This window comes from Muntiacus reevesi, chromosome 11 (assembly GCF_963930625.1).
Source record: "Muntiacus reevesi chromosome 11, mMunRee1.1, whole genome shotgun sequence".
NCBI lineage: Eukaryota > Metazoa > Chordata > Mammalia > Artiodactyla > Cervidae > Muntiacus > Muntiacus reevesi.
In genome coordinates, this window is record NC_089259.1 from 81671951 (window position 1) to 81743327 (window position 71377).

A 71377-nucleotide genomic window follows, 5' to 3' on the forward strand; every position below is an offset into this window, starting at 1 on the left:
ACTTGGCTGTATACAATTTTTTCGTCAGACAGGTGAGCCCTCGCTATATTCAGGGAGGAAGGAGGGGCTTTCAGCCTCTTTCTAAGACGTCATTACCAGCGTCACTTAATTTTCAACCACAATCACTAACCGGGTACCTGCAGACGCCCTGGGCACAGACTGGCCTTGCTTATCTCCAGGGCCTCCTACGGTTTCCGCCAAATGACCCCCGACCCCCGACACCTCGGTTCCCAACCCCTCCCCTCCCCCACGAGCATCGCAGAATTTAACCCCGTCTTCCTCTTCGAGGTTAAGTGGGTCATGTACACCCAGAGCCTGGAGGTCCTGCATCCGCGGTCCCCTCCTGGGGCCTGTGCGAGCTGCCTGGGCTTCCCTGCTCCCACCTGCACCCTGGACGGGGATGTGTGTGTGTGTGTGTGTGTGTGTGTGTGCACGCCGGGGTGCATGCGCAGTCACAGCGGATCTGGGGCGCCTCCGGGTCAGCTCGGGGCCACGGTCCGGTCTAGTGTCTCCTCCCGGTCTGAGGGGCGTGGGCTTTGCTCACGTGTCCCGGGAGGGCACCCTCAGGCGGGCGTTAGGTGTCAGGTCCCCACGTGGTGGGCTTCCTGAGTGGTTCAGCGCTAAAGCATCTGCCTGCCAATGGAGGAAGCGCGGGCTTGATCCCTGGGTCGGGACGATCCCCTGGAGGAGGGCATGGCAACCCACTCCAGGATTCTTGCCTGGAGAATCCCACAGACGGAGGAGCCTGGCGGGCTACAGTCCGTGGGGTCGCAGAGTCAGGCACGACTGAAGCGACTTTAGCACACAGGCACTCCGGAGAGGATAAAGCACGTTCATCAAAGTGAGCGCTTCAGTTCACGTCCAGTAGAAACCATTCGGATAAATGAAGTTTGCAGCAACTCCTGTGACAGCCTTTCCTGCCTGACCCCCTGGGGGTGAGGGGGGTCGGCCTCCAGGCTTCCTGACTGTGACCCACTAACGCTCCATCCGCCGCCCCCCTGTGAGCACACCTCTCAGCCTGGTTTCCTGCGGCTCAGGGGGCCCCTCTCTCCTGCATCCCCTCCCTCTTCCTGCTGCTGCTCTCGGCTGGAGCCTGGGGGGCCGACTGCTGCCCCCCATCCTGGGAAGCCCCCGAGACACGCTGGGAGGGGTCAGGAAGGCCGCCATCCGTCAGGGGCCTCCCGGGTCCCGGTCAAAGGGGAGACTGGCTCACATCACCACCACGTGCGGCGTCTGCGCGTGGGGTCAAGGCAGAGACTCCACCTGGGACTGGGAACGGCTTGTCTGCGGGGCGGGCTGGCGGCTCGGAGGGCCTTTCCTGTTTCTGGAAGGTTGGTGGGGAACACAGGTGAGCAGGGCCTCCTGGGCTTGTCGGCCAGGGCCCGTGAGGGCGCAAATAGCCGGCTGCTTTAAGAGAAGAGAGGCAGGCAGAGAAGGTTCGGGAGGAGTGAGGAGTCAGCTGCACGTGCCGCAGCACGGCCTGGCCAGGCTCCCCCGGTCCCCCCGGCGGGGCGTGCTCTTGTCCTGTGTCCCGCCGCTGGGAGAAGCTGCTGCCTCCAACAAGGCTGAGGCTCCTCTGCCTCGCAAGCTGCGTGTGTCCCTGCAGCCAGCCTCCACCAGCCCGAGCCGGCGCGTCCCCTGAGGGGACCCCTCCCTCCACGTCAACCCCGGGAGTCCTGAGCTCTGCCGTCCTGAGACCCCGCTGCCCGCTGAAGGCCACGGGGCACGGGGCCATCGCTGGCACGTGGATCAGAGCTTTGTCCTCTTCCAGGACCTCGCCCTCATCTCCTACTGCAGCAGCGGCCACGGCTGGGATCCCAGCCCCGAGCGTCGCCGGCTCTGGGCAGACGGTTGGTCTCTGGGGGTGAAAGCTGCCCTGTGCTGTGGGGCCCTTCACGTCCCCTCCTTTTCCAGAGTTCCAAGCGCCGGGAATACAGAATCGTGTCATTGTTGTGAGCTGGAGAGTTAATGTTGTTTGATGTCTGGGCCCATGTTGTTTTGCTGGCAAAATCAGCTCAGGCTATTCTGGGTTATAGGAACTGTCAGGAAAGCCCTAAAGCAGGGCATGAGACGATTCTTTTAGCAGGGGGGGCGGGACCGGCTCGCTGAGGCTCTGCTGCGATTTTTGTAGCTGTTTCTGAAAACACTGGAGATGAATTCGCTGGTGACAGCGCTGTGGCGGTGGTCAGCGGTGAAACAGAAAAACCTAAATTTTTTCCAGCTTTCCAGCTGCACGGGAGTCTTGACGTTGAGGGAGGTGCCGGGGAGGGGGTGGTAGGTAGAAAGCCTGGGCAGTGGCCTTAGGATAACCCAGTCAAGTTGTTCTAATCTGATCTCTTATTTTATCCTTAGAACATTTTCATGTCTTTGTCTCAGATCTCCCTAAACAAACAAAAAACCCCACAACAGTGAAATGAAAAGGCGGCTGTCTCCTTCCTGCTCCCCCATCGCCCCCAGCCCTCCGGCCCTCCGGCGTTGCTGGGAGGGGGTGGACGTCCCTCCCGGCCCGAGGTCCAGTCCTCTCCTGCACGTGTGCGTGTCTCCACCAGCGGCTCGCAGGGTGGGTCTGCACCTTTAAACGTGCACGCACGCACCTGCGCTGTAGGCGCCACGCTGCACTGCGCCCTGCCGTCCAGGTCACGCCTTTCGGTCCCGCGACCCCCGGGAAGCCCCGGCTCGTGTCCACGGATGGCCATGCAGGGTCACGGTCCACGATCACAGTGGTCCGCGAGTCCAGCTGCCACGGCTGAACGCGTAGGTCGCCTCTGATTGTTCGCTCTTACGATGAACATCCTTGGATGTGTCGGGGTCGCAGTGTCTGAGACGGTCTGGGGCTTCTAGGGAGACGACCGCGGGGGCGAGGAGCCTGGGGGCCGCCCTCTCGCGCGCTCCCTCGCCCCGCCGTGGGCTCCCTGCGCGGAGGGCCTCGTTCCTCCCCTGCCGGCTCGGGCGCTGCGGCCTTAGCGGAAGTGACGGCCCCTTGGACTCCGCGGCCGGCGCCTCTGCCGCCCGACGGGTCACTGGAGCACACGCGGAGCGCCTTCTCCGGGCCGGGGTCCCCCCGGAAGCTCGGCTCTCTCACACCGCCTGGCCCACGCAGTCTCGCCCCCTCCGCAATCCCTCCCTCCCGGCCGAGGCTTCCCGGATCACCCCGGCCCTTCACTCTGCTCGTGGTTGCTGTCATCTCATCCCCCTCCCCGGGGCCCTTGCCTAGCCGCATACCCCACTTTTAAAGGCAAACTCCTAGGCGGCTTATGGTTTTGATGTTACTGTAAGTGCATTTCTTTATTTCATTTTCCAGCTGCTTGCCACTGGTATTTAACACAAGGGCCGATAAGGCTCTTCAGATCAAACACAGAATCAGTGACAGTTCGGCATGAACTTGATTTTGGTGAGTTAAGCAGAGGAAAATCTGAGCGCATTCCTGGTCAGTGTGAAAATGACGCCCACATTAAGAAATATATATTAATGAGAACATTTGTTTTCTTCTTAAAAGTCCTAATTTAGACATTTCCTCCACATCTATATTATTCTGAAGCCGATCCAAGGCAAAATAGAATTCCACTGTAACAATTCAGTGCCATGGCTTTGAACCACAATGTATCAATCACCCAGGGAAGTGAGGAGGCTGCCCAGGCAGAGCTTCTATGGAGCATTCTCACCCCCAAGAAACAGTCGAATTCTGTGCAATTCCAGGACAAAGCAGATGTCCTGATCTTCAGCAGATTCAGTTAATGCTTTCCAGTAACTGTCATTGGCGGTTCACCACGAAGTCTTTGAGATTCTCTAAGACACAGTCCGCAGAGGGAATGAGCAAATGGCATTAAGCTTCCCCTCTCTTGCAACTCGGCCATCCTGGTGACTTCAGGATCAGTCCCTTAAAACAGCTTCCGAGGCCACCTGGGCTCGGGCGTGATGACAGGTGCCCGCCCGGGAGAAGGAGGCAGTGACTCGGCACACAGTGACTTCTGGGACGCTTCCAGTGGCCCAGGGCGCTTTTTCATAAGGTAGAGAGGACTGAACGTTTTAAATGACACACCAGGTATGCCAGAATGGCTGTTCTGTTGCCACTTGTTAACGAAGATTTCTGTATTTAAGAGGCTTCCATGTATTAATACGTGCTGGCTCAAAGAAGCTGAGGAAGCTATGGCTGTGGTTCCTGGTGAAAAGACGCCTGCAGCGATAGTACTGTCAGCCGACAGCAATTGGTAACGCCCCACCCTCCTCCCGGGAGACCCAGTGTCTCCCAGGAGAGCCAGACGCAACGCAGGGACGAGCCGGAGGTGTAACAGGCTTCCCGCGGGCGAGCTCCAAGGGCAACCAGAAGGGAGTCACAGCTCACAGCAGACGCGAGCCAACCGTTCCTGCACAGGCCCCAGCGCCCCCACACGCGGGCAGGCACACCCAGAGACGCATCGAGTGTGAGAGTTTTTTATTCAATCTGTAAAGGACAGTTTAAAAACGAAATGTTAGTGACACTCAGAGAACATCGGTTTTGTTCATCTGACACATCTTCTATCTTCACCAATTTTTATTACAAAACTCAGAAAAGTAAAAATGCATGACAACAGTCGCACAGTGTAACCACTAGTTGCCTAAACAAAAGCTAATTTCTATAAAACCATAAACTTAATGCAGCTTTATTAAGAGAGATTCAAAATCCTCTCAAGTTAACTGGATACATATAGTGGTATATATTTTAAAGCAGAAAACCCCAAGAAACAAAAGCAAGGAAAAAAGAAAGTATAGGTCGAAAGAGTCGGTTAAATATGTTGACCTGACAGTCCCTACAAAGAGTAACTTCCACTGCATATAGAGGAAGCCGCTATCTGCGGTAAAAATCCTCAAGCCCGAGCAGGAAACTGGGTAAAAACGCGCCAGCTCGGCAACCGGGCCCGGGCCGCAGGCGCTGCCGTGAAGTCAGGGCGGCGAGCGCCACCGTTCCCGGAGGCACCGCGGCTGTCAGCCCACTGCGGCTTCCACAAGGAGCAGCTCCACCCGGCGGGCAGCGAGCTTTACAGCAAGAGGCTTTGAGAAAGACAAAGGCTCTTTTCTTCACACAAATCACTGCAAGAAATCTCTGTAAGGCTGTCCCTTGCATAGGCAGAGAGTTGTCTTCCGTCAAAAATGCTACAGGGAAGAGAAGCAAGCTCTTCAAAATGATGCCCACGCGCCAAGGGGCGGGTTTACCAGGCACCTCACTGTCTCCGATTCTTCATCAGATAAAATTTAATTCGACAGAAGGTAAAACAGCAATTAATGGTGACGTTAATCAAAAGGGAATATTGAGACTGGCAGCAGAAAACGCGAGTTCCAAAAGCGCGTCCTGAAAGAGGCCCCGGTCCCGGGAGACAGCGTGCGCTGGGCGAGCGCTGCCGGCACCCGCGCGAGGACTCGGCGGCCGCGGAGCGCGCGCTCCCGGAGAGCGCCGGCCGGCCGGGGCGCTGCGGGAGGCCGCGGCCCTAGGAGCCGTGGGACAGGTGCACGGCGCCCAGCACGGCGCTGTGGTAGCCCTGCTCCACCCTGACGGAGCTGGCGTGCTCCAGCACGCTGCTGAGCTCGGGGATGCTCTCGGCCGTGTCCCCGAAGCCGTGGTAGTGTCCGTACTGCAGGCTCTCCTCCGCCCAGGACGGCCTGCTGGCCACGCAGCTGCTCGGGCTCCCGTTGAGGTGCAGCGAGCCGCACGTCTCCGGGCTGACGCGCGCGCTCCTTTCCGGCTCCTCAGGCCCGGGAAGGCCGGGGGCGCCCTGGCTGCTCCCGAAAGGCGGCCCTGGGACCGGGCCAGTGCCGGCTCCGCTAAGTCCTGCCGGGCCCTGGCCACGCCTGCTCTCCATCCCACCGGGCTGGGCCGTGGAGCGGAAGTCCAAGTGTCCATTGGCGACACATCCATTTGTCAGTGTATTCGATACGGAGCTACTGTTTTTCATATCTGCATTAAGAAATACACCTGTCACCAAAATTCAGAACCAGAAGGGAGGAGAGACTATAAAACGCTTCCTTGCTGCTACTGTTTTACAGGATTTATTTAGCTTCTTTTCTTTACACAAACCAGTTTCTTTTGCAAGGCAAAAAAACTGTGCGTAAGTGATTTAAAAATAAAATGTAACCAGTTGCATTTGCCCGGTAAGATAGGAAACACTTAGAAATTTCACTAGTGTAGGGGAACCAAATGGAAAAAAACCAGCTGACAAATATGCCACGTGAAAAATACCAATAGCATTGAACTGTGCTCAGTTTAAGGCTAGGTTTGGAGAGAAGTTTTAAAAATCATGACCCTCGAAAAAGTCCGTCAGAAATGAACGTTTAAGTGTTCCCAACAAAGGGTTAAAAAAACAGAAAACTTCAAGATTTTTTTTTTTTTTTAAGAAAAAAAAAAGAAAAGCAAAGCAATTGATGAAGCGTGTGAATTAAGGAAGCTCCCAGGATGACGCTGACAGCGTCTCCAGAGCCCCTCACCGTGCCTCCTCCAAGGCGGGGGCGCCCACAGGAGTGGGAGCGGGGCTGTGGCTCCTTAGCAACACCCGGATCACACAGCGTTTCTGCAAGATGCCAGAGCAGCACGGGCAGACCGCAGAAGGCCACGAACCCCAAGGTCCCATGCGTGCAGTCCCGAGTCACGAGCACGTCCTGAAGTGTCCTCTGGGTTCAGCAATTACAGTGACTATGGTGTCCAAGGATCCACTGTCAAAACCCATGATCTGCATATACAGACATCCGTTAGGAAGGGATGTCTCATGGGAAAAAAAGTCAGTCACAAAACATTTGGCCACACGGGAACAGGCAATGACAAGGTATTTTTCTGTATAACAAAACTCGAGGATTAATTCACATTCACAGGAATTCACACCACAGTACAGAAACGAGCTAAGATCATGACTTGCTTGAGGATGTTAAATTCTACCCCAGTGTCCTGCACTACTAAGCAAGGCGTGGCACTAACTACAGAAGCACGGACCCTGTCACCTTCAGAGCGAGGACAGACTGCTGCGTGTCCCCCGGCCTCATCACAGCCCCCACGCGGCTGTCCCGCCCCCTGCATTCGCACTCAGTAGGTCTCTGTGTGTCCCGCAAGTTTCCCTGATGACGGAAAACCATGGCTCATTCAATGAACAGAAACATCTAAATGTGTCACTAATTTTCAATCTTCTGGCAGTTTAAGTGATAGTTTAAGAACTTCTATAAATTCTTCAGAAGACTGTGGATTATTTCTTTTCAAATTATATGACGCTTTTGTAATTTAGTTAAACTCAAGGCTGGAGAACAAGTCTTTCAAGAACCAAACATGAGGTAAAATTAAAAATAACACAAGCTATTCCCAGAGAAGTATTTATTTTTTCAAAAACCAGAAGCTTTCCCTGGGTAATAAAACTCATGGGTAGGATGGTGACCTTGATAGTTATTAAGACAACCATGCCACTACCAACAGAGATGGAAGTTGTATTTTCAGGGGACTGGGCCTCAGGAATCCGGGAATGTTCTCTGCGTGTGCACGGTTCTCTGCTGCCCAGTTAGAGTAAACTAGTTCCATTATGCAACCTCAAAACCAAGGTTAGCGGAACCTCACATCATTATGGAACATCTAGTAAAACTGAGCGTGACAATGGCAAGCATCCCAGAGACAGGCTGAGACTAATGCCGCTGGGCCAGACCTGCCTGCTGACAGCCTCCGGTGCCGCTGGCCTGGGACCCCGAAAACTGCTCATCTGCCTCCCAGGACTCAGCCCTCCCTGCTGTCTACCCACTGCAGGTAATCTCTAGCAATTTAATTTTGTTTATTGAAAGTGTTATAAATGAAATGATGAAAAATATGGAGAATGCTTACTTGATACCGGTTACATGGGATGAGCTGAGTTTAAATAATGGCCTGTTCAACGTCAGGTTCAAGTGTGGCATTAAATTTAACTTCAAAACCCAGGGAAATAAAATGTTTGAAGATCAAAGAATGATTACTTCTGTCTTTTTAAAAGTATGTAGGAACGGCATTTTTTCTTTAAAGCTGGCTTTGAGTTTTGTTCTTTATCTTTAGCCAAGATTTTTAAATGTATTTTTCAATCAGAACTTCTCTTGGAAAATCTACCCACTTCATTTAATTACCCGGCAAAATGGTGACTCTACCCGTAACAGTTCTGTAGCTTCTAAAAAGATGCACACATTTTCATTATATGAACAAATATGATTTTTTCATGTACCCCTGGGAAACAAAATGTATAATCTTTTATCTCAAGTAAAGAATATAGCATACAGACATAATAATAAAACTGTTAAAAAAAAAGTATCTATTTCCAAATGCATTAAAACATTAGGAGAATGGCTGAAATGTTTTCATGCTCATCTAAATAAAAGAATGATAGAAAAAAGCATTAACTAAATGGCTAAATGTTTACTCTAAATACTAACAGGAACAGAGCCCTTACCTTTTAAAAACCAAAAGTGACTATCAACTGTTTTAATATACTAAGGATTTTAGTGAAAAATGTGTTTTGTGCTGACACGGTCCTCAGCATTTTAGTAGATTTAGAGTGAATGTCACACAAACCAAAGCAACCAGGAGGGTTGAGTGGAAGATTCCACACTGGCCTGACTGGTTACAGGTCAAAACCGTGACATCAGCTAGTTCTCAGTGTTTATAGCCAGCCATTCCTTTCGCTGTTTATCCCTTTGAAACTACTAGCAATAGCTATTTGTTTGATAAATTCACCCCAAGGTCCTGTATCAGAAAATGAACAATGTTAAACTTCACTAAAATCAAACAAGGCACATTAAGCAAAAGCCTCAAATCAAAATAGAAAGATTGCACTTATATTTTTCATATCCATAAAATGCACCCAAACACTTAATTCTTGTATCTACAAACTTGTCCAAATCATAGCATAACATTCGTTAAAACGCTGGACAAAGTGCAAAAACTGTCTGAGCCAACTCATGTTAGAAATAACACGCATACTGGTTCTTGCAACGACAGGGGGTCTGCATTGCCGAAACAGTATAGATTTCTATTTCTTTTGGTCCAACGGAACCACCCTCCGGCAGTTTGGTGTCTTCGACCGTTGGACCGTGGCTGCGGCTAACGGGAAACTGTCCGCCCCCACCTGTGACAAGGTCCCTGTCCACGTGCATCTTGTCGGGGTCGTCTTCCGCCTCACCACTCGCAAGCGGCATGGACTCATCCGGACTGTGGGCTGCACAGAAAACAGACAAGTTTAGGTTCCTTGCACCTACACAGAGAACTTCAAGACAGATGCGTCTCACTCCTTGTTGTCAGAGCACTGGATGCTCCCAAACTGTCAAATGGCTTAATAATCTGTGGATTACCAATGACCTTGGCACACTACCAAGAAACTTACTTTCCCACAACAGAGAGTAATTTCTGAAATGTGCAGCTTTGATGAAATCATGGCAATTCAGACACCTACTTGAGATTTACTTGCTGGTGTAAATTCTCATTTAGGCTGGTATTTGGGCAACATAAAGCAGTTATGTAACTCGAAGTTACATAACTAGAAGTATTTCTAAATACTTTTAAAGATTCAGGACGCTCTGTTACACACACACACCCAAATGTTCCTTCGGTTTTCATAAAGAAATGATAATTCTTGAGTAACAGAAAAACATTACAATGATCCTCAAATTAAAAAATCAGTGATTTCACTAATAGAAAATAAAGTAAATCCCAAGATCAAGACAAGCTCATCCAATACGGGCTGAAAGCAGCTCTGGCCCTGTGCCCCAAGATGTGACGCAACTGGAAACATCCAGTAAGCTTCTGGGCTCCAGGACGTCAGGGGCCGAAGCTACGCACGCGCCTCAGGGCACGCCCACGCTCACATCGTGCAGAACAGCGAGTGTGCACACTTGGTACCCCGTCCTGCGGGGGTCACACACTCTGTGTAGAGACACCTCCTGCTAACCCGGGGGCCCCTACTTCTCAGGGGCAGCCACTGCCACGCTGCGCGTGGCTCTCCAGGCTTAAGAACCAGGCATTTTTACAGCATTGGATCTGAAAGATCACTTGCACATCTTGCCTATATTCATTTACCATGAAATGAACATATTCCAACAACTAAATTCAAAAGCATCCTTAAAGCTGAGGAACAGCTCCCTGAATGGCTGGACCACCAACAGCTCACCCACCACCCAGCTCCCCACCGCTGCCTGGGTGGGGGTCCTTTTCCATCATGAACACCGTAATTAACTACCATCCCTATAAACGCACTTTTGCATACACTTCTGCTTCTTCACCAAGATAAACTAGAATGGTTTCTGGGTCACAGGATATATACAACAAGTAAGTAAAAACATTCAGTGCTTTTTCTTACAAATAAACATTTAAAAACAGAAAGACTTGAACTTTGCAGCTTCAACTACTCCTAGAGGCACATGAATCATTTCAATATCGGAATGAACGTTATCAGTTTCAGGGTATCCCCAAACTGCTGAGTTTTAGACGACAGTCTTAATGAGAGAAACACAAATTCTCGATGATTAGTATGCGGAAGAAACCAACAGAATGGTGTGACGTGTGCCGATAAGAAAAAACAGAAATCTGCACAGACACGAGGCCACAGACACCCGAGAAACAGAAGTGCTTTAAAACCAGACGCAACAAACTGAGGACCTCAATGGTTTTTAGAGCTTTTCTTAATCCTCCACAGGCCCCACTGAGGTCAGTGATAGGCTAGGTTCCAGCTTCACTATCAAACAAGGTACTTTCAAGAAATCAGTGGTAGACAGGCCATCTTTTCTTGAAGAAAAAAAAAAAATAAAAGAGTGGGGGTGGTTGGGGGAGGGAAGTTCAGGTAGCAGCTGACAAAACCCTCCCAAACTCTGATTCTGTCTCCGCAGTGACGCAGGACCCATGGCTGATAAGCCAGACCAGGCAGTTGACTGGGAAGCAGTGTGGGCTACTGGGCAAAGCTACAGATGGCCTCGAGTGAAAGCTCAGACCTCACTGGGGACACAGCACAGCTTGACGTGGCCATTCTCCCGATGCCTGGCTTTGTTCTGGAACTCAGGGTCAGTGCTCCTCAGGGAAAGGGACATCTAGGTTTCAGCTGCAACTTCAGATATCTGAAAGCAGGTTTTAAAAAGAAAAGCGGACAGGTACCACACGCGGACCCCCTCCTCCCCAAAAAGCACGACAGAACAACGTCACAAAAGCAGGTAATCTTCACGCCCCAAGCCCAGTGCCTGGAGTGTCTATTAGTGAACGAAGCCCTCTGTAGCCAGAAAGGGGACAGGCAGAGAGCAGGCAACACCATCAAGAACAGGTAATCGAGACTGGCAACGAAATGAATCAGGACAGGATGGAAGACCCGCCACTAGTGGGCCAGAAGAGCTGGCGGCGGAGGGAGCCAGAGGACATTCAGAGGAAAAATGCATATAGAAAGGAGCAAGACCCAGCGCCACTTTAAAGCAGAAGCTGACCCCTTAACTAGACAGCTACGCGGGGCACCAGGGTGCTCCTCCCAAGGCTCTCCTTTTGGGTGCGTCTTGTTAACGCAGTTTCTCACCAGCAGAGCAGGATAAAAATGTAACAGTGAGACAGACTAAAGGCTTTCAGATTTTAAGTAAAGAAAATCTACTACACGTGGGAGGCATACATGCAAACGTGGACAGCCTAGAATTACTTTCTCCACAGGCATCCTTTGTGAGGCGCTTTCCCCATGAAGGATCTATCTACCAGGATATGCAACCACTTGCCTGCTACCCTAGTTACCTAGAACCCCTGGTAATGCATCTTACACCCATGTCTCCGTGTCTTTCTTCCCAGCACCTGGAATTAGGAAGGGCTCAGACAGTGCCCAGGGAGCACAGAGGGTGTCACCACTTACCTTTTAAAACTGCATTAAAAGTCACGACATTAAACCCAGCCTTGCAGCATTGGAAGAACACGGATCTGGACTTGACTCCCCTCTCCCACACATCGCTACCGCCATCACCAACGCAGCTACTGCAACGCCTCATGCTGCCATCTGAGAAAGGTGTCTTGTAGACACTTCAGAAAAAAAGACTTTCTTCCAAAATGTTTGATTCTGTGTTTTAGAAAAGAAGTATTTCCCTATCTTCCTACTCCAGTTAAAAGGAAAAGTGACCAAACACTTGTTAAGTGTCCTTAGCCTTTGACTTCCAAAGCACTTATCTGTTGACATGACTCTGATACATGTCAGACAAAGCATACTTATGACAGAACATCCCCTAGGATCGCCTCAGAATAAACCTGGTTTTCTTCTCTCAGAGGTAGTCAGGACCAGGTGTGACCACTGCCCAAGAAGCCTCCTGTTGTTGACGCTGGGGCTAGGTAAGATGTTCCATTCATGAAGGTGCCCTGGGGCGGCATGGAAACCTGCCCCTGAATCTTCATATAAACCAGAGAGCTGAATAAACTAAAGTCAGGTACCAGAGTGAATCTAAAACTACAAAACTATTCCTGATCAAGGACGTAAGAAAACATCGGGAAAACCTCCCTTAGCTTTCAAAGACAGGGGTCTGCAGCACCACAGCCCTTGTACCGCCAAGGAAGCTTCCCTCTGTGCTGGCTGGGCCAGCTCGGGGAGATGTGCCCGAAATCCTGATGCAGGACGTGTACTTACAAAGGTACCCAGGGCTTATGAAAAACACCGCATCAGGCTTCTCTTAAAGGCAGAGAAATCTCAGTAGGCAAGACCCAGTCCACACTGTCCTGTACTTGATGTCAAGCGCTTCAGTTAGCTCACGGGGCGTCATCCTCTAGACACCACCTGGCGCGCACGCACTGCCAGGCACGTCCCCGTGTGGAGCCCAGGGAAGCCTGGGGTCAGAGTTGTGACCTCCTGCCTTCTGTGCCTCTTGAAGGCAAGTGCTAAAAGCTGAGCCACACCCCTCCGGCCTCCCCACTGATGAAACCCCATTCCCCAAGAAAGGAACGGCTTCCCTCCGTTACTAACTAGACTGTCCTCTCCTCCTACACAGCACATTTTACCCAGCTCCCTTTAAAGGAAAGGCCCCGTCAGAACCTGAACACTACAAAAGGCCGGCAGGAGGCGGTCCTTTCTACCAGCGGCCTCTCCTGGGGCTCCCACCACAGCCCCAACTGCGGCAGAGGGGGGTGAGGGGGGAGTTTAAGAGGGCAGGTGAACCAAGGTGCCAACTACAGAGGAGTGACTGCTGCGGAAACACTGAGGGATCTGGGGTTCTGTTACTAGAAGATGGTGGGGAAGGTGCGCGTGACACAGAGGACCCGCTCCTGGCCGACGCGTGCCGCAGCCACCATACGCGCGGAAGGCAGACGGACGGGCCTGTTGAGCTCTGCTGAGCTCAAGACTAACCCAAAAAGGGCTGGGCTTTTAAATGTAATTCATTCAGGTTATATATATATATAAAACACTGTGTCTTTGGAGATTAGAATCATCTTTTGTTAACTGGAACACAATTACAAACGTTTGGTCAAATTTTAAAAAGCAAATACAGCCATTTACTGCAAGTTGGAGAACACTAAGGACACATCAAAGGTTAAAGTCTTTTGCGGTCAGATACATGGACCTAAACTAGAAGGAACTACATTACAAACGTGATTTCTGGAGAAGGAAATGGCAACCCACTCCAGCATTCCTGCCTGGGAAACCCCATGGACAGAGGAGCCTGGCGGGCTAGTCCATGGGGCCGCAGAGGTGGACAGGCTTGGTGACTGAGCATGATCACTCAGCTATCTCAAGTCACATCCATCCTCCTTTCTCCTTGTCTTTTTAAGCCTGGTCATCCATGAACAATTAAGAACAGAAGGTGGAGAGTCTTTGTTATTTCATCCTCAGGAATGTGGGCTGAGCAACTTCCTATGACTGATTTTAAGCAGTCAACCTGTATTTTTCCTAAACAGTGTTTTTCAATACCTAACATGTTATACATGAGATGCTAAGCTCAGTAACATACTTATTAAAACAAAAACCATGAAGTCAACTTAACATCTGAGACTGACCTGGCACCACCACAGCCTCCCGGGGACGGCAACTGTTCACCCAAATAAAACCAGGTGCCTGGGTCAGGCTGTCACTCACCGCCTCTCCCCAGTCAGGGCTCTGGAGCTGCACGCAAAGTACTAAAGATTAAAAACAAGAGGAAGCTTCTCTCATGGGTGGGAGTGGCATTTTTCTCTATCCTGGATCATTAATAATTTGGACAAGTTTCCAAGGAGTACACTAGTGAACAATTGTACTGTTACTCCTATAAGCTAGAATGCTAACAGACCTAACACATTTTATTCAATAGCCACAGCTGAAGTCCTGAGGCCCACCTGTCATTCTATCCTGAGCAAATGGTTGGTCAACATGGAAGGGACAGAAAAAAACCCCAAACCTAGCTATTATGAACTGCTTTTTCCTTGCATTGTCCTAAATGAACCAAATCTCCCACACCAGGGAAAATATTACCCTGAAATACTTTTCATCAGTATCAACCTTGGATTTTAACTCACCTCCTGACCAGGGTGCATGCTGACCCTGGTGTGAACGACTGCAAAGGCATCTTAAAGTACCCATGTCTGCTGGACAACGTGCTTTCAAAGGACAGTTTGTATTTGAGCCATACAAATATCAGTGCCTTAAATTCTTTTACATCATATGGTTTTCAAAGGAAAAACCACTCCAATTACCTTAAAATATTTAAAAACAATTTATTAAGGAAGAGATCCTGCTCTCTATGGATTGGAGTAGGTAACTTTCACAATCGTGACACCAATCTTAAGAGTCAATTTCACAGGACACACCCATCTTTTAAGAGTTGGCTTAGCCAGAAAAATCTCTGGAATTAATAGCTTTTGGGTATACTCCACACTAAAAACATCAGTATGTGTAATTTATTAAATTCTAGGAATACAGAACAGACTAAATTTATTGATAAGGTCCAAGTTATGTATTTATGTAGTCAAAATACTTCAGGCATGTTTTTAAAAAGGTAAAAGAGATTTAACGCCCAGCCTTAGGTGTGTGTAACCACCTGTGAACTCAAACGCCAGGTTCCAACCTCATTTTCTTAACTGGCTTACTTGAGCTGACTGCTAGGAATGGGGCAGTAAGGGAAAGTTGTACCTTGAGCTGAACGTGCAGAACATGAATCTCTAACCCAGCTGACCAAGAGGAATCCTTGTCTGGAAGAGGAAAATAAAATCCCCTAACACCTGTATAATTCTTCAAACCCAATTTGTGAGGCAACAGGGTCTAGGATGTAAATTCTTAAGTTTCCAGGAACCCTTGGAAAGGCTCTTCCGGACGCTTCAATAATGAGATACTGGCCAATGCAACTGAACTTGAAACCTGAAGAGACTAGTTTAAAACTCTTTAGGTACATTTGAATCGTCATAGAATGTTAAGTGGTATCTCTTTTAAAAAGCTGAACAGAATTTAAGATTTATCCTGTATGCTATCCTGTATCCTGACATGGACACGTGTGTGATTCCTGCACCAGGGCAGAGTGAAACTAACGATACCATTCCAAAACATGAACCCGGCATTAAATAAAACAGGGAATAGTTTTTGAAGTTTAGACGTATCTTCATGTTCTGGGTATGACTTTTACATCTTTCTAAAAATTAGGCCCGTAATTTATACAAGTTATGAATTTTAGAAACTATTAAGGTCATATATTCATTTCTATGGAAAAGTTGCATAATCACAACTTTTCACAGGGCCAACATCTTAAGTGTTGTGAAGGAGATGATTCACTTCTTATTGACTCTGGGAGAAACGCTTCTGCCTGGATACGTGCCAGATACACTTGAGAGGCACGGCGCTGGGAAGGCCAGGCGGACACATCAAACGTAAAGGCACGGGCCACTCAGCCTATACTTCTTTAAGCCAAAGGGCATGATTGTGTACTTGTCCTTTATTGGCAAATCTCCTCTGAGCACGTGATTTCAGAGATCCCTTTCACAGTCACCTCCAAACTCCCCTTTCCATGTAAGTTTGCTAAACATTCCTGCCAAGCTACTACTGTCTTCTGATTATATATATTAACTTTTTCCCCCTAAATGAAAGGGGAGCCTCAAAGAGTGACCAGCTGACTCTGTTTATTTACACGTCCTGAAACCATCTAGAGATAAAAAGCTGGAAGGACCGACTGAGACAACTTACCTTGGAGACTGAGCCCCTCAGTGTGGAAGCGGCACGCCAGGCCCTGCTGTGACAGACGCCACACCGGGGTGTTGAGGCCAGCTGAGGCCACGCAGCAGTGCAAGCGCAAACACCTACCTTCCCCGATGTGAAACTGTATTTTACTATCAGACCAACAATTGTTGTAAGTCCAGGAAAATTCACAGCAAAAAAAAATGAGGCACAGGGGCAGATTTTTTTAATAGTTATATTTCAAACAGGTACAACAAATGAGAAGACTCTAATTCATGGCAGGTAAACCTGGGTGTGCAGAAAGTTACACACACACATTTACACTTGGGCGGTAACTGCCCTCTCACATCCTCCCCTCTCGTTAAATGGCCAATCTTCCAAGAAGCAACACAGGAAAACCTCCTCCATCACTGCACCAGAGTCCTCCGGGCACATACCCTTAGTGAGGGAGTCATCTCCAAGGCGCGCTCAGCAGTAAAAGAGAAAACACGTTAGAGGAGGAGACAGGTCTGCTCGCCCACCCACAACGCGGTCTCACCTGCGGTTCTAGCTTTCTTCACTCCAAAGGGTTCCGCATCTTCCAAGCATCTCTTGCGGTTTGTTCCCACACTAACGTGATTGGGAAATACACTCAGATGACCTCCGTTTAAGGTGCCATTGTGACAGAAACGAGTCAGATGACAATTCTGGAGGTTCAAGAGAAACTGGGTACACTCTTGGAAACCCTGGGTTTGAGCAATGTCTGCTGCCGTCAGGCCACTGGCATTTCTCAGGCTGTACGACACAAAAACACTGGATTACGTCCCGCCAGCACGCGCGTCGGGTCTCTGCTCCTGCGCACTGACTGACTATCTGAAGGTGACATGAAAGGGCATACAGATTTACAGCAAGTCTTCAGTAAAGAAGGGGCTGCTCTTCCTATCTCCGTAACTAACTTCTCTCTCACGCACATTTGATTACTAAACAAGATTTGGGAGACAGTAATTTAAAAATCAACATACTAAACTTAAAAAAATAAAAGGCATCTTCCTATTTAACGTCTCAAAATCATGTTTTATGTTAGTCTGAAGAATGAAAATTTATGCTAACTTCAGACTTAACCTGAAACTGAATTCTATATTATCTGCACTTAATAATTCATTCCTTTAGCTCCAATAAAATCATAACAAACAAACATTTACTGAATTGTCCATGGCATTCATAACAATTGACTTCCTAAAAGCAAAGACAAGTGGCTTAATGACAAGCCAGAATTTGTGCTGACATGTGACACCATAAGTGGAAGTTTAGACGGATGCCCTGAAATTGATTTATTGTCAGCCTGGAGATCTGAAAAGCTGAGTTTTTTGAGATTTCGATATTTTGGCCATAGGAAAACTTGCAGGAGTTTAGATTTTGGCATTTGAAAGCATGTGAGTGGATGTCTTCTTCTAATACTGTCTTAGGAGCTCATCCCTGAGGCCAAGTCCTACCACCAAGAATCAACATCACTCTGTGGTTCATCCCACTGACAAGCACAGGCCTGATGTCTCTGCACCAGCTAAGATTCAGACTAGTCAGGAGGGGTGGCAGAGTATAAATGAAGGCTCTGAGTAAGATGGAAAGAACCCGTTGAAACTGTAAGTCTTAATTAGGAAACAATAAAAATCGAGGGAACAAAAGCAACTCCACTATGAAGTTCCCCTGGAAGACAAGAAAATACACTGCTCTGTGAAATGAATCAGTAGCAAATCAGGCTGTCAGCTGCAGGCTGATACAGAAACTGGAGAAGCCGAGGAAGCACCCACACCTCACGGCAGACGGCTCAGCTCTGACCAAACACAGGCCTCGCCTTGTGTCGAAAGAACAATGCACGGCCCTGGACGCTTGTTTCCTAGATTAACATGTTAATGGGGGGGGGGGGGTTGGAAACCATTTCAGAGAGAAAACTACAGAATCAGGGACAAATAAGGATCTTCCATTTTAAAGATAACGATAAGCCCCGTATTCCTAGTTCCAGCCATAATACTCAAGACAGTCCAAATTCAGGAATGAAACATCCATACGCTTTTGGACAATCATTAGATATGTTTCCATGTTTAAAAGCACGAAAAAAAGAAATGATTTATACCGTTTGAAGAAAGGAAAAAGCCTGAACTCAATTTGGTCAGATATAAATGAGACAAGACTTGAGAATCCCCCAAACCAACGATATTTTCTTAAAAATGAGAGGCAATGCATGTAGGACTACTGGGAACTAAAACTGACATTTGCTTCGTGGCTGTGATTTCTGATAAATATTACTCTAAAATTTCATAGTGTTTTAATTTTGACATATAAAGAAAGGAAATACCAAAATTTTGGCAGAGTTAATTACATTAGTTATCTGCATATAAAATAATCATAAACTTGATTTTTAGTATCAGCATGCTATAGAAATTTAACACTCAAGTAACTAAGACTGGATAATTTTTTTAAAGGGTGTATATCCTTTTCAGAAGATACCATGAGTGAATGGTCCAAAAAGGTCTACTCTATCAAGAATGTGAACAGAGTAAGTTGCCACAACTAAAAAAAAAAAATTTAACTCAACAAAATTTGAAAAGATGAAGACCTAGAATAAGCAGAGATTATAAAATGATTTCTATAGACATAAATATGAACTTGCTCTCCAAAATCAAATGCAGAAACGAGAAATCGTTGCTTAAAATGAGGACACACAAAGTTGTCAGCAAAAGTTACTCCTCCAGAGGATGATAAAATAAAGAACAGCACACAGACTTTTAAAATGGCATTTACACCATAAATGCCAGTTCACCGAAGAAAGTTGAGATGCTCAGGGAGCATGCCAACTTTTTAAAGTCATTGAAAACAAAGCTATCCAAATTACATTCAGTTCCTTCACTCCTAAGCAGCCCCGAGTCTGAGTTGGAATAGGAAGTTTACTGCTCTTCCAAGGAAATACAAAGAAACACAGCAAGTAAGGCCGGCATCTAGAGACCACGGAGCCTGTGTCTGAGGGGGCGCAGCTGAGGGGACACGGGCAGGGTCTCTGCCACCACGGGGGTTCCAACACTAGCACGTCACTCGGCTTGGCTGGAGCCCACCAAATTTCCAGGTGGGGTGACCTAGTACCTTCACAACTCCAAAGAACAGTCACCAGAGTCAACTCATGCTACGTGCCCCCATGTGTGGACCAAGAAAGAAAGAGCAATCATAAGCCAAGCTGAACTTCAACTGACTCCTCAAATAACTCTGGGGGGTTGAAGAGTGATCCACAAGGGAGTTCCAAACATTTCAGAAGACATACAGACAGACATCAGAACCTGGGACACGGCAGCTGTGGAAGAACTACTGGAATCATCATGTCGGCATTATCTGTGCAGTATTATTAGAAATGGGGACATATAGTATCCTTTCTCCACTTCTGGTGAAACTACGGAAGACTTCAACTACGTGATCTCTCTGTTCCTAAGGACTGAATGCAACGTCCAGTTTAATAGTGCTCGTGTTCCTCTAAAGCAAAAAGATCTGTGAATACCTGACCCCGTAGAGGACAGCAAACCTCCCTTTCCCTCTCCGACCTCCCAGTGCCTTCCTCCCGTGCGACTTTCCTACGTGCCCACACTCACGCCTCCTTTCTCCACCTAGTTTAACACACTCCTCTGCTCCGCTCACACTTGAAACCTGCTCTACTGGCCGTGCAATTGTATGGTGCACAAAAAGTGGGTGGGAAGGAATGGATGGGGCCACCGATTCAGGGGGCATGCGCTTTTTCTGTAAAGGGCTGGTCAAGCTTTCCAGGCCGGATTCCACGCTCTCGCTGTCGCCTGAAAGCAGCCTGAGATAGGTGAGCAATACACTGCTGGCTATGTTCTAATAAACCTTTAGCTACAGGCACTGGAATCTGAGTTTCATATATTTTTACATATTGTGAAATTATTCTTTTCATTTCCACTCAACCATTTAAAAAATGTAAAAACCACTCTTCATTTATGGGCCATATAGAAACAAACAGTGGGCTGGACCAGCTGAGTAACATCTAACCAACAGATGGTATCAGTAACTAGTCTTCTGCTGTTTTAAAATTCTGTGCAGCTGATACACAAGGTTAATTTCTGTTGTACAGCAAAGCAACTCAGCTCTGTATACATTCTTTTTCACATTCTCTCCATTATGGTCTGTCATAACTGAACTTATGATACTGCAGTTTCTTGTGCTGCAGTGGGGCCTTGCTGTCTACCCATCCTGGATCTAAGAGCTTACACCAGCCAACCCGAAACGCCAGTCCTTGCCTTCCCCGCCCCTCTTACCCTCGGCACCGGGTCTGTTCTCTCTGTGAATCTGTTTCTGTTCTGTAGACAAGTTCACCTGTGTCCTATTTTAGGTTCCACATATAAGTGATGGCGTTTATGGTATGTGTCTCTCTCTGACTAGTCCTCTAACCCTTACTAAGAGATGTCTACTGGTTCCTGAAAAATGTCTCTCTGGTAATTCTGCACACTATTCAATTCAAACAAAATCGAACTTTTTAAAAAGGCTGCCAAATCTGTTACACCACAATGTCAAATACCAAGAAAAATATCTAAAGGTAAACTTCAGAAGAATGTAAAAATAAAAGGCTCTGAGAAAGCTCGCAGAAGTAATACAATCATTCCTATTTCATTTGAGTGTTTTCAGTTGAAACATCAGAGTGTCTCACAACTGAATCAGGCAAAGTGCTTAATGTGAAGAGGGTGAAACTGCCTTTATAGGTCTGAATCCTCAAACCACCTCTTTATACTTCCTAAGTAAAGGGTTTTCAAGTGTACTCCACAGAGGCTGAAAATCATGCTGGTTTTTTGCTAAAGACTAGAATAAATAATAATTAAGTAGGGTAGTTCCCAAGACAATTTAACAAAACAGGCTCAGGTCTTTAAATTCATTTTTTAATATACACTTTCTTGAGCATGTTTCAATTTTGACATTTTAAGAGTTGAAACAGTTGCCCTGGTTATAATGTATCCTCAATTTATGAAGCCTTCAAATTCTAGTGTTCCAAGTGTAAGCAGATTTTAAACCTAGTGATTTTGCTAAAAATCCAATGGGAGCTGGAACATGAATGTGACTTAGGATTTACAGGCTCTAGGAAAATTTTACATTCGAATGTGGTCTCTCGTTCTGTTACAGTTCTTTTTAAACAGTCAGGTCTTAACTCTTCAATCCTGAGGTATTCACTACACTTCTACTAACCATGCCTACCAACCCCACGAGAGCCTGCTGAAGACAGTTAGTCTGGACTGCAGCCCGCATACACCAGTCCAAAGGGAAATTCACAGTATCTGGCAGATACTGTGCAAAATTACTCTAAAGAACTGTGCTCTGCATGAAAGCTGGGGTAGTAATGAAAGTGTATACGTTATGTTTAGATTAAACCATTAAACATACACACCAATTTAATGTCTTTGGTTGATTGTACTTGGGCAAACAGACTAAACCTGATCTAAAATTTACCTCTGCCCTTTTCTGAAAGCAAAAAGCCACGCATGGGATGTGCCGTGAGGCTGTTCAAATTCTACTTCACCTCTCTGGCCCCCTCTGGTATCCAACTGAAAAGTCTTTGAAAATGGGCAGAGATTTTAAAAAATCAGACATCAGTCAACCTGGGTGTTCAAATTGGGTCTATTCTGTTCAAGTTTTAAAACTGACTTTCTTTAAAAGCTGACACGATCAGATTCGGAGGCTAGTAAAATCAATCTGCTACAATTCATTACGAAAGCTAAGACAACTGTCTTGTGTCGACAGACTTTGGTTCCTGTAGCTTTCACTGAGACTAGAGTCATTCTACCCATATTCTCCCAATAGTTCCCAGTGTTCTTTCAAAATTGGAATATGAAAACATGGGAAGACAAAGAATAACATCTGCTATGAATTATTCTGCTGAATAACTGGCAAAATAAACCAAACTTTTTAAACTCTACTAAAGTTAAAACATAAATGCTCATACACTCTATTTTCTGTAATAAAATTCTGAATGGTTTATCACAGCTTATTATGCCTAACAGACATCCCCAAAGAACTTTAAAACAAAGCCCCACTCTGCTGCCAGCTAGTCCCCCATCTATTTTCCACTTACAGTGCCACAGTGTCAGAATATGAGAAACTGTTCTAATAAAGTTTTTTTAATTTGAAAAACCACGGATCCAAAGTATCTGAAAAATATTTAGAATCTGAGTTGTCACATCACCTTCAGGATGTTTTCTTTTTAGTTAATGCCATGTGACAATAAAAGATAACCACAATGTTTATATAAATAATATTTCTGTTAAAATTCTGATCTCAACTTAACTATTGTTAGTTTACAAATAAAAAGGTAGATATCATAAATTAGGGTAAGCAAAGCATGCAAATCTAAAGAATCTATATCTGAATTCCTAGATTAGCATTAAAACCAATCACCGCAACAAATACCTCAACAGTATGCCTCGTGTGGAGAAAGGAAGCCATACTGAACATTCAATGCCACAACCGTAAGGTTTCGGAGAAGCACCTGTGGCAGTTTCAGCAGTTTCTATATGGAATGCTCCCCCTTTCTAGGATTACTTGAAAAAATCAAGTCAATTCGAATTACGTAGCTGTAAAACATTGACATGTGTAGTTTTTACAGATTCAGAATCTTCTACGTGATTTAAAACGGGCAATGGTTCATAAAACAGGAAACTTAAATAATAAGGGATCACATATTTGCAGGCAACATTTTGATTAAAAATACATATACATACATGAGGTGCAGAAGCACATTTACTGAGCGTAAGCCATTGTCATGTGACCACCTTGACCAAGAGCTATCGCTCTAAAACACTGCCTTTTCAATTACTTCTAGTAATTTTTAGCATGAAGCCAATTTAATTATGTCAGTATTTCAACAAAAGTTTAACAGTATGGACTAAAAACCATTAACTCACGATTCTGGTTACTTTAAAATTTGGTATGCTGTATCTCAAATACATTAGTAACTATTCCTAGATGGAAATAAGCAAATACATGGAATCATTAAAAAAAAAAAAAGATAAAACATTACTAAATGCCCATTTGTACAGACAGAACATTACAAACATCTAAAATGTCTTCAATAAAAGAAAAACGTGTATTTTTAACCCTTTGGTATCCAAACTCTTAAATAAGTAATTATGAAAACGTTCATAAATATATTTTTCAGGTAACAAGAGGAAGAAACTATATTTTAAAGTTTCTACTTGAATAAATTTGGTGCCAAGTTTTCATTTCAAGTTCAACACTACTGGGGATAGTTTTAATTTGCAGCTGAACCCCAACCATGTTTGCATACATTAAAATACAACAGCATCATTCAAAGAGTCTGACAAAATAGTTAACAGGCTCCCACTGTAATTTGGCAAAGGAAAAGACATCTGAACTTAGAAATCATTGCTTCTATTTGAAAGCACTATTTATAAAAGCAGCAATTAAACAAATATTGAAACGTGGGTACTACTCAGGCTGCTGTGACAAGTCTAGAGCACCACAGAGACCCCCCCATCTACCTGCTCCTTCCCAGCAAGCAGATCCCAGCGGCTGCCTCTGCCTCGGAGTGATCCCTCCACCTGCCTGCAGTCGCTTAACAAAGGAAACCAGGGTCAGGAAACCCAGTGTGCTGCAGGGAGAAGGTCAGAATGGAACACACAAGACCCCAAGATCAGAAACCAGTAACTCAGACGACACTTCTCCTACTTTTCATATTTGCACTATTACTCTCAAGGGTGAACAAATGAAACTTCAAATGTGAATAAATGTCTAATAAAGTAAACATAGATTACATTTTGCCAAGGGCAAAAGTGGCAAACCAACTTTCGACACTAACATTAAATATGCTTGTCACATGATTTGCCCCAATGAAAAAATTTTGCTTCTAGACAGAGCTCTATGGTCAGCATATTAATAAAGGTGGGTCATAAACCTGGACCAAACTAAACCAACTCCATTTCAATTATGAATTCTTAGAAGTTCAGCATAACACTTTTTTTCCCAACACTGAAAAATCTATTAAGATCCCATGTGAAGACTTTTGTAACTATAATCACCTGTGTCCATTTTCTAAATCAGGCAAGAAAGACTTTTTCAGAGTGAATCACTGAACTTGCCTATATAGGGTCATGATGCGTCTCTCCCTATCTGATGATCATAACTAACTTTCTCTTGGGATCAAAATAATTAAGTTAAAATATATGTAGTTCATTGGAAGATCTATCCAGTCACCAGAGAACCAATGGCTTTTATGAAATACTCTCTTATACAAAGCTGTGGGACTCTGTCACAACATAATTAAACACTGGCACCTGTATAAAGTGATATGAAAATAGACTAGCAAATTGGCCTTCAATGCAGGCAATTCTGAATCTCTAAATCTTATTAAATCTATTTTTCTACTCTGAGGCATTAAAAAATCTACTTTTATAGACTGATATGGAAACATTCTCCATTATCTCTCAAGACAATAAAAATATTAAAAATCAATCAGTGTCAAAGTACTGAAGTAAAACTAATTCAAGGGTACAAATCCATAGATTACAAAATTGGTAGTAAAAGGTCATCTTAACTATCAGCAGACAGCAAATGTTCAAGATTCTTTCTTGGAATCACATTAAAACTTAATTTTGTATTGTTACTTATTTAATCATCCAAAAGAAGAATCAACTTTTCCATGTTATGATTCGCCCTTCTTCCAATCAAACACCCTCTATGTGTAGCAAGCAGCATTCAAATCGTGACTGCAAAGAACTGAACTGTCACAAAAGCAAAGTTAAAGATGGTGACAGTTTAACTTCATGAAAACTCCTTACTTGAGAAAAAAATGAGTGAGAAGCATCTGTAGAGGTTTGGATCATGTAAAGCATACACATATTTAATCTGGCCACAGAACCGCCACAATCCCGTTGGTTCTTAGTTGTGGATGTAAACAGTGGCAAATAGCAATGACAATCATATAAGCAGAAACAAAACCTCACATGAAAAAGAAAACTTGGCACCAAAACTCAAGATGTAAAATAAGAGAAGAGAAAGAAACTCCATCAACATACTCACCTGTGGTGCTAGAAAGTGCGCCGCAGCGCACGGCAGCGACAAGCGTTACCTTACGGATGCGGCCTACATTGACAAGTAGGTTATGTAACAAACCGCTCTAGCCACGATCGCCTGGCCCGCGGGCCCTCACCATTATCTACCCCATGACCAAAAAAGCAGCAACTTCAGATTTTGGCCACTTTATGTAGCAGATATATAAAAAGCAAAGTAGGAGTTAATAACAAAATTATTAATTACCACCAAGTGTGATAAATCACCGATACAAGATAGCTCTTAATCTAATCACAGAAAAAGGAAAATTTCCATGACTGCGTCTGCAGCATGTGATGTTAAAGTTAACACTCCAGTTCAGTCCAGACTGGGGGAAAAATTAGTAACTTTAAGGAAGTTAATTTTGTGCCCCTTGATGCTCTTAAAACAAAAAGGCACTGGTCAGGACTGCACCTTGCCGTACGGGCAGCCTAACAGAAAACAAAAGACCTAAGCATCGTAATTTGGGGGGGGAATCAAACTATTATTTGTTGGTAGACTAAAAGTGTTACACTATATAAATGTGCAGAATAGACATTAAAAAGCAACTTACAATTTGGCTTACTGGCAAAACTGACATTTTATCTATATGTTAAAACTGAATAACCACATATACAACAGCAATTAATAATGACCACTTGTGCTCTATCTCCAGGCCAAAGACTTATAATTTTAAAAACTGCTTTTGGCTAGGTGGCTCGGGCTAAGTTTCTGTTGTAAAACATATGTGAAAGCTCAGACAAGGGAAGTCACCATGTGCAGGGAGCTGAGGGAGTGGCTTATACTGAGAAGGAAAGCAAGCTGGCACTGAGGCCATGCTCTGTCACACTTGGTGGGAGAGAGACACTCGAGGGTCCTGGAACAAGGACAGAACTGTAAATAAAATGATCTCATTTAAAAAAGACACCTATTAAAAAAAAGGACATAGCGAAGATATTTATTGGTTCAAAGGATTAAGCTATCCATTAAAGTGAATAAAACTAATATCTTAGCAATAAAATGCTCAGGACCAATTATTGTTTAGAAAAACAAGTCATCAAGAAGATCAGCTTTTGATTATTCATTATTTTAATAAATGACAATTAAGGAATTTAATCAATTATTATGACTCTGTATTTCATAATCAAAGCTTCTGTTATTAAAATTAAAGATCAGAGTTTTAAACCTAAAACCAGCTAAGAAAATGGCATCCATAACTTTGCTTTAAAGCAATGCATTGAGAATCAGCTCAGTGCTTTTTAAAACTGTGTAATATATTCATTAGGGAATCATCAATTGTTTTTACATTACCTTAAGTTATAACTACATATGAAGTCACAAGGCTCCCTGCAATGTAACAGTTAATACAGGTCATAGTTATAACACTAAATGGTTATATAGGTAAATGATCCAAGCCCATACTAATGTCCAATCTTAACAATATAATACTTAATGAAACAGAAGCTAAGATACTAAGAACCTAATGATAGCCCTTGGTATTAGACAGGCCTTACATTAATGTATATGGTTCTGCTGTCCAGGATCTATTTTCAATATTTATTATAACACAGAGTCAAAACAATGAAGTGGAAACCAAAGGGTTAAACTAAGTTAGTTTTGTGGGTTTTATTTTTCCCAAAGTCTAAATTTTCACATTTCCAATTAGAATAAAGTGATTTGTAATTAATTTTTATGAAATATTCAATACACTCAAGGTAAAACGAAAAAGCTGATATTATCACAGTTATTTTGGTTATTACAGCTCTATAGCTTACACTCAACATTTAAGGGTGAAAACCGCATCCATTTTGTTAATGCTGTGAACTGCAGAAGAAAAATTTTTATAATAAATCTTTAAGAGAAAGTTAATACAAATGAATTTAATACTAAAATAAATGTATAATGCCATGTCTAGCTAATGATTTGCATACATAATCACATTTTAAAATTAATACACTTAAATGCTAATATTGTTCTATGAAGCTATAAATAGGCCAGTTGATGTAAACTGGGCTAAGACAAGGATAGTCTAAACTAATGACATCAGTATCAAAAACTCAGAACGAGCTTGAAGTCTTTATTGTATACAATTCCATATTACATGGAATTATAAAATCATTAAAAATTGTAGTTAGGTTTTAAAACATAAGATGTTCTCACATCTAATAAAAGATGAGGAAATAAAAATTTAGAAAAGCTAATTGCCTACAAGATATTTTGAGCCAGAGAGGCCTGAAAAGATAACGTAATCCAATTCAAGGCACTCATTTGGAAATTAAAACTTGGCAAAGTTTGAAGACTCGCCCACAGTGACACAGCTAGGTGGTGGTAAAGTCAACAATGCCAGGCTCCAAACTTAATGAGTTACTGTCATCTCCACCCTAATACCCTCGCTCACTCTCTCTCTCTCAGGCCAAGAATTCCAAGGCTGCTGTGATCAAGGCCCCTTCTGCTAGTGGTCAGCTTTACCCACACAACAACCTGCTTAACCACCGCCAACTGATCTAAAAAGCAGAACTATATTACTCATGTTAAAACAAAGCTCCGAACCTGTGCTTGCTCTAAGCCTGTCTCTACACACAGCACCCCTGACTACATATTTGGTTGGCATGAATAAATGAAGATGCTTACTCGACTTGAGCCCCGTTAGCCACCAGGGCACTAATGCAGTCCAGGCTCCCAGAGCGAGCCGCCTTGTGAATAGGAGTCTCGCCCTCACAGTCCTGAAACGACAAAATGAAACACAACAGTGAAGACATTCAGATCCACATTCTACAGTCATTAATGAAGGCCATGGACCATCTCAGCCTTCTTTGAAACAGAATAAGGTGAGCCGAATTTGATGCAAAACACAAAGAAATGTAGATCAAAGAGCAGAGCAGACCAAGGAAGGAGCACACTGCTGGATTCTCAGGGCGAGAACAAAACAATCAAGGGGCCTTCGCAGCAATGACAGCATGGATACTACAGGCGCCATTTAGAAATAATTCTTACGGTGAAAGAAAGTGAAGTCGCTCAGGGATGTCCGACCCTTTGCGACCCCATGGACTGTAGCCTACCAGGCTCCTCCATCCATGGGATTTTCTAGGCAAGAATACTGGAGTGGGTTGCCATTTCCTTCTCCAGGGGATCTTTCCGACCCAGGGATCGAACCTGGGTCTCCCCCATCGTAGGCAGACGCTTTTACCATCTGAGCCACCAGGGAAGTCTTCACTGTACGAATGCATATACAACCCAAAATCATTGTACTCAGACAAAGCTAGTAATCCAGGCCTAACATCCAACGTCTGGTCTGTCTACCCACGTTCATCTAAGTCTCCCACAGGACAGCCGGAGGCCACACATCATCTCAGGCACACCCAGTGCCCCCACTGCCCTGGATGTTTTATCCTGAGCGCCAATCAGGCCTACACTTTAGACAAGACTGCTGAGATAAAGGGTAGAGAAAAAATAGGAAGAGAGAACATGGAGTCAGACACAGGCAGCTCCATGCACAGTTTAGGCTATTTGTGACAAGCAACTTTGTTTAAGGACTTTCAGAAAGGCTGCATTAGAACCTGACTGACACTTCAGAAAACAACGTTGAAGGAGGCAGAGAAGTGAGCAAATCAGGGAAATGACTCTGAAGAATAATACAGTCATTAAAAAAAGGAATTACTCTACATTGTATGAAAGAACCAAACAAATCTGAAATACAATTTCATTCATAGACTCTGGGGTAAAATAAAAGGTCAAGAAAGACAGCAATCAAGAGAAGTTGTTTCCATTAAAACAACTGATTTAGGACTTTCTGCCTCAGAAACACCAACCGTCCTTGAATCAATCATATCCCATCATCACTGAATGTGAACTTGGTACAGAAGATCACACATATGCAAGGGAAAAGGCGCAAAGCAGGAGCAGGGCAACTGCGCCCGGTGCGCAGCGCGGGGGAACCAGGTGAGGGCTGGAGTAGAGAGAGGGGTAGCGCATTTCATTAAAAACACAACGTGGAAGACTCAGCTGCTTACTGGAGGCAAAGCATGTGTATTTAAGTTCAAAAGCGACATAAAAATTCCCAGAATAGTCCCATTTTTGAAGAAAGAAGCAGAAAATCATGAGGCTATACAGTAAACTATTTGGTAAAGTCAGACTTAAAACAACTACAAAAACCTACCCCTATTCTCTGAAAAGGGAAGGGAGGGGAGAGGAGGCACATACTAAGGACATGTAAAAAGGAGGTAAAAGTCTCCTACATGTATTGCCAGGAAAAGCAGAATTAAGATTGAGATGAGATTTTGCCAAATAACACAGAAACTAAAGAAAACAAAAAAGGATTTTAAAAACTATCTTTAGTATAAGGAAAAAGGTTTTCTATGTTATTTCAAGAAGACGGCGGGATAGCAACGGAAGCCAGAGAAGAAAGCAAAACTACTCTGCTTCTACTTTGTTATACGAGGAGACCATATAAGCCGGGAAGGGCAGAATGAACACTATTTAAAGAAAACTGCAACCAACAGAATGAGAGTCAAGAGCCATTTTATGGTTACTCACATCTCAAGTTCAGACCAGTCATATTTCAAAAATACCAAACAGCTTGTAATATGACTCTAGAACTACTGCTGGCAAACTCTGAGTCACAAAAGACAGAGGGAGAAGTGCCAGAAATCTGAAGCAGACAAGTCACCTTGAATTTTAATTGGAAAAAAAAAAAAAAATCTCATTTCAATCTAGTTGTAAGAAACTAAAGGCAGTGTCAAACACCAGCACCATTCTAGAAGGGGTATTAAAGAGGTGACTTATGGACTACAAAAATACCATTTAAAAACTAACTTCACTTCCTCTTTGGGTAATCTCAGAGCACTGAGCCTCGAGACAGCACGTCCATGCTTCAGTAACCACTCGTGCCAATCTTAGCGATGGCAGCCAAAGTCTCCATTAAACTTGAGGAAAATGAACTTAGAAAGGTTAGTAACTAACATGCCAAAAGATTAAGACTAAAACATGAGTTAAAACAAAATTTATTAAGAAGACTAGGTTCCAAAAATCATATGCACACAAAGAATAAGAAAAAGCTGGACCTAGTTATGTGCGTTTATGTGGGAACTGAGGAAAAACCGTCCACCCTGAGATGGCCCAACAGGAAGCCTCCTGGCCTCGGGGTGCCAGGCGCTGCAGCCCAGCCCGGCAGCCGCGGCTCCAACCAGCCCAAGTTCCCCATGTGAGACCAGCCAGCCAAGGCGCTCCCAAGGGCAACGTCAGGACACTTAAGAAACCCAAGCAATACCCCCGTCCGCGAGAGGACTGGGGGTGTGGAGCCAGGTGGGCTGTGTCAACACTGGAGGAGAGCTGCAAGGAGACTGGGTTCCCGGGGCGTCTGCCCCGGGAGCAGAGCTGAGGAGGGCTTCCACGCAGGACCATCCAGAGCAGCTCAGGGAAGGGGCGTCTGTGGAAAATACCAAGCTGCTACAAATCATTACATGAAAAGGGGGCTTCTGGGCTTAAAAATCTTCGAAACACAGCATTCGACAACATCTTTAGAGCTCTCCAAATTAAATGTTATGTAACAACTTAATTAAAATCATCATAAAGAATGTTCTACACTTAAAACTCCACATATATACTAAACAGTAATTATTGCTATTCACACTATCCTATCTCACTGATAAGGAAAATGAGTCACAACCAAGGAAACAGCTTGCCCAAGGCCAGAGAGACAGGAGGCAGGGCGCGCCCTTCCCACCAGGAGGAGGAGGGAGGAGAGTCCAGGAGCAGGAAGGAGACCAGTGGGAGAGGCAAGGCCGAGCACCACAACCACACACAGCTGCCCGCTCGGAACTCCTGAGTTCTCAGACAACGGCAACAAGGCACAGAAGGGCCATGTCTGAGAGGAGGCGGCGTGGAGGGTCAGGGTGAGCGCAGCAGCAAGGAATGGGCCTAAATCCAGGCTCTCCTCGTAGCCCTTCCTTCCTACCCAGTCTCACAAAGAGAATACACGGCCCTCACCCCTCACTCCCCTTTCTCACTGACCCTTGACTTAAACGACTGCTCAATCTGGTGTCCAGAAGTCACTTTCTACACGACACCGGACTACCTCCCTCCGTCTGGGTGTCATCCCCACCTAGTACCTGGAGTGACATAACTCAGGTGGTAAACCTGCCAAAGCTAACGTAACCAGATGATTGTCGATGACTTCATAGCCATTCTCCTGCTCAAACAGGTGTGTTCTCACAACTAATGGTGGACATGAAGCTAAGGCAGCTGTGAGCAGGGGAGCCAGGAAACCTAGGCTCAAGACCAGACTCCTTCCGTCACCAGCTGTGACCTTGGGCAGCTCGCTGTGGATCACAGTAGGCCACACAAAAGGTGAAAGCACTCTGAACAGAAAGCATTGCTATGTGAAGGCCAATTATCCACAAATAGTTTAATAAACTTAAGTTCCAGTTGGCCCACAGGTAAAGATCTCAAACTCTAATTAAGGCCTCAATGTAAAACTCAACACCGTGTAATTACAGCTGGAAGAAGAAAACAAAAACAAACCACGTCAATCACAGGCACTCCCTTACCGGTTTGTTAATGCTGGCTCCTGCTTGGATCAACCAGACGAGGCACTGAGGGTGTCCCCCAAAAGCAGCGATGTGGGCTGGGGTCTGTGCGTAACGGGTAGTGGAGACATCCAGGGTGGCTCCGGCTCTCACCAACTGTATCAAGCATTCCAACTTGGGGAAGAGCAGGAGAGGATGAAACAGGCACAAAAGTCAGTACACTAGTAACGTAACTCAATCTAAATTCTATGGTGGAGATGAGTGATGTTTTGCTAAACTTTTTTATTTATTTATTTATATTTTTAGTTCTACCAGTTTATTGCTACCAACCCATCTCCCTCCACCCTCGTGCACACATGCTCAGTCATGTAATCCCATGGACTTCAGCCCGCCAGACTCCTCTGTCCATGGATTTTTCCAGGCAAGAATACTGGAGTGGGTTGCCATTTCCTTCTCCATAAACTTTTTTCTATTTAACAAAGTCATGCCTTCCCAATATCACAAAATTTAAAAGACCTATTTAAAAACACATTTTTTCTCTTCCTTGTAAAAAAGCTGGTACACAGGAATAGGAAGTCAAAATGACAGACACAATACAAATTTAAATGTTTTTCTACAACTAACAAAACCAATATAATGCTGTAAATCAACTATAATTTGATTTTTAAAAAAGCCCAAATCAGAAGAGACTAGATTGTATATTCAAGGATTTTGATTAGAACTAAGCTTTGCCACCTTCACGAACTATTCTAAAAAATTATAAACAGTTAAGAGTGATTGGTTGGATTTTCTGCATCCTGCACAGGTCGCACTCAGGCCCAGCTCCAGACCTCAGGGGGAAGACGGCGCAGGTCAGGCGAGAGGGGAGCACTTCATCTCGTCATCGTCTGTAAGAACTCCTCCCCCCACCAAGGATAAAACTGGCCGAGAGGGGCACAGGTGAGCTCTGCCCAGGCAGGTGACTCAGACAGACAGACGGCTGGGAGTCAGGATGAGACTCTGCAGCAGGCACCAGTGTCACACTCCAGTACTCAGCAAGTGCCCACGCTGTGCCCAGCACTGTGAGGGAAGGTCCTCTGTCCTCAGAGACTCCCACTGTTCCACCCAGTGTGTCCTCAGATCGAGGCCGAACGCCTGTTTCTCCTCCCCAAACACCACGTAGAGTCAACGGGGAAGGGTCTCACCCCGTGTCTCTTATCCTCTTTCACCAATTTCACTGTTTCCTTGCAAAGGACAGAGCACTGTCATCAATGATTTTGTGAGGATGAACTCACGGTGGTATAGATTTAAAATATGATTTGTCTTCAAGAAACCTGAATCTGAGAGTCAAGACTGAAAAAGAGGTGCTATTTTGGTATATTTTTATATATTGCTTTTATTAACGTGCTGAGTGAAAAATGAAGGCCAATAATAGTAACAAGATGAGCAGGTCTCAAAGCCAACAAAAATGAAACAAGAATAAAAATAGCTTGACATGCCAAATGTGGTTAATCTTAGTATCAACTGAGAGGTCCCAGGACTTAAATTTGTTAACCGCGGTTTGATGAAGGAAACCAGGTTTGGAATTTTGTAAAGATACTGTTCAATACGACATCTTGTAAAAACAAGGTATAATTAGAGTTTTTAAATGATGTCTGGTTTAGTCCTCTGGAGTGAACAAGCCTCATAAAATGGTTAGGTAATTTGTGAGCAGTTGGCACATTTCTAGGAACACAGATTGAAGGCCGAGAGCAGTTCACGACGCGCGAGAACAATGAAGGCTTGCGTGCATGCTCAGTTGCATCTGACTCTTGCAAAGCCACGGACTGTAGCCCGCCAGGCTCCTCTGCCCATGGGATTTCCCAGGCAAGAATACTGAAATGGGCTGCCACTTTCTTCTCCAGGGACTATTCCCAACCCAGGGATGGAACCCACGTCTCCTGCATTGGCGGGAGAGGGGTGGGGTGGGTGGTTCTTCACCACTGAGCCAACTTCGATGCCCTGAGAGTAGTTCGCAACATGCTAAATGGTTGGCTGGCTTTTGCACAGGCAGAGAAGAGTGAAGGCTTGTGTGTACACCAAAGGAGGGAAGCTGCTGGCAGGGTGGGGGGAGACAGGGCTGAGAAGCCTCAGTCCGGAGTCCTGGCCTAACTTCTGCCCTGGCAGCCTTTTCTCACGGCCCCTTCTGTATCGAAGACCCAACAGTCAGAGTAAAGACAAGGGAAGACACTAAAGTAAAAGGCTCCAGTTACTTCTGGTCTCTGAGGGTCATCTACTACTTGGCGTCCGACGTGTACTACTCATGTTCTGTAGAAGTAGAGACTTGGTGAATTCAGCTGTTTTCATTTTTATTACAAAACACACATGCATTAAAAAAAATACATATGCATGAAATTCACCATCTCCATCATCATAGCCATCCTCCAGTTATGGCTATTTTTAATTCCTAGATACCTGAAGGTACCTGAGCCCTGGTAAACACTCCAAACAGCCCTTTGTGAAGAGTCCCTAAAGCGTTTTACAGAACGTTTGGGGTTGCCCTGCTGTGTCTTCTCAACCAGGCTAGCGAGGGTCAGAATCAACAGGGGAACCTTTCCCCCCAAAATCTGCCTTGCCTATTACAAGGGTGGTGGTGGTTCTGTTTAGTCCCTAAGTCGAGTCCGACACTTTGGGACTCCACTGACTGTAGCCCGCCAGGCTCCTCTGTCCACGGGATTTTCCAGACAAGAATACTGGAGGGAGTTGCCATTTCCTTCTCCAGGGGATCTTCCCAACCCGGGGTGGAACCGTCCCCTGCACTGGCAGCCGAGTTCCTTATCCTTGGGCCACCTAGGAGGCCCGTTACCAGGGTGTCTTCACCCCCCACCCCCAACACTACGATGCCGAGAACCAATGCTTTTTAGTTTAATGTAAAAATGAAGCAAGATGCGCTCAGCAGGGACATGGCTCCAGAGCTAATTGACCGGCTGGGGAAATCCACATTCCAGGCAGAAGGGAGAAGCACCGGAAGGCGCTTTTATTCTTGTTTGTTGACACTGATTTCCCCCGGGCAGGCGGGGTGTCGGAGGATCTCACGGCCCGGAACGACTAGCCTCCTCGTCCCGCCGACGTGACTCCCTCTCACTTCTCTCACTGAAATAAACCCGCCTTCGTTTTCCTGGGGGCCGGGAAGCTGCTTCCCCAAAGTTCTCGCTGGGCTGAGACCGCAGCGGGCACAAATAAGTCATTACGGCCTTCTGAGAAGCCTGGCGGACCTCCCTGGACGAGCACTCCTCGGGTCAAGCAACCCCACGGAGCGCGCGGAGGGGGCACGCCGGTGCCTCTCGTCAGATTTAAAGCGGCGCCAGTACTTTTGCCTGGAGAATCCCATGGACAGAGGAGCCTGACAGGCTACAGTCCATGGGGTCGCGACAGTCGGACACGACTGAGCGACTAAACCACCATCCGCTCCGCCCAGTCCCGAGGTAACTGACGCGCCGTGGACGTGACCAACCCGGGCAACACGAGGCACGGAGCCCCCCAGAAGCTTCGAGCGCCGCGTCCGACAGGCTGCCGGGGACGCGGCCGCCTGACCTCGAAACCCTCCAACTCGGCGCTCTGGTGGCGGCTCCCCCCCCCGGGCGCGAGGAGGCCGGCAGAGGCTCCGCTCGGAGCAGTTCCCCTCAGAGAACCTTCCCTCAGAGACGCTCCCGGGCGGCGTGTCGGAGCGGCGCCAGGAGGCTCCGCTGGGAGAAGTTCCCCTCAAGAGACACTCGCGCCGGCGCGCCGCGTCTCCATCACGGGCGGCCCGGCCCTGGGCCTCGCCGGCTGCGGACGAGCCTCGCCGCCAGGGTGGCGCCTCCGGGCGGGAGCCCGCGTCCGAAACTTGCGCCGCCGCACATGCGCCGCGCACCCCGGGCCCGTTTCCGCCGGCGCTCCCGGCGCGCCCCGCGCGGCCGCGGTCGCCCCCCCGCGCCGCCGACCAAACGCCCGGGCCCCTCGGGGCGCCGCGCGGCCCCCCGGTTTCCGCCCCCCGCCCCCGATACGCCCCGCGACCCCCGAGCCTCGGCCCCCGACCCCTTCTCCCCGACCCCACCGCAAAGCCGCGGAAGATGGCGTCTTAAAGGGCCCGCGCCCACCTTGCCGAAGTGCGCGGCCCAGTGCACTGGCGTCCAGCCGTAGAAGGAGTCCTCGGCGGCCAGGTGGGCGCGCGGCGTCTGCTGCAGCAGCGAGCAGAGCGTGGCCAGGTCCCCGTCGCGGCAGGCGCGGTGCAGCGGGAAGCGGAGCGACAGCAGCTCCTCGCTGGAGAAGCCCGCCTCCACGCCCGCGCCCGCTCCCACCGCCGACATGGTCCGTCACGGAAGATCGCGGACTGGCGAGCAGACAAGACGCCTCAGGGAGGACCCGAGAGGCCACCGCCGCCGTCCGAGCACAAAGGAGCGATAGCAGCTCGGCCGCCGCCTCCCGCCCGCTGCCGAGCCGAGAGCGCACAGGGACGGGGCGGGGCGGGGCGGGGCCTGTGGCGCGGGCTGGGGGCGTGGCCTGAAGCGTCGGGGGTGGAGCCAGGATCCCTGGGGGCGGGGCCGATGCCGACAGTGGAGGGGCGGGGCGGGGCTAGGCCCTTCTCGGGCCCTGCGGGCGGGCTTGCGTCTCCTGCCCAGACCTTAGGGCTGACCGTGTCTTGACCCCCTTAAGGAAAACTTCTCGGAGCCGCAGGTTTGGGGTGCGGGCGCGGCCCCCTGAGGCTAAGGCCGCGCGGCTCTAATTCTCGCAGTGAAACAGGCGGGGCGTCCGTGGGGCCCCCGAGAGCGATTCCCGCTTTCTGGGTCCTGTTTCTCAGGTGGGCTGCACGCTTCCGAGAACCCGCAGCGAAATCGCTGAGAAGCCCTGCAGCACGCAAGGAAATACCAAATGCTCTCTCTGTGGTCGGGATCACAGGTCTTTGAAGATTTTTTTTTTATGATCTGAGTAATATGTGAAAATCATCAATCATTTCATTATCAAGGAGTAACGTCTATCAGGGAGAAGGGAGTGGCAACCCACTCCAGTATTCTTGCCTGGGAAATTCCATGGATAGCGGAGCCTGGTGTGCTACAGTCCATGGAATCGCAAAGAGTCGGACACGACTGAGCGACTGAATGCAACCTCTTTTAACGTGTGTTCCTGCTCAGTCGTGTCTGACTCTGCGACCCCATGGACTGTAACCCACCAGGCTCCTCTGTCCATGGAATTTCCCAAGCAAGAATACTGGAGTGGGTTGCCATTTCCTTCTCCAGGGGGTCTTCCCAACCCAGGGATCGAACCCCGGTCTCCTGCACTGCAGACAGACTCTTTATCTCTGAACCAGGGGATTGCAAGTAGTCCCACACGACTGAGCCGCTAAGCACCCATACACATTTAAGTAGCTGTCCCGAAATAGGCCAAAAAGATGATGACTGCCTAAGACATGCCACATGGTGGCTGTGGATATGAGAAAGATAAGGGGCGATCTTGGGAGTCCTGCTAAAGCCAATAGTCCAGTTGTTTGGTCCCAGGTTTTGCCCAACTCTTACAATTATTACTAATTACGGATTTTCTTTAGGGCTGTTGTTTTTTAAATGTCCTGGGAGGAGAAAAGTATATTCATGACTCACATCCTTTGATTTTATTTGACAAAGCAACTGTATATAAATGACAAGGGTTCTCTCCTTGACTGAACGCTACTCAGGCTCCCCTAAATGTCAGCAAGGCCTCAGCATTTGGACTTGTGTGTTCATCTCTGCATTGTCCGATTTTAGTAAGAATGTAAGTTGGTTTGGCTAGACTCCCCCATCTCTGATAACCATCTATATCTAACCGGGTTCTTCATCCTCCCCCCAGGTGACATCTGCTCTCCCTGGCCTGCCTTCAGCAAGAATCCTGTTAGGTCAGTTTAGCCAGAATCCTGGACATTTAGTTGACCTCTTAGTTATCCTCCTCTTAGTAATTCCCCATCCACTGACACCCTCCCTACTCCTTGGCCTGAGTCCCCACTTACCCTTGACCTATTCAGAGTTCAGTCCAATCCTTCTGGACTGCAAGAAAAAGCGAGATCTCCCCAGTCCCATTGTGGTGACCCCTGCACCCATTTGAAGGCTCCCATTGAATTAAGTCTGCCTTTCTACACTTTAACAAGTGTCTTTGAATAATGTCTTCTTTAACAATTTGAAAGAATTTTTTTCTTTTTTGGTAATTTTTTTCTTTAATGTAAGCAAAATTGGGTATTTGAAGATGTGATGGAAAAAGGAAGATCCAAAACTGAGTATATGTGTTAGAAACAAAGCCAAACCCAGCCCTGCCTTTAGGATTGGCATTGTGTTTTCCTAAACGGGATTGTGGGTGTGATGAACTGCTTGCACAGGCCAGGCTCAGACGAAGAAAGCTCCTGTGAGAGATGCACAGAGGGGTCCATAGCCTTGGTGGACAGCGGCGAGCCTCTTCTGGGCGCTGTGGTCACCCTGGAAACTGGACCCAGTGGATGGGGCGTCTCGGGAGATGAGGCTGGAGAGGAGGTGGGCAGCACTGTCCACCACATGCAGAGCGTCTGTGGTTCCTCAGTGTCAGTCCTCGAGGGCTCTGCTGTGCTGAGTACGGGAGGGGTGGGGTGCAGACGGGGGACGAAGAGGGGGTGCAGCGGCTCGGAGGGAGGGCCCACTGCGGTGGCGCCTCGCCAAGGCCTAAGAGCGGGACCAGAGCCCCTACTGTCCTGTTCTCCCTGCGGCCCCTTCTCCCCGCCCCTCCGCCTCCCGCCACGCTGCCAGGTCCGCCTGTGGAGACGGCAAGTCTGCGTGAACTTGGCCTTGAGAGCCTCAGTCCACTCAAGGGCTGCCCTCAGAACTGCTGCATCTGCCTGGCTCAGACGGCAGAGATGTGTTTCCTGCAGCTCTGGGCGTCCGGGTCCAGGTGCCAGCACTGTGGGATCCAGGGAGGCAGGCGTCTCCGCCTGGTTCAGAGGCCTTGTCCTTACACCATGGACAGTCGCCCCGTTCCTACAAACCCTCGGTCCAGACTCGCTGAGCTTGGCAAGTGCCGCTCACAGTGACAGCCTGCTCTCCACTGTGCTTTGGGGCGCTGAGAGGAAGGGGCCACTCTGTGGAAGCGGCAGTGTCCAGGAGGGGCTGTCTCCCAAGGGCCAGCAGTCCCAGGAGCCGGGCGAGCTCCATGAAGTGCAGGCTGAGACTCAGATCTGATGGATGGCCCCTCCTTTTCAGAAACAGAGCCTTGCCCTGGGCCAGGGATCTCCGCTATAAACAGCACGAAGGCTCTGGAATCTTACCGATTGTCCTGTTTGCCTTAAATCTTTTTAGAAAAGTGATTAGCACAAGTCGCCTTGCAATGAAATAGAAACAGAAGTTCTGTGCTCCCCTAGAAGCAGAACGTGAAAGCAGAACCATGGGGGATGGAGGGTGAAGGTTTGCCAAAGGAAAGGGGAACAGCGGGCTGGCGCCCAGAGATGGGCAGCGTGGCCAGGCTGCTCGGGGTCAGGGCCCCGTTCGCCGCTGAGAGTGGCCGCAGGCCCCTCCTGACTGCTTGACCTTTAGCTTACCAACTCGTGGGAGAGAAGAGCCCCAGTGAGCTCCAGCTATTATTAAATGTGCTGGCCATTCCTGGCAGGGGGGTGGGGGGGGCTGAGTGGCCCGGAAGTCCCCGGGAGGCCACCCTGTGGGCAGAGCCCTTGGGCAGAGGCTGCTGACAGCTGCGGGCTGGACTGACCACGGGCACCTGGTGTCTGTCATGTCATCCTCGCCCGTCCTGACACGCCCACCCCTGAACGTGTTCTTTAAGAATGTTCCAGAAGCAAGAGGACACAGCCAGTCTGGGAATCTCTGTTACTGAGGCGAGTGGGATGCTAGCCCCCTGATGAAATAACTGGAGGGAGGCTGTCACAGTGGAAGCACCCTTGCCCCGGAGACGAGGTGGGAGAGAAAAGCTCCTGTCTCTTGATCCCCAGGTGTCTCTACCTGGAAGACTACCGCGTGGACGCCACTGTCGTCCCACTCTGCTGGAGCCCTGCACCCCTTCCTGGCCGCGTGGGGCCGGGGGTGGGGGAGGCGGCCGGAGACAGGCAGGGTGGACGGAGCGGCGGCCCAGGGCGCGGTGGCCGGTCCTCCAGCCCTGCCCCGTCTCCCCCAACTCAGGCTGAAGAAAGGTTCAGCTCGGTTCAGGGGTCTCCCTGGGCTTCCCTGGCGGCTCCAGTGGTAAAGAATCTGCCTGCAATGCAGGAGACCTGGGTTTGATCCCTGGGTTGGGGAGATTCCCCTGGAGAAGGGAATGCCAACCCACTCCAGTGTTCTTGCCCAGTGAATTCCATAGACATTAGAGCCCGGTGGGCGACTGTCCATGGACATGACTGAGCAGCTAACACTTCGCACTTGGTTGCAGGAATGTTTCTCAGCCTGTTGGCATTATCTCCTTATTCATTAAAGAAGATCAACATTATTACCGCTGGTTCTGCACAAGGGTCCCGGTCAGGGTCAGAGAGGTTGTGGGTGTGGAGGGGTTTTAGATGGAGAGGCTCTAGGTTACTCACTGTTCTCCAAAGCCCCCCACCCTGCCCCGCCCCGCCACCAACAATTTATAAAAATTCCAGTGACGCAGTGTCCCTGGCATGAGCCGTTGCTGCTAGGTGTGTCTTTTCTCTTGGAGACTGAGTCACAGTGACAAGGCACCCAGGGCTCTTGTCAGACACGGGCGCCACTCAGGGTGTGAGCCAACCGCTCCAAGTGTCCCCTTGGAGCCTGCCCGGCTCCCGGCACCGCCGGCGCTTGGGAGACCCGGCCCCTCCTGGACACTGCCCTTCCCTGACCCCCTCGTCCCCGGTGCAGGGTGGCCCCTTCCTCCTCACGCCCCAAAGCGCAGCACAGAGCAGGCTGTCATGTGACAGGCACTTGCCAAAGGTTCGGAGACAGTGGCGAGGGCTAGCTCCTCTCCCAAGAAGAGTCGGGGACCAGGAGTTGGCGTCACCTGCCTGCCTCCGTGCCCCAGCGGCGAGAAGAGGGTAAGTCAGAGTCATGCCACACTCGATATCTGGTTCGTGTGGGCTAGAAATGTGGAAGCAAAAGTGGAAATGGTTCACAAGGAGACAGCAGACCACCTTTATGGCGTTAGAGTAGTGAAAGGTTTCTTAACAAGACCCACAGAGTACCCACAAAGAAAGAACACACACGGCTGCATTGTAATCGGTGACTTCATTTTGACAAGTCACCAGACACAAAGTGAAAGGTACGCAGCAGACAGGAGAGAGTTTGCCAGTCATTCGACAAAGCGTTGGTGTTCAGCACACACAGAGTCCACAGGAGAAAGATGAACAGCGAAAGGAAGCCGGCAAAGGCCGTGGACAGGCGGTTCGCCGACAGGAAGTATCCCATAAGCGCGTGGTCGGCGTTTCTCCAGCCCTGCTACCTGGGGCAGCACGGTCCACGGGCGAGCCGGGGCGCTCTGCCCTGGGGCGGCAGCAGTTCACTAGGTCTGCCCTCTCAGCTGCTGCGGACCTGGTCCAGCGTCAGAGAGCCTCGTGTTCCCTCCTCCGAGTGTTCCAGCCGGGCGTCAGCCCCCGGCATGCCGCGCCCCCCACCCCGAGACAGCACAGACCTTCCTGTTGCCAAGCCCGTGATCAACCCTGCGCCCTGCACAGACGCTCGGCGGGTTGGCCCTGGTCGCCTGGCTTGCTCTCCTGTCGCACCTGCAGATGTTCAAGGGTCCCAGGCCTGGGTCCTGGGTCGTCCGTTGCTCTCCCTGCTCTCTTCCTGGGAGGCTAACCCGTGCCCTGAAGTGAAAGTGAAAGTGTTAGTCGCTCAGTCGTGTCCAGCTCTTTGCCACTCTGCGGGCTAGAGCCCGCCAGGCTCCTCTGTCCGTGGGCTTCTCCAGGCAAGGGCACTGGAGGGGGTTGTCACTCCCTCCTCCGGGGATCTTCCCGACCCGGGGATGGAACCAGGGTCTCCTGCACTGCAGGCAGATTCTTTACCACTGAGCCGCCAGGGAAGCCCAGGAAGGTGGTTCCTAAATTCACCTCTCCCACCCTGACCCCAGTTGGGGTTTAAATCCAGTTTGCGGCTGCGTTTGGCAATCTGCCAGGCGTCTCTGCTTGGCCCCAGGTGAGATGCTTGGGGTGCCCCACACGTGCTACACCTGCTCACCCCCCACCCCCGGCTGGGCTCTCTGCCTCTCTTCTCAGAGGACCCCCGTGTCTCTGCCTTGGCTCACACCCAGCACTGGGTCAGCACTTGGCCCTCCCGCTCGCATCCCCACGCAGGTCCTGGTGGCCCTGCCCCAGCGGTGCCTCCAGGGGCCAGATCCTTCTTCCTTCCCACCCCCACCCCCACCTGCCTCTTTATCTACAATCAGTCTCTCGCTTAAACCAGCCTGACGGCTTCTTCACTTTTCCTGGATCTTCTCAACGTGCAAAGCTAACAGCACTGCCAGCCAGTACCTTTTTATTGAACTTAAGATCCAAATGGCACAGACTTAAAAACGTTCAACAGTACTTAATCTTGAGTTCAGTTCAGTCGCTCAGTCGTGTCTGACTCTTTGTGACCCCATGAATCGCAGCACGCCAGGCCTCCTTGTCCATTACCAACTCCCGAAGTTTACTCAAACTCATCTCCATTGAGTCAGTGACGCCGTCCAACCATCTCATCCTCTGTCGTCCCCTTCTCCTCCTGCCCCCAATCCCTCCCAGCCTCAGGGTCTTTTCCAATGAGTCAGCTCTCCACATCAGGTGGCCAAAGTAGTGGAGTTTCAGCTTCAGCATCAGTCCTTCCAATGAACACCCAAGACTGATGTCCTTTAGGATGGACTGGTTGGATCTCCTTGAAGTCCAAGGGACTCTCAAGAGTCTTCTCAAACACAACAGTTCAAAAACATCAATTCTTCAGCACTCGGCTTTCTTCACAGTCCGAATCTCACATCCATACATGACGACTGGAAAAAACATAGCCTTGACTAGACGAACCTTGGTTGGCAAAGTAATGTCTCTGCTTTTTAATATGCTGTCTAGGTTGGTCATAACTTTCCTTCCAAGGAGTAAACGTCTTTTAATTTCATGGCTGCAATCACCATCTGCAGTGATTTTGCAGCCCAAAAAAATAAAGTCTGAAACTGTTTCCACTATTGCCCCATCTATTTGCCATAAAGCAATGGGACTAGATGCCATGATCTTAGTTTTCTGAATGTTGAGCTTTAAGCCAGTTTTTTCACTCTCCTCTTTCACTTTCATGAAGTGGCTCTTTAGTTCTTCTTCACTTTCTGCCATAAGGGTGGTGTCATCTGCATACCTGAGGTTATTGATATTTCTCCCGGCAATCTTGATTCCAGCTGTGCTTCTTCCAGCCCAGTGTTTCTCATGATATACTCTGCATATAAGTTAAATAAGCAGGGTGACAATATACAGCCTTGACGCACTCCTTTTCCTATTTGGAACCAGTCTGTTGTTCCATGTCCAGTTCTAACTGTTGCTTCCTGACCTGCATACAGGTTTCTCAAGAGGCAGGTCAGGTGGTCTGGTATTCCCATCTCTTTCAGAATTTTCCACAGTTTATTGTGATCCACAGTCAAAGGCTTTGGTATAGTCAATTTGAATTTAAAATATTAAACTTGATTCTGTGATTGGAAAAAATGTTAAATATTTTTAAACAACCTGAAAACAACTTGGGGATGAGTGGCTTCTGTTTTGACTGTAAGTATTCTGAAATGATCCCCTGGAGAAGGAAATGGCAACCCACTCTAGTATTCTTGCTTGGAGAATCCCCGCGGATGGAGGACCCTGGTATGCTAGAGTCCATGGGGTCGCAAAGAGTCGGACACGACTGAGTTACTTACATTCTTTTCTTTCTTTCTTATTCTGAAACCTAAATACAGACCGGGTATTCCCGGTGGAAACCGAATGCTCCAGTTGAGATGCGCTGTAACGGTTAAGTGCGTGCTGTAAAAACTTAGTAAGAATAGAAGAATGTGAAATACCTTACCAGTAATTTTTAACATTGAGTACGTGTCAAACTTACGATGTTTTGTATGGGCTGTGCTGTGCTTAGTTGCTCAGCGTGTCTGACACTTTGTGACCCCGTGGACTGCAGCCCGCCAGGCTCCTCTGTCTGTGGGGATTCTCCAGGCAAGAGTACTGAAGTGGGCTGCCATGTTCTCCTCCAGGGAATCTTCCTGACCCAGGGATCAAACCCAGGTGTCCCTCATTGTAGGCAGAAATATTTTGGTTACATTGGGTTAAATAAAAAACATTATTCAAGTTGGTTTCACGGTTTATTTTTACTCATTTTTAGTGTGGCTAGTGGAAAATTTTAAATTATATATATGTACCCTGTATTTCATGTCTGTTGGTCAGCTCTGGCAAGCTGGAAGCTAATATATCATCTAACAGTAAGTCAGCATGACTAGTTGAGGTTTTTTTCCCACTGAGGGAAGTCTAGCCATCCCTCGGAGTACTAGGCTTGACTGAAGGCCTGTTTTCTTTGGAAAACTGTGTGTTCAGAGCTTTTGTCCATTTTTTTCGGGTCACTTGTCTTTCTGTTATTGAGTTGTAATAGATCTTTTATTTGTCTTTTAATCTATTTTACGTTGGAGCACAGCTAATTAAGAATGCCATCAGTTTCAGGTGTACTGCAAAGTGATTCAGTTACACATACACACGCGTCCACTCTTTTAAAATTATTTTCCCACTTCAGTTATTACAGATTATTGAGCAGAGTTTCCTGTGCCATGAGTAGGTCTTTGTTGGTTATCTCTTTTAAATATGGTACTGTATATATGCCAATCCCAATCTCCCAATTTATCCCTCCCCAAAAATAGATCTAAAAAGCAGCATGCTAAAAAGCAAAGACATTACCTTGCCAACAAAGGTCCATCTAGTCAAGGCTGTGGTTTTTCCAGTGGTCATGTATGGATGTGAGAGTTGAACCCTAAAGAAAACTGATTGCCACAGAATTGATGCTTTTGAACTGTGGTGTTGGAGAGGACTCTTGAGAGTCTCTTGGACTGCAAGGAGATTCCACCAGTCAATCCTAAAGGAAATCAGTCCTGAAAATTTACTGGAAGGATTGATGCTGAAGCTGAAGCTCCAATCTTTGGTCACCTGATATGGGAAGTCAACACATTGGAAAAGACCCTGATGCTGGGAAAGATTGAAGGCAAGAGGAGAAGGGATGAGATGGATGGCCGGCAGGACTGACTCAGCGTACATGAGTCTGAATATGCTCTGGGAGTCGGTGATGGACAGGAAAGCCTGATGTGCTGCAGTCCACGGGGTCGCAGAGTCGGATGTGACTAAGCAACGGAGCGAGCAACAAATAGATCTTTTTATGTTTTAGATACAAGTCTCTTAGATATGTAATCACAAATTTTTTTTTTATTCTGTGGACGCTCTTTTCACTTTCTTCACAGTGCAGCTGTGGCTATACACTTTCAGGTATTCTTTTTTTTTTTAAATTGTGTTAGAAAAACCATAGCATTGAATTTATCATCTTAACCCTTTTAAGTGCACAACTCTGTAGTGTTGAGTGTATTTACGCTGTTGGACAGCAGATCCCCAGGGAACGGGAGGTCAACTCTGTGCTGGGGGCCCAATGTGCTGTCTCAGCTGTTGTGGATGTTGCCACTTAGATTGGGGACAGTTTTGTGTGGTCAAAATATTAAATCATGGCACTTGCAGGATCCTAAAACTGCTGTACTGAGAGATGTTAGAAGGATTAGGATTGATGCTGAAGCTGAAGCTCCAATACTTTGGCCACTTGATGCAAAAAGCAGTCATTGGAAAAGACCCTGATGCTGGGAAAGACTGAGTGCAAGAGAAATGAGTGACATTATTAGAGAAATGAGTGACATTGTTAGAGAAATGCAAATCAAAACCACAACGAGGTACCATTACACGCCAGTCAGGATGGCTGCTATCCAAAAGTCTACAAGCAATAAATGCTGGAGAGGGTGTGGAGAAAAGGGAACCCTCTTACACTGTTGGTGGAATGCAAACTAGTACAGCCGCTATGGAGGACAGTGTGGAGATTCCTTAAAAAACTGGAAATAGAACTGCCATATGACCCAGCAATCCCACTGCTGGGCATACACACCGAGGAAACCAGATCTGAAAGAGACACGTGCACCCCAATGTTCATCGCAGCACTGTTTATAATAGCCAGGACATGGAAGCAACCTAGATGCCCATCAGCAGATGAATGGATAAGGAAGCTGTGGTACGTATATACCATGGAATATTACTCAGCTGTTAAAAAGAATTCATTTGAATCAGTTCTAATGAGATGGATGAAACTGGAGCCCATTATACAGAGTGAAGTAAGCCAGAAAGATAAAGACCATTACAGTATACTAACACATATATATAGAATTTAGAAAGATGGTAACGATAGCCCTATATGCAAAACAGAAAAAGAGACACAGACGTACAGAACAGACCTTTGGACTCTGTGGGAGAAGGCGAGGGTGGGATGATCTGAGAGAACAGCATTGAAACATGTATATTATCAATTATGAAACAGATTGCCAGTCCAGGTTTGATGCATGAGACAAATGCTCAGGGCTGGTGCACTAGGGTGACCCAGAGTGATGGGATGGGGAGGGAGGTGGGAGGGAGGTTCAGGTGGAGAACACATGTAAATCCATGGCTGATTCATATCAGTGTATGGCAAAAACCACTACAATATTGTAAAGTAATTAGCCTCCAACTAATTAAATAAATGAAAAAAAAAAAGAGAAGTGAGTGACAGAGGATGAGATGGCTGGATGGCATCACCAACTCGATGGACATGAGTGTGAGCAGACTTTGGGAGACAGTGAAGGATGGGAAGCCTGGCATACTGCAGTCCATGGGTCACAGAAAGCTGGACATGACTTAGCGACTGAACAACAAAGACAACACGAGGTTCAGAGGCGGACCGGCGAAGGTCGAGGTCAGACTTGAGTTTACTCTGCAGAAGGTCATGAAAGGGGCTTTGTAATATCTTCCCTACCTGGGGGCAGCAGTGCTAAGCAAACTGATTATATCAACATGTCCTGATGGGCAAACAGTGATGGGCATGATTTCATAACATTTCGTGAGAAGACCCTGGCCTCCAGATTAGAAGGCCTGCTGGCGTATGGGGTCCACCACGGGCCGTTTGATGCTGTGACAATGAGAAAGTCAATGTCTCTGAGTCGGGGTGACTTCTCCCTCCCAGCCGCTGTGGTGAGGGCTGGATAGCACTCTGTGCCTGCAGACAGTGCATAAACCACAGAATATGCCACAGATGGGGGGTTCTGGGCAGAGCTCTGTCCCCTCGAAGTTCACATGCTGAAGCCCTGACACCCAGGAACTCAAATTTGACTGTATCTGAAGATGGGGTCTTAAAGGAGTGCTCATTAGGGTGGGCTCTAATCCATTCCACCAGGTTTGGACACATACGGGGGAAAGACCACGGGAGGATGCAGGGAGAAGACGGCCGTCTGCAGGCCAGAAAGGGCCTCAGAAGGACCCAGTGCTGCCCCGATCTGGGCCGTCCAGACGCCAGCCTGGGAGACAGTACACTGCTGCTATTTAAGCCACCCCGTCATCCAATGCTGTGATGGCAATCCGAGTAAGCTGATACAGGAGTCAAGTAGGAAACAAAAGCAGAAGTAATGACTGTGACATGTCCGTTTATTATCAGGGGGCTGCAGAATGGGGCTGTGGAAACGAGAGGCTGGAAATCAGAGCTCTTTGCTTCCTGCTTGGCCACCGACTTACTTGGTGACCAGCGAGTCTTGGGACCTCTCTCTGCCTCAGCTTCCTCGTCTGAGAGCTCAGGGTTGGATTAAGGCCTTGTTCTCTGACTCCAGTCCCCCAGTCCTCCGTTTTACGGTCATCTTGATGACATCTGGGAAAGAGGGGGTTAGGGTCTTGTGTGACTGAGAAGAGCATACAGCCAGCGAATCACGAATAAGACGGTTTAGTTTGATTCTATCTCTGTTGTTGTTCAGTCGCTAAGTCATGTCCAGCTCTGCGACCCTATGGACTGTAGCATGCCAGGCTTCCCCTGTCCTTCGCCATCTCCTGGAGTCTGCTCAAGCTCATGTCCATGAGTCGGTGATGTCATCCAAACAACTCATCCTCTGTTGCCCCCGTCTCCTCCTGCCCTCAATCTTTCCCAGCATCAGGGTCTTTTCCAAAGAGTTGGCTCTTTGTATCAGGTGACCAAAGTATGGAGCTTCAGCTTCAGCATCAGTTCTTCCAAAGAATATTCAGGGCTGATTTCCCTTAGGATGGACTGGTTTGATCTCCTCACTGTCCATGGGACTCTCAAGAGTCTTCTCCAGCACCACAGTTCGAAAACATCAATGATTCTGTCTCCAGCTGCCTTTGAAAGTGATGTTTTAGAACCAACATCAGTCTGCTGCCGAGTCTGCACCTTGGAGCAGAAGTTCTCTCTCCATGACTGTTTTTAAGACAAGATTCATAAACTTTTCCCAAACCTGCCTTCCTGGAGAAATGGGGCAATCTCACTTTCCAGCCTGCTCACCTCACAGTGCTGATCTCGCCCACAACCAAAATCAATTTGGACAAAAAACCACTGAAGACGTGTTGACAGCTGCTGAGAAATAATTTTCACCGTCTCCCAGAAAACACTGCTGGGCCAAGACCTCTGCAGCTGAAGCCCTGGTGGTGACAAGCCTTACTGTCTCGAGGGTGGGCCGGCTCCTGGAGCATGTTCGGTCTCTGTGCCACAGCCACCTTCATTCTGATAAAACAGAGTTCCAATGCAGTGAAACTTATGTGGACTTGGGTCATTCAGGGACCTGAAAGCTTTCCTCTCTGTAGGGATCTTGGTTTCACTCAGGGATCAGATTCAAAACAGTTAGGCACCCTTCGGGTTGGACGTGGCCATGAACCAGCTGGCCACGGGGAGGTGCGATATCAGCACCGCCCCCCACGAGGGTCAAACCACACGGCCCCCTGGAATTTGGGTTCGTCGTCACAGAAACCCAGAGTGTGTTTCCTGATCCTTCGCGAGGCCGCGGGGGGCACACATTGTATACCCGGCCGTGCCCCTTGCATGATGCTGGGCAGGAGGGGGGCGTGGAAGGGCTGGTTGTCAGGACTTCATAGGTTCTGGTCTTCATGGACAGATGTGAATGTTAAAATCATGCGTTAGCTTGACTGGGCCTTGGGGTGCCCAGACACTTGGTCAAACATCGTCCTGGGTGTTTCTATGAGGTTGTTTCTGGATGAAGTCCACATTTCGATCAGTGGACTGAGTCAAGCAGACTGCCCCCCTCCCTGATGTGGGAGGGCCTGGTCTGAGCAGCGGAAGGCCCAGCTAGAACAGAAATCTGATCCCCTCCAGAGTAGGAGGGGACTCCTCCCGCCAGATGGCCTTCCAACAGGGATAACAGCCTTTTCCTGCCTTTGGACTTGAACTGACACATGGGCTCTTCCTGGGTCTCCAGGCTGTCAGGCTTCAGACTCAGACTGAAACCACACCATCGTCTCTGCTGGTTGCAGCTCTCGGGACTTGTCGGCCTCCATGATCACGTGATCTAACGCTTTGCGGCTCTTCTACCATCTCGCTACGTTTATACTCCCATCTTGCAGGTTCTGCTCCTCTGAAGGAGCCTGGCGGTGGCACAATCTCTGAGGTCACGTTTTTCCCAAAGCTCCTCCTGGTAGGCAATAGAAGCTTGGGATGCTCCTATTTCTCAGGCTCAATTAGATTTTCATTTCTTTTTTTGTTTAAGGAAAAAAGAACCACATTGCCTCTAACTTAATATTTAAATAGGTTCATTTTATTTGGCACTCCTTGAATAAACGGTTCTTCTTTATACAGAATGGTTAGTAACTCTACTCCTTCTGCCTTCCTAGCGGTGGGGGTGAGTGGGCAGTCCCTCGGGCAGTCCTGGCTTTTCAGTCGAGGCGGTCTCTCCACTTGCGGTGTTTGCCTCCCCTGAACAAATGTTTATACTTCTTTCTTCTTTTCATGAGTGAGCTCCCTGTTTGGAAAGAGGAGATTTTCTTGAGAAATTCTAGGTATTCCTGTGAGCCTGCATTTTAGACCTGCCCCCTATGGCTCACTCACCCAGGAGAGCCCGGGCCGAGAGATGGGGATCCGGGTTCATTGATGGGCAGAGGGCTGCGGGGCATTGCTGGGTCCCCGCGCCTGTGGTCCCTGACCCAGGACAGATGCCTTCCTGGGGTCGCCAGCGGTGTGGCCCTCCCACCAGTCCAGTTGAGCGGGTACATGTCAGACCCTGTGCTACATTCTCAGCCAGCATCACCCCCCTCGGCCCCCTGCCCCCCAAGGAGACAGCTGCCCTGAAGACCCCACTTGGAGGACGAAGATACTGAGGCTTCCTGTGTGCGGTCCCTTGCCCAGAGTCACCCCAGGGTCACCCGAGTCACTGGGTGCCCAAAGGGGATTTGACCCAGGTCAGGGAGCTTCAGATCCTGCATTCTTAGCTGCAGCCGAGCCCCGAGGGCTGGCAGCTGGGCCGGGCCCTCAGGGAAGGGCAGGGTCCCGCTCAGTTTCCCCAGAGGAACCAGATGGCTGGAAAGAGACGGGGAAGAGCGGGTCCCAGCAGGGGGACAGAGGTGGCTCCGGCCTTCCGAGCTTCCGGTGCTGGGCTGGGCACCAGCCCTGTCGGCCTCAGAGGGTGTCACAGATGCGGGACAGAGCCCCACATTACGGGGCATGTTTGTTTGGAGGGAAAGCGGGAAACGTGGATTTAGGGGAGGTTGTCAGAGAGCGAGGAGTGGATGGAGAACCAGCAACTTTGGGGGAATAAGAGGCCTTGGCCGAGGTCTGAGAGGAGCCTCGGGACCAGCTCTGGCCCCTAGCGACTTTTAATTTGATCAAGTCCAAGGCGGGAAGGCTCTGCCTGCCTCACCCTGAACCCGTGGGAGGTCGCAGTGCTGAGCCTAGACCCTCATGGGCGCTGTGCCAAGGATAGGACGGCAGTCTTGCTGCCGGAGGACAGCTGGGCCCTGGAAGAGCAGCGATAGTACGTGTCACCGCCCAGCAGTTCGCGGTGGGGCTGTGTGTGTGTGTGTGTGTGTGTGTGTGTGTGTGTGTGTGTGTGTGTGTGTGTGTGTGTGTGTGTGTGTGTGTGTGTGTGTGTGTGTGTGTGTGTGTGTGCGCGCGCGCGCGCACCCGCGCTCCGTGGCTTCAGGCGTGTCTGACTCTGGGGTCCTGTGGACTGTAGCGCACCCGGCTCCTCTGTTCATGACACTGCCCAGGCAAGAATACTGGGGTGGGTGGGCATGCCCTCCTCCAGGGGATCTCTCCGACTCAGGGATTGAACCCGCGTCTCCTGCGTCTCCTGCTTTGCAGGCTGATTCTTACAGCCGAGCCAGCGGGGAAGCCCCTCTGCCTGCGGGTGGGGAGGGGGCAGATAATCCCGGGAGCCGAGCCCAGGGCCAGGCGCGGGGCGCGGGCTCGGTCCACGTGAGATGAGGTTGAAAGCGGGTGGGCGCGTGGCGCGTGCGATGCTGCAGGGGTTGCCTGGAACCTTCGGCGTGGTGGGCAGGTCTGACTCAGGGAGGCCAGGAGGCCGCGAGGCCGGCCTGGGAGAGGCTCGGAGGTGTTCCGGAGAGCTCCAGCGACAAGAGCGGGGCCGGAGGCCGAAGCGGAGGGGGACAGCGCGGTGACTTCCGCAGTGAGGGGCCTGCGGCCCAGGAGGGGCGGGAGGCCGGCCGCCGGGGGAGGCGCCTGCGGGGGCGCGTCTCTGCCTCCCCGGGCCAGGTCACCGGACACGGCGGGTTGGGGAGGGGGTGTGTGAAGCCCGCCTCCGCATCACTCCTGGGAAAGAGGCTCGGCCTTGCTCAGTTCAGTTCGGCTGAAAGGTGCGGGAAGCCTGCTAGCCGCCCGGTGACTCCTGGACTGTAGACCCGTGAGTGGGGCTTACAGGGTCCCCCAGGACAGAGCCACTTGCTTGTCCAGAGCTGCTTACGGCTCACGCGGGTCCCTGGAGTGGATGAGGTACCTCCCTTCTCACCAGGGGGGACAGCCCCAGCTCAAGGACCGATCCTCCACACTCATCTATCGCCACGGTGGCCCCTGGTTCCCTTTACCTAGAGATTTCCGGAGACTTTCAATGATTCTTTCCAGAGCCGCTAGGCTTTTAATCTGATAAAGTATTTCTTTGTCCTCATCTGTAGGAAAAAGTGAGCACAGTGATCAAGATTTGCTGCACCACTGTGGTTTAATTCCACAGTGTTTTTCTCTCTCTACCGTTGCTATCTGTCCTGGAGGACTCCTTCTGACAATATGAAAATACATGTGCATCAGTTACCCATCTCAGCACTGTTTGCAAAATGTTGGAGAGAGGCTGAATGCCCATGCACAGAAGGGTGGTTGAATCACCTACATTATGTCCACACAGTGGAAAATTATGCACCTGCAAAAAAGACAAACAATGAGGAAGCTTCCTACAAACGGACCTAGAGAGCTTTACAGTGTATGCTGTTAGGTTAAAAGAAGGGAAAGTGAAATCCCTCCCATGTGCTAGCTTTCATGTAAGAAAGAAGAGGGAATGAGAAAACGTACATGATCATAGCCCAATATAGTGGCTGAATACACACTGGATAAGAAGGCAGGCACTATAATGGTATTGTGCTAAGTGAAATAAGTCAGACGGAGAAAAGATAAATACTGTATGATCTCATTTACATGTCGAATCTTAAAAAAAACAAAGCAAACATAACAAAATGAAGACAGTCTCATTGATACAGAGAGCGAAGGAGGGATTGCCAGAGGGGAGGGGAGTTGGCAAAATAGTTGAAGGGGAGCAAAATAGGAGAAGTGCAAACCTCGGGTTATAATGTAATTAAGCCTTGGGGCTGTAATAAACAATGTAAAGAATATGCATAATAATACTGTAATAACTGTTTAGGGACAGATGGTTAATAGACTTATCCTGATGATCATTTCATAAGATATTCAAATGTCAAGCCTCTATGCAGCACACTTGAAACTAACATGATATTGTATGTCAACTGTATTTCAACTGGAAAAAAAAAGATGTAAAATAATAAACAGAATAATCTTGTACCCAGAAAAGGAGCATTTGCATGTACTTGTTCCTTTGTGTCCAAGAAAATGCAGAAAGGACAAGCCAGAGAGTGGTGAGGCTGATTGCGGCAGGAGGCAGGAGGGAGCAGGTGGAAAGAAGCGGGTGGGAAGGTGTTTGAGGATTGAGGGTTAGACTCCCAGTGTTCGATGTTTTCTATTAGAGCCTGGGTCATGTTTCACACAAGGGCTTCCCAGGTGGCTCAGGGGCAAAGAACCTGCCTGCCAATGCAGGAGATGCGGGTTCCATCCCTGGGTCAGGAAGATCTCCTGGAGAAGGAAATGGCAACCCACTTCAGGATTCTTGCCTGGGAAATCCCATGGACGGAGCCTGGCGGGCTACAGTCCATAGGGTCACGAAAGAGTCAGACACAACTTAAGCGACTAAACAACAACAACATGTTTCACACACTCCAAAACAAATTAGTAAAATCAGCCAAGATGGAGACAGATCCAAAATGGAATACAAGCCCCAGGTGGAATTATAGGTGACTAAGAGAGCCCCATGGGAGAGCGGGCTTCCCAGGTGGTAAAGAACGTGCCTGCTAATGCAGGAGATATAAGAGACGTGGGTTCGATTTCTGGGTTGGGAAGATCCCCTGGAGAAGGGTGTGGCAACCCACCCCAGTATTCCTGCCTGGAGAATCCCATGGACAGAGGAGCCCGGTGGGCTACAGTCCCTGGGGTCGCAGAGTCAGACACGACTGACGTGACCTGGCACACACAGAGCAGGCCTGCAGGAAGGGTGTGGGAAGAAAAGAACTAATAAGGAATCTTGGAGAGCAGGTCACCACTGCACACGGCAAGGCTGGGAGCGAAAGGCTGGACATGCCTCCGGTCTGGCAGCAGCTCCGTTTCCCGCAGGGGTGGGGATCCACCGGGAAGCCTGCACCCGTGTCCTGGAATTCCAGAACTGGGCCGGGGGTCCGCCCTCGTGGCGTCTGGGGGTCGGGTTTCTCTCATTGAAGAGGAGAGGAGGACTGGAGGGAAGGGACAGTTAGGGACTTTGGGAAGGTCATATACACACGCCTCTATTTAAAGTGGACAACCCGCAAACACCTATGCGTAGCACAGGGAACTCTGCCCAGCGTTACGTGGCAGCCCGGACGGGAGTTTGGGGGAGAATGGGTACGTGTCTATGCATGGCTGGGTCCCTTTGCTGTCCACCTCAACCTACCACAACCTTGTTCATCGGCTGTACTCCAATATAAAATGCTTTTGGTGTTAAAAAAAATTTAAAAAATTATAAAGGCAAAAAAAAGAGGCTGCGGCTCATGTGAGCCCGAAGGTCAGGTGGGGTCACTCTGAACTCATGGAGTCTGACATCTGAACAGGGAAGTGTAGAATAGACGGATCTGCACACCCAAATCTTCCTGGCCCTGTCTGCGGGGAGGGCCTGGAAACCACGACAGGTCAGGAGCGGGGAGCACGTGCAGCCCCAGACCTTGACGCCCAGCCACCGTCCCCCAGGACGAGGACTCAGGGCTCCTTGGAGACGTGGGGTGGAGCTAGGGAAAGGGAGGGAGCAGCCTGGGGCTTCTCGTGTTGCCAGAAAGCTAGAAGGTGCTCCAAAGTGATGACAGCATGCCGAGCTCCTAGGAAACAAGTCTGAGAGCCTGAGAAACGAAATATTCATGGTTTATTGCCCGCTATCAGTATCAGCTGTTAGTATAGTTCATAGAGATGTAAACACATAATGGAATAAACAATGAATAAAGGGGGGAGAAAAAAGCGTTCTTCCTTGCAGTAAAATTCTAACCAATTCGTGTGGAAGGAATGATGGAAACAGGAACTGACCTTTTGGCAAATAGATGGGGAGACGATGGAAACAGAGACAGACTTTATTTTCTTGGGCTCCAAAATCACTGCAGATGGTAACTGCAGCCATGGAATTAAAAGACGCTTGCTTCTTGAAAGGAAAGCTATGACACACCTAGCCAGTGTATTAAAAAGCAGAGACACCACTTTGCTGACATAGGTCCGAACTGTCAAAGCTATGGTTTTTCCAGTAGTCGTGTATGGATGTGAGAATTGGATCATAAAGAAGGCTGAGCACTGAAGAATTGATGCTTTTGAACTGTGGTGCTGGAGAAGACTCTTGAGAGTCCCTTGGACTGCAAGGAGATCAAACCAGCCAGTCCTAAAGGAAATCAGTCCTGAATATTCTTTGAAAGAACTGATGCTGAAGCGGAAACTCCAGTACTTTGGCCACCTGACGCGAAGTGCCAACTCATTGGAAAAGACCCTGATGCTGGGAAAGATTGAAGGCAGGAGGAGAAGGGGACGACAGAGGGTGGATGTCTCTGGGAGACGGCGGAGGGCAGGGAAGTCTGGTGTGCTGCAGTCCATGGGGTCTCAAAGAGTTGAGAGTGGACAACAACAAAAGCAGTGGTTATTTGCACAGGCAAGAAGCAAAGGACGCTAAATCCATAGGTGAAAATAAGATGAGAAAGAAAGAAAGATATTTTCAGAATCTGAAAGTGTCTCCCCACAAGAGATTAATTATTTACATGTGCAAAAACTTTTAACTTCATTATGGAGAAACCAGGTGTTCACCACCTTAACCCAGCAATGAAGCAAACTTCCCTGACAAAGAGACATATTTGCATCACATCTTTCACATTTTTGCCCCAAATGCATAACCTGAATCTAGTCATGGAAAAATGTGAGACAAACTCAAATGGAAAGAGAGTCTATGAAAGAACTAGCCCGCGCTATCTTCAGGGCCGTGAAGGACAGATGAGGAAACCTCCCAGGCTGGAAGAGACTGAAAGTGACGTGAGAGACAAGTACAGTGTGGAATCCTGGATGGATCCTGGAGCCAGAAAAAAAATTGGGAAAATAATAGGCCACCTTGGCACTGGGTCTGTAGGTCACCTGACCGCGATGCGTCGGCAGAGCTGCGTGGCTTTCGTGGTTGTGTTGGGGTTTTGTGAGGCGTCCGTGGCGAGCAGCGCCCCGGAAAGGGAGAACGGGAAGCTGTCTGCATTGCTGTTGCAAGTTTGTTTTGCAAAAGTCCAAAAAGATCTCACAAGGAAGCCTGGATTAAACGCTTGCGTTGTCCTCGCTTTGCACGAGATGTTGTTTCCCAGACGCGCTGCCACGTGTGCACGCACACTCAGGGTTACAGGGGTGCACACGGCGGCGACCCACGTCCATTTATAAATCGCTGGAGACGGCCTGCCTGTGGCCGAGAGCACGCGGAGAGGACGTGTCTCTGTTCAGAGGTCGCTGCTGAGGGTGACAGCCCTCTGCCCCTCCCACAACTTCCTTCTGTTCCTGCTCTGGCACTCGGGAGACCCCATCTGCACCCGAGTGCCACCCCTGCCCCTCTTGGAGCTGTCCCTTCGAGCTCCTAGGTGACCACGCTAAGGCTTTTGTCTCCTCTCGCAAACCTCCAACGCCCTCTCTGCCCCGTCTCACGTCCTGCCCCGATGCCAGTTCCCCATGGACTTCTCCCAGAACAGCCGCGGTCCAGGCACCCAGCCCTCTAACGTGAGGAGGTGGATGAGGCCAGCGTCAGAAGCCGCCTTGCCGTGGCTGGCGGCTCTGCTGGCGCCCGCGTCGCCCGCTGGAATTCGGCGTGATGAGAGTGGGGGAGCAGGGGTCTGGCCTCCTTCCATGTGCCTCACTCGCCTGCCTCCTGTATGGGTCGCCAACTTTGCTCCAGGTCACCCTCGGCCTTGACTCTCACGGGACAGTGGCCATTGGTCAAGAAGCTGGGGGCCCAGACACAGCGCGGGCCAGCACCGGCCCCTGCTCCCGGGACACGCCGCAAGGGCAGCTGCCCCAGAGGTGGGGTCTCTGAGTCCTGAGCCTGGGGCACATGGCCACGCCCCGTGGCATCCCGGGCCCTGGCTTCACAGGGCGAGGTGGTCATCTCAGGACAGAGGGGAGCGGCTTCTTTGCCCAGGGACCTTTCCGCCTCACCCTACCCCACTCCCCGTCCCTCCCGGCCCCCAGACTGCAGGTGAGCCTCTGTTTGTCCCCAGGTCCCCCCCCCCCCAGGCTGGCCCTCACCCGCCCGCCCTGCCCCAAGCTCATAACTCACCTCTGCTTTCTCTCGCTCACACATGGCGGTTAGGAGCAACACACTTCCATTAACGGATCCACGGGCTCTGAAGCCCCGGGACCCTCAGGAATCTACCGTGGTGCCAGCAGCTCAGGGAGCCGCCCGCGGGATGTCCCGCTGGGCCCTCGGGTCAGTCTCAGGATGGAGGGGCGGCCGGGGACACGCACAGTGGTGGGTGTGGTCCCCTCTGCATCCGTCCACCACGCGACCGGCTGGGGAATCTCACGGTCCCTCTGAGGACCCCGGTGTGCGTCCTTGGACAGCGGACTGGCCCCACCCGGTCCTTCCCGCCTCACCCCTGACCCCCGACAGCCCCTCCAGGGGCTCCCGTCCCGGGACACTCAGCCCATTCTCCCCTCTTCAGCGACTGCGATGGGCGGGACGCAGGGAGCCTGTGCCCCCAGGCCAGGCCAGCTCGTGCTCAGACCTTTCAGCACAGACTCGCCCCATAACCTCTCCCACCGTGGGCCCGCAAAAAGATGTCCAGCTTTATTTATCTCATAACCACCAGGCCGCTTGCACAGTTAAGGAGCGGGCTGCACCCAGAGGTCTTAGAAGTGTTAACTGGACTGGACTCCTGTTACTGCTCCAGCTTCCAAACCCAGAGGCTGGCTCCCGGGAAAGCCCGGAGACCAGGGACAGACTGAAACCTGAGGTCCTGGCCCTGCCTTAGCGAAGCTCAGTGGGGCCCAGGAGTGAGTACTGGAGTCAGCGCCCGTCTCCCAGGACCTCATCTCGCTTCCAGCGCTTAGATCGGGGCGCAGAGGGAGCCCCGGGAGCTGTGCGATGCCCCCTTTCTTGTGCTTGGCCTCCAGGCTAAAGGGCTGCTCTGTGACCCCGAAGGATGCTGGCTCTGCAGCCTCAGAGCCCTGGCTCATTGCTGTTCATCCCCTTCCCTGGGGGCTCCCCTCGGGGACACTGGGCTCTCCCGCCCCACTTCCCCCGGGGAAGGAGCAGTAACCGCAATGGAATTGGGGGGCAAGGGGTGGGGCAGCACCAGGATGCCCTCCGCTGCTGGGGTGGCCACCTGCCTGCAGGACGGCAGAACTGCGTGCTCGTCAGCCCCACGGGCAGGGGGTGAGGCTGGGCCCCCTGTCCCCACGAGGCGGGGACCTGCCTGACCCGACCTGGGGCATTGACCTCACTCTCCGTCCAGGCTGTTCACCCCAGGAAGGAGGCATCTCTGTCTGCAGACTCTGGTCCTCCCACCATGGCTGAGCTCGGGCGGGGCCCGCCGGGGTGCGTTTACCGTTAAAGAAGAGTTTGTCGTCCTTCTTGGCAGACAGCTGACTTTCATGCTGCATCTTCTTATTAGTGCTGGCCTGATAATTCATTTTAATACGGGCTTCTTTGATGAAGAGCATGGAAAAAAAAACCAGGGAAAGCATGATGCAGGGATGCTCTGACCCACATTGCACTTTGGAACCTGAGGCGGGGATGCTAACACACTTTCCAGCTTCTCCTGACAACGTGCTCTAGGGAGTCAACATGCACCGGCGGGCATTCTCTGACCTCTGTGAACCCAGCCGTTTGGCGGATGTTCCGAGAGCTGATCCCAGGAACTGGCATTGACATCTGGATGCAGAATTTCAAGAAAATGCTGAACTTCTCTGCTGCTGAATGCATTCCACGCCCTGTTGTAATTTCAGACACGCGGCTCTCACCATCGTTGAGGGTTAACCGAGTGTTCTGCTTGGACCTCAGGGTGCTATTTCCCTTTTCTGTGTATGTTTGGACCACGCTAAGCTGCAAACTCTGGGAGATGGTGAAGGACAGGGAAGCCTGGCGTGCTGCATTCCATGGGGTTGCCAAGAGTCGGACACAACTGAGCGGCTGAGCAACAACAAAATCGCACTTGGGAAAAGCATGCTGTTTTGTTCACTATGAGCTCTGTGGCCGGGGCCAGTCCATTCAGACCCTAGTTTTGTCCCCTTTCAGCTGGGGTCAATTCCCCGTCCCTGCTCTCAGGAGGCTTAGGGGAGCGTCACACTCGCCGGGTAGTCAGAAGCTCCGACCTGCGTGCATCCTGGGGTCCTGCAGTGACTAAACCCCACATGCACCCCAAGCACCAGGCCTCTCCTGCACGTGCCCCCAGAGACCCCTCCCAGAGTACAGGAGCTTGTCTCTGCCCATCTGGGTTTGACCTTCCTGCCTCGGGAAGATTACAGAAAATATGGGACTACTGCGTCCTTCACATCTCCATCTGCTTTCGCCCCAGGAGTAGCTGATCTCAAAGACGCTGTCAAGAGGAAGCTGTGGATACACCCCACAGACCTCCAGGAATACAGGCAATTAAGGCTTGAAAAAGTGTATACTTGCTTTTTTTCTTTGTCGGAGTCGTTGTTAATGTTGTTGAGGTTGTTCTTGTTGGGAATGTTGGTAGTGGTTTTTGTGCGTCAAAAAATGATGATCTATCTGACTCCATCATCTCCTGGACTAGAATTTCATCTTGGGAAGAGCACAGAAGGACACGTGTTAAACCCTTCTGCTCTTCACGGCCCTCAGGCAGTCGGTGAAAACAGGACTGGACATGGGGACCCAAGGCCATGGGGAGATGGACTTGGTTTCTAAAACCCTTGTCCAGGGGCGGGGAGACCACAGCCTCCCTAAGCAACTTCTGGAAACCTGAGCTCATCCGGGTCCCTGGACACGCCCGCTGGAGACGGGACGCTGGACGCCTGACCCTGCGTGGTCCTGATCCTCCTTCTGCCCCGGGGGCCGCCTGTCGCCTCTGAGACACCCTGCCTCCGTGAGCTGCGCCCGGCAGGCAGGCAGGCAGACAGGCGCGAGCATCTTTCCTGATTTCTACCCAAGGTGGCTGGCTTCTGCCTGAGCATCCCCGCATCCGCCCAGGGAGCGTCTGCCGTGGGCCCTGGACCACACCTGGCTCTGCCCTCACTGCACGTCCTCTGACACACGTGTCTCTCGGGCCTCGGGCTTCCTCGTCTGTACAATGGGGTCTGAACTTATCTCATCAGGATTTGTTTGAGGTTCAAACAAAGCCGTGCGTGTAGGACACGGTTAACACAGTCAGGGACCGGGCTGGGGGCTCCACGAACACACGTCAGAGCCGAGCCCCAGCCTCGACCCCGCGGCTGAGCTGACCAGCCTGTCCACACGCTGGGTTTGGGCTGACTCCCGCCCCGCGGGGTGACCCACCCGCCCCGGTTTGCCCTGCTTTTCCTGTTTTATCAAGAACGTCCCACATCCCAGGAGCCCCTCGGTCCCAGCAAGGAGGCCAGCCGGTCCCCCGGCTCCAGCTCACGTGGAGACACACGGAAACGTCCACACCTGTGGGCGTCATACGTGTAACTGTCTCTGGAAAAAATCCCAGGTAGAGATGAGCCCAACAGTCGTGCAAGGTGAGAAAAGCCCACAGGGGCTTTTAAACCTCGTGTATTTCCTAATGTAAACTTTCCTCTCAGAGGAAGATGCTGACCGTGCACGCGGACAACGACCAGACCTGCTTCACACAGAGCGTGCTGACCCCCGTGTGAGCGCCCGCGGGGCAGCCGGCGGCCTCTGGACGTCACACCTGCAGGACGTGACCGCTGACCCCGCAACGGTCCTGGAGACCGGACACCCGCCGCGGGTGCCGTCAGACCCTCCCGGGCAGCACGCCCAAGCGGGCACCTGACCCCGGCCCCGGGGCTGCGGGCGCCCCCGTCACCGCTCCCGTCGGGCGGAGCCTCAGACCCGGCCACCGCCCCCGCCTGCGCGGCTTGCACCAGGGTACCTGGGCGACGGCCCCGCACCCCCCACCCCCCCCAGATGTGGCCGTGTTTGGGAGGAGGAGGTTCCTTACCGAATATTGTAGCCATATCATCATCCAGATTACTTAAATTTGCTGGCGTTTCAGTGCTTGAAGCTAGGGGGGAAATAAGAACCCTAGTAAGTTAACAGCGTTCCTTGAATTGGCACTGATTCTCTCTAAATAGGTTTGGTTTTGTGGGCCCACCAGCCTGCTCGAGGGGAGGGAGACCCGCATGGGATCTGGGGACCCAGGGCTCGTCTGGAAGGAGGTTGGAGGATGATGACGGTGGCCCTGCCCTGGGAGCCAGCCCCGCTCCTGGCAGGCTCACTGGTGCCGCCCTCGGGGAGGGTAAGAAGGGACACACGCGTCCTTCTGTGAAAACCACGCTCTCCTCCCCGATGACGAGTTCCAGCCACGAGCCTGTCTGGGGGCCGAGGACGTGGCAGGGAGGAAGGGAGACGGGCATGGCCGCCCACCCTCTGCCCCCTGGTTGGGGACCTAGAGAGCCCGGCCCCTGCAGCTCCTCATCTGTAAACAGCAATCCCCGGGGGGCTCAGTCCCCCGGGGGCTGGTCTCTGGAAGCCAGTCCTCCGTGAGGCCCTGGACCCCTGGCTCCACCTTCCCGGCCTCGCTGACCTGAATCAGCCATGCGGAGCCGGGCAGGGTGTGGGGGCCCTGAGCGCCATTCCCCGCTGCACCCCCAGGGTGCCTTCCACTCTTCTCAGAGCTGGGGTTGGGGCCCACATCCTCCACTCAAGGTCAAGATCAGCCCTGTCCTCCAGCCCAAGGGGGACCAGAGAGCAGACGGCCACCCCCCAGGACCCCCGGGGACCCCAGGAGACCAGAGAGCAGACGGCCATCCCCCAGGACCCCCGGGGACCCCAGGAGACCAGAGGGCACACGGCCACCCCCAGGATCCCCGGGGACCCCAAGGAGACCAGAGAGCCAATGGCCATCCCCCAGGACCCCCGGGCACCCCAGGAGACCAGAGAGCAGACAGCCATCCCCCAGGACCCCCGGGCACCCCAGGAGACCAGAGAGCCGATGGCCATCCCCCAGGACTCCCGGGGACCCCAGGAGACCAGAGAGCAGACGGCCATCCCCCAGGACCCCCGGGGACCCCAGGAGACCAGAGAGCCGATGGCCATCCCCCAGAACCCCCGGGGACCCCAGGAGACCAGAGAGCAGACGGCCATCCCCCAGGACCCCCGGGGACCCCAGGAGACCAGAGAGCCGATGGCCACCCCTAGTACCCCGGGGAGATCAGACAGCAGACGGCCAACCCCCAGAACCCCCGGGGACCCCAAGGAGACCAGAGAGCAGACGGCCGCCCCCCAGGACCCCCGGGCGCCCCAAGGAGACCAGAGAGCAGACGGCCATCCCCCAGGACCCCCGGGGACCCCAGGAGACCAGAGAGCCGATGGCCACCCCTAGTACCCCGGGGAGATCAGACAGCAGACGGCCAACCCCCAGAACCCCCGGGGACCCCAAGGAGACCAGAGAGCAGACGGCCGCCCCCCAGGACCCCCGGGCGCCCCAAGGAGACCAGAGAGCAGACGGCCATCCCCCAGGACCCCCGGGGACCCCAGGAGACCAGAGAGCCGATGGCCATCCCCCAGGAGCCCCGGGCACCCCAGGAGACCAGAGAGCAGACGGCCGCCCCCCAGGAGCCCTGGGCAAGGCCGCCTTCCCACTGCGGCACTCAGAGCGCTCAGGTGGTGTCTGCGGGCGTTCAAGTTCCTGCACTAAACCAATGACGACGCTGATTTTGAAATGGTTTTAATGACGGACAATCTGCATAGCAATCGCTCATCTGCGCACACGCGGGCTCAGAACAATGCAGGAAAACTGCAGAGAAAGGTCTGTGCTGTGATGACAATCGCCTCCCAGTGCGCTGACCTCCGTCAGCGCCGCAAACAGAAGCACAGTCCTCTTCGGAGGCGACGTTAGCGAGTCATTACGGACGGGCACAGCTGCTCCTGCGAGCGCTTTGTTAAAAGCATTCTTCTCATTTTGCGTCTGTCCCTAATTATAATGGAGCCATTGTGCAAGCCCGCCCGCGTGCGTGTGCAGAGAAATATTGATGTTTGGTGACATCCGCCCGGCCCGTGCAGCGCGCGGTCAGGTGTGGCTGCCTGTCCGCCTGTGTCTCCTCTGCCGTCCGGGCCCCCCCGGCCCTGTGCCCGCGCGGGGACGACGCTGCTTGCCCCGTGTCTGCACAGCGCGCGTCCTGGCCCCGCACGGGCTCGCCGTGGGGCTCTGCGGGCGTGCTCTGCTCCATCCGGGGAATCAGGACGGTGACCTCTGCCCTCGCGGGGCCCAGGGCTGCCCCCTTCCCAGCCTCGGGGTCAGGCCAGCCTGGTGTCCGCCGAAGCTGGAGGCCAAGAGCAGAGACCACAGCCCAGGACCCCCCTGAGCTCCCTCGGGGTCAGGCCAGCCCGGGGCCCACCGAGGCTGGAGGCCGAGAGCAGAGACCACGGCCCGGGACCCCCCTGAGCTCCCTCGGGGTCGCCGCGGACGCTCTGTTGGGACGAGGAGCTGCCGGTCTCAGGGCTGCGTCGGGAGACTCGGGTCAGTCCCAGCGGGAGCCGTTCCCGCGGGCGCCGGGGCAGAGAGTCACAAAAGGAGCGGCAGCGGGGAGCCAGCGCGGGGTGAGGCCCCGTCCCCGTCTGTCACAGACCCCGCGCCCTGGCACCCAGGGGATGCCTCCCTGCAGGCGCCTCAAAGCTCGGTGTCCTGAGGAAAGACCCTGGAGACGCCAGCTTCTTCACGGCGAGGTCAGGCAGGGGACCTGGAGCGGGCTGGGCCTCCCTGGTCACTCGGGGCCGGGCAGAGGCCGCGTCCTTCTTGGGGGAGCCGCCCGAGCCCTGTGGGGACCCCCCAGGCCGCTCGTCCCCTGGGCGCCGGGCAGGGGGCCTGGCAGGGCCTCGTTCCTTGGGCTCATCCCTCTGAGGAGGGTGGGAGGGGGCCTGGGCTCAGGTCTCCCGGCAGAAAAGCGGGGTCATGGGGGACCCCGCCCCATGCACTCCTCGGCCAGCGAGTCACATCCCAGGAGGGGGCATCCACTGTGGCCTTCCTCCACCCGGAGTCGGGATGCAGCGGCCGGAGCCCAGCGGGGCCTGCCCGGGCGGGATTCGAGCCTGCCGCCTGTAAGGGACATTCTGAGACGCGGGGGGAGGTTTGGGCCGGGACTGGCCCTGCTCGGGAGCTTTCTCCATTTTGTTAGTGCTTCAGTGACACTGCAGGTGCTTGAAAGAAAAATGCCCTTATCTTAGCAAGACGCGTTTGCAGGGAATCCCGACATTTTGGGCGATGGCAAAATACTCCAATAACCACAAAAGTGTGTGTGTGTGTGCAAAACAAGATGGCAAAATGTATACGACTGAAACCAGGTAACGGAGTTTCTTTCCACGACTCTTCTACTCTTGGGTAAGCTAGAAATTTTCATCATAAAAGCTAAAGTATATAATGCACGCTACTCTCCCATGGAGTACGGGATCCGAAAAACTCTTCGAATATAGGATAGCTCTGCGGCTTGCTCCATTCTCCAGGAATAAGTGGTAAATCTGGGGCGGCACGCAGGGGAAGGGCCTGGGAGAACCCCGCACTCCCGGACTCAGCTGGGGGCCCCGTGTCCTCCCAGCTGCGACCGCCCAGAGGCTGTACCTGAGGTCACGTTGATCGGCGGGAGCTCGGCTCCCTGCCCGCAGCAGAGCAGCAGGACCAGGAGGGTCACTCCCGTGGTGGCCGCCATCCCCTCCAGCAGAAGGAGGACCCTCTCCTGAAGGCCCCTCAGCTTCTCCCGCCTCGGTCTCCAGGACGCAGCGGAATGCCCAGAGTGTGTGACATCACGCCAGGAGAGGAGCCGGGTCTTGCCCGTATGTAGCGGGGCAGAGAGAGTCGTGCTCAGGGTCTGTAGCTGGCCAAGGAGGTGGGAGGCGGGCTGGGGTCTCTACGCAGGAACATGTCCTGTTCTGTCTCCTTCTTTACTCCCGGAAACCCGCTGGTGGTTTCCCCAGCTCTCCTGGAAGGTGAGGACGCGGGGGCAGCTCAGAGCCACTGAGTCAGAACCTACATCTTCAGAGATGCCCGGGAGACACACGTGTGTAGTGGGTGCGGGTATGGTTTCCAGTGGTGGCTCAGTGGAAAATAATCCGTCTGCCAATGGAAGAGATGCAAGAGACCCGGGTTCGATCCCTGGGTCGGGAAGATGCCCTGGAGTAAGAAATGGCAAGCCTCTCCAGCATTCTTACCTGGAGAAGCCCATGGACAGAGGAGCCTGGTGGGCTACAGTCCACGGGGTTGCAAAGAGTCGGACACGACTGAGGCTGAGCACACACTGGCTCTCCCAGGGCAGGAAAAGGCTTTCCTCTGCCCGTTTGGGGTTCCTGACTGGGTCTGAAAGTCACACTGACAAAGACAGACCCACAGGAGAAAAGCATACACGTGATTTAATGTGTCTGATGTGAAATGGAAACCTTCATAAGGAAATGAAGGTCTGAGGAGATGGTTGGATGGACTTGAGGGTTTCCATCCTGGCTCTGGTGAGGAAGGGACAGTCCTGGAGGAATGCAGTTGATCAAGGAGTAGGAGGTAGGTGTCGTGAACAGGGCCCGCTGGTCGGGATTGGTTTTTTTACCCTTTTATTGTATATTGGAGTGTAGCCAACTCACAGTGTCGTGGCAGTTTCAGGTGAGCAGTAGCGGGAGTCAGACGTGTGCACGTATCCACTCTCCCCCAAACTCCGCTCCCATCCAGGCCGCCACGTAACGTTGGGCAGGGGTCCCTGAGCTGTGCAGTAGGTCCTTGTCAGTTATGTATTTTAATTAAAAATTTTTTATTTTGTATTATAGCCACTTAACAATGCTAACAATAACTAACAATGTCAATTATAGCCGATTACCAGTGATGTGCTAGTTTCAGGAGGACAGCAAAGGGACTCAGCCGTACACACACGCTCTTCGTCCGCTGTCCCCCAGACCGCCTTCCCGTGACCCTGAGCAAAGCCCCCTGAGCCGTACGGCAGGTCCGCGTCATCCTGGGCTGCTTCTCCGCACACATTTGTCTTCAGAGACGAGGCTGCTCCTTTCTTCCGGGTGTGGAATGGATTCCAGGGAAGGAGGGTGGAGGCAAGGTCAGAAGACCTTCCTGTTTCTGCCTCCCCGTGCTCTTCAGTGTAAGGAGTGGTCCCAGGTTTTGGAAGAGCTTTTCCTGCACCCCATCGTTCTCCTGTCTGAAACTTTCCCAGGAAGACTCACAGTCCAGAATCTGATCTCTACCGAGTGGCCCAGACTCTCAGCCCTGCACCTGTCTATGGAGACAAACCGGACCAAAAAGGATTCCTCGCGGATCCTGAAGGGTGCATGGCCACACGTGGCCTGCCAGGACCACACGGTGAGGTCGTGGGAAGAGCATGCCTGAACCTGGGGCTCTGCCCTCATCGGGGTCCAAGGGTGGAGTGTCTGGGGTTTCACGCACACACTCTTTATAGGTGGCCTGAAACGTAGGAGTGGGAATTGGAGCACGGATGGGAGAAGCAGGCCACTCAAATGGTGAGTTATCCGGTTTACCCAGGGCTTCCTAACAGGGGAACTTGGCGGGTGGGGCAGTCTGGCCCCTTCTTCAGTTGTTTGGCTAGTAACTATATCATATAGCTGGCAATACGTTTATTTGAGATGGATGTCTTCGAAGCTGATGCCGTTGCAATCAAAACCTCAATGTCAAGCACTTAGATTACAATCAAAAGCTTAATGTCAGGTACAACAATGTACATTCTCCAAAACCACATCCAGTCAAAGCTTTGTTGTATAACCAAAGTTTCCCACCGTGTCCTGCTATAAGGAGAACAGAGTCTTATTGGACTCAAGGGAATAACCAGACTTCTATGACGGTAAGAATACTCAGGAAGAGTTTTCCAGTCCTGGAGAGATCAGGGAGAAAGCTAAGTGATTCTGTTCTGTTTGCAAAGGTATAACTCAGCAACTGGCTCTGAGTTACAGGTAGCTGATGGCTTCCCTGGTGGTTCAGGGGTAAAAAACCCCACCTGCCGATGCAGGAGATGCTGGTTTAATTCCTGGGTGGGAAAGAATCCCTGGAAGGAAGAGGCAATCCCCTTGAATATTCTGACCTGGAGAATCCCAGGGACAGAGGCTTCTGGCAGGCTAGAGTCCATAGGGTCACAAAAGTGTCGGATGCGACTGAGCAATTGGACAATAACAGGTAGCTTAAGAGAAAAGAGGAAAGTGGTCTCTTAAATCTGGAAAAACAGATGTTGAAGAATCTGAAGTTTTAACAAAAAAGCCATAAAAATCTTACCTAACCATTCTTCATCAGTTCATTTAGTCCCATGTAATGAATTCTTGTTCTGCTTGATCTGAGTTGGCAGTTACACGAATCCATCAGCTTCTCCACCCATCCTGAAGAATTTTGCCCAGCACAGTGGTGTGACCTTAAAGTTATTTGAGCAGAGGGGCCAGGAGTCTTTGCTCCCAGAGGACCGTCCTTCCCCATGTCCCGAGGATGGTGCTTTTTCTGTTTAAGATGAAGAACTTTGGCCTATATTTGATTACAAGAGCAATTGGGAAAATGCCAGAGTGAAAAAAATAGCTGTCTGTAAATGATAAAAGGCTTAAAATGACTACAGGTAAAGATTTGATGAGAGTTTACAATTGGCAAGGCAATTTGGTTGTTCCTGTGAAGGTAACTGGAACGATAAATAGCACTATATTAGGACATACCATGGAAAGCAAGGATGTTGACAAATTTCTAGGAACTTCTTATAATTTCTGAAACAACCTTTCATCCTATAAATATAACCTAAGGAAGATTAAGTATCACTTTTTATTTGAGAATGTTTCCAATACTGTTTAACATAGCAAATAGACCTGAGGAGCTCAGCATCTCTTTTTACAAAATGGGAGACCAAATCCTTTGAGATCTTCTGAGATCCTCTGGGAAATTTCTGAGTCTCAAGGTCAGGAAGATTGCATTTAGAATTTGATTTTGGAAAGTTGTCCAAAATGTCAAAAAGTTTTGAACACTTGACTAAATAGGTTCACAGATCACTATGAAAAATATTTATCTGACCAAAATGACAACACAAGACTTCACAAATGAGTATAGGGAATAACATGATTAAAAAAAAACTTAGCCCTTCCAATATTGGGAAGAATCAGCTTTCTTTCATAATCAAAGACCTGAGAAAGACAACCTGAAGTATGTGGAATCTCTGCTTCCTAGGTGGCTATATTCAAAATATAAAGCAAGAGGGCTGGGGGCCCAGGAGAGGGGTGTGGAGCGGAGGGCCCAGCCAGCACCCGCCACCTCCTTTCTCCCAGGCCCAAAGCAGGAGCCCTAGTTGGCTGCAGCCGAGCAAGCTGCTTCACACAGGTGCTCGGGGTGTCGCTGAAGACGGAGGGACACAGGAGGGACCTGGGGAGCTGCCTGGCCTGCCAGCCCCGGAGACGGCCGTCAGGAGGAAACTCACCGCTGGCTTGGTCTCTCCAGCCATGGCAGGGGAGGGGCGCCAGCCCCTCGATAAACTTCTCTCTCTTCCTCTTTGGAAAAAAAAATACATATAAAGCAAGTCTTTCACAGTCTCTTATTAAGAATCTCTCTCTCTTGAAACAAGTATACTATCAAGGGTGAAACAGACCACCAGCCCAGGTTGGATGCATGAGACACGTGCTCGGGGCTGGTGCACTGGGAAGACCCAGGGAGATGGGATGGGGAGGGAGGTGGGGGGGGGATCGGGATGGGGAACACATGTAAATCCATGGCTGATTCATGTCAATGCATGGCAAAAACCACTACAATATTGTAAAGCAATTAGCCTCCAACTAACAAAAACAAATGAAAAAAGAAAAAAGAATCTCTCTCTTTAGTCACTTAGTCATGTCTGACTCTTGCGACCCCATGGACTGTAGCCTGCAAGGCTCCTCTGTCCACGGGATTCTCCAGGCAAGAATAGTGGAGTGGGTTGCCATGTCCTTCTCTAGGGGATCTTCCCGACCCAGGAATTGAACCGGGGTCTCCTGCAGTGCAGGCAGATTCTTTACCAACTGAGCTAAGAGGGAAGCCCTTATTATTATTCTTATTAAGAATAGCCCAAGGAAAACAAAGAACAGTCCAGTAGTCCAAGATGACTTATCCCATATCACATGAATTTGAAAAACACTTGAGTCAGTTCCAATATTTCTAAGAATTTTAGGAATATTTACTTTACATAAGTGATTATTTTTCTCAAAGCCAATTAAAATAGAGCTCTTCAAGAAGTTTTTCAAGTTCATTTTGACAGTATCATTCTTAGATAGAAAAATGGTACATACACATAAATACATAAACACACAGACAGATGCTCTAAAACAATGACCAGTATCAACTTGGGATTTTAAGAATCGAAACTCAAGAGTCACGGACTCAGGTAAAACCCACAGAGCATTCTGGGGGAGCCAGTCAGGGCCTTATAAGGGCAAAAGGACACACAAGTGTTTGAGTTTGTCTGGCAAGAATGATAATTAACTCTGACAGAAGAAAGGAAATATTCTTCCGTGAGGGATAGGCTATCTCAGGTTACTTAGGGCAAGAGTCTGATAAGTATCTTGAGTTTCTGGAAGGTGTGCCGATGTTCTGGAGGCCAGCATCAGGGCCATAAACGGTCAGGGTGCAGATCCCACTGGGGCTGAGACTTGCACAACCCCAACTACATCCACGGCCTCCGGTCCATTCAGAGGCTCTCTTGGCAAGACTGGTGCGATTTTGATTTCCCCTCACAATGCAAATAGAGTTCTACAGTCATCAGGAAACAGACTGCTTGCGCTTTTCTCTTTTCCCCAAGTGCAGGATAGTTCCATCTCAGCGCCTGATCTCTTGCAGCACCCGCAAGCCTTGTGACTGGGGTTGATGAGCAGGATGGTTGGGTGTGGGTTTTACTTCTGGAGTCACATTTCTCTGTTGCAAAGACTCCATGAATAGGACAAGGCCTGTTGTTTTTAATTCTTCCAAGAAGCGGTGCAGCCTCAACAATAACAGTAACAAGTCTTCCTGCCCATCCAAGCACGCTATTGTTTAATGTCGGGAAGGCTTTTCGGCTGGGCAGGGATTAAAGATGCCATGGGGCCTCAGGTTTAATTCCGTGTTTCTGTAAGTTATTCCACAATGGCTTCAGGGTGTTTGCCCTCCTCTCTCGAGTGCAAGGTCTAAACGGCTTCTACCAGGCCTGATCTCAACCTCCCACTGGGTCACCCTCTGCCAGGACAGCAGGTCCCAGGGGCGGGTCTGGCTGTTTGCTATCTTGAGTGGGGGGTAGGGTGGGAGGGTCTCTCCAGAGAGTCGATGGGCCTGCCACAGAACTCCAGGGTGATCGGGTGCGGAGGACAGCCCTTAGCAGCCAGCCCTGCTGAGTGAGTTGTGGGTGTTCATGGATGTTCTCAGCTCTAAATCTGGTAGAATCTCCTGAGAGGGAGGTGGGGAAGGCGGGCAAAGGGCTCCATGATTTAACAGATCTGTTGCCGTCCAGAGGCCACGAGTTCTTCCTGGTGGGGGACCAGGGCGCACTTGCACCGGGGCTGCGTGGGGTCCTGGGGCTGAGGGCAACTGAAGACAGAGTACCAGGGTCCCAGGCCCGGTGCTGAAGGCGGTTTCTGGGTATCAGCGTCCATAGACGTCTGCCTCGTGCCTGGAGGTCAGGCCGGTGTTCTCTGAAGGAAGAGAAGTTAAAAGCAGACAGCTGTATATTTGTGGCTGATCTATGTGTCATATGGGCTTCCCAATGCAGGAGATGTAAGACATGCAGGTTGGCTCCCTGGCTTCGGAAGATCCCCTGGAGAAGGAAATGGCAATCCACTCCAGTATTCTTGCCTGGAGAATCCCATGGACAGAGGAGCCTGGTGGGCTACAGCCCACGAGGTCATACAGAGTCGGACACGACTGAGTGATTTAGCACACACAGGATGAAGTACAATAGCAGGCAGGACCAGAGCCCTGTAAGAATTTACAAGATGTCCTGAATGTTAGTGCAGAGAGTATATGCAATGTTTGGGAAGAAATTTCTAGATATTTTTGGAAGGAGAAGATACACTACCTAAGAAAACCACATTTTCTATTATTTGTTACTGAAGCAGTCAGAGAAGCCATATCCTTATGCTTCTTTGCGGCTTAAAGGTTTCTGGCCTCATAAACTGATGGAGGTGAACATGTCTGTGTGTTGCGGGTGAGAATGGATGGTCTTGGTGTTAAGTGGGTCAGAGTGAAGAGTCTGGGACAGACTTACCAGAGATAGAAGAGAATGAGCTTCACATGGGCAGCAAGAGGGGAAAGTTAGAGGCCAGCAGCAGTGGTCAACATTAGGAAACTTTCAGAGAGCAATCAGGGGTTCACGGAAACCCCCTCGGGATGCTCTCCAGTCTGCGTCTTGGCTCGGAGGCCGGTGCGCTCACCAGGGGGGCCGCGGGCGCTGCTCCCTGGGCTGTCTCTGTGGACGCACTCACACTCTCGTTACCTTGTTCCTCTTACACGTTCGCCAGGAATTACTGGCTTTAAAAGCGACCACGTGCCTGTCTTACACTTTGGCGCCTTCACGCCCAGCCCTGAGAGCCGTCCTCTGCCAGCCTGCTCGGGCAGCTCCCCTCGTCTCCCCTGGTCCGGGGTGGCCAAGCTTTTTTCCGTGTGGCTGGAGAAGGGCCTCTTGGTGGTTGCCTGCCTGCTGACCGGTTGAGGTTGGGGTCCTTTGTGGTCTGAATGAATGGATATGGTCCTAAAGAATAATCACCTTCTTCTCTCTGTTCTTAGCAGGGAGGCCTTGGCGTCTGTCCAGCACTTAATGAGAAATCATGGTCCAATTATGCTTTGTTTTTTTCTCC

General features: G+C 50.2%; 1 protein-coding gene across 2 annotated transcripts; it reads right to left on the reverse strand.

Moving 5' to 3' along the window:
* Positions 1-4417: 4417 nt before the first annotated feature.
* Positions 4418-36134, reverse strand: ANKRD10 (ankyrin repeat domain 10). 2 transcript variants are annotated; one of them, XM_065901775.1, is made up of 6 exons: positions 35779-36134; positions 31703-31855; positions 27789-27880; positions 16630-16865; positions 9090-9179; positions 4418-5929 (listed from the first exon to the last, which is right to left on the reverse strand). In XM_065901775.1, exons 1-6 carry the CDS (start codon positions 35986-35988, stop codon positions 5463-5465), a joined length of 1248 nt encoding a protein of 415 aa, XP_065757847.1. In that variant the 5' UTR covers positions 35989-36134; the 3' UTR covers positions 4418-5462. The 2 variants fall into 2 exon arrangements, with proteins under 2 accessions (XP_065757847.1, XP_065757848.1); XM_065901776.1 differs by lacking the exon at positions 35779-36134 and adding an exon at positions 35154-35479.
* Between the last annotated feature and the right edge of the window lie 35243 nt (positions 36135-71377).

Coding starts and splice junctions, on each gene's coding strand:
- ANKRD10 (XM_065901775.1), bottom strand. CDS start 35,988: ATGTCGGCGGTGGGAGCGGGCGCGGGCGTGGAGGCGGGCTTCTCCAGC. Junction 27,881..31,702: donor GAGCCAGCATTAACAAACCG/GTAAGGGAGTGC, acceptor TTGTCGTTTCAG/GACTGTGAGGGCGAGACTCC. Junction 16,866..27,788: donor GCTAACGGGGCTCAAGTCGA/GTAAGCATCTTC, acceptor TGTGTCGTACAG/CCTGAGAAATGCCAGTGGCC.